At 51.2% G+C, this 70,210-nt stretch overlaps 1 protein-coding gene across 2 annotated transcripts; it reads left to right on the top strand.

Annotated features, from left to right (window-relative positions):
- Positions 1–14,838: 14,838 nt before the first annotated feature.
- Igfn1 (immunoglobulin like and fibronectin type III domain containing 1) lies at positions 14,839–50,169 on the top strand. Of its 2 annotated transcripts, XM_047521773.1 has the most exons (25): positions 14,839–14,911; positions 17,334–17,384; positions 17,855–17,977; positions 19,452–19,591; positions 20,894–20,993; positions 22,231–22,275; positions 22,468–22,513; positions 23,106–23,283; positions 24,835–24,948; positions 26,362–26,530; positions 27,692–27,964; positions 29,281–29,330; positions 34,800–34,917; positions 35,370–35,494; positions 36,532–36,673; positions 37,033–37,332; positions 37,952–38,251; positions 38,777–38,950; positions 39,970–40,098; positions 41,579–41,881; positions 42,812–42,900; positions 44,282–44,477; positions 45,193–45,492; positions 46,164–46,490; positions 47,289–50,169. In XM_047521773.1, exons 2-25 carry the CDS (start codon positions 17,378–17,380, stop codon positions 47,300–47,302), a joined length of 3,762 nt encoding a protein of 1,253 aa, XP_047377729.1. In that variant the 5' UTR covers positions 14,839–14,911; positions 17,334–17,377; the 3' UTR covers positions 47,303–50,169. The 2 variants fall into 2 exon arrangements, with proteins under 2 accessions (XP_047377729.1, XP_047377728.1); XM_047521772.1 differs by lacking the exons at positions 14,839–14,911; positions 17,334–17,384; positions 17,855–17,977; ... (7 more) ...; positions 27,692–27,964; positions 29,281–29,330 and having other exon boundaries at positions 33,013–34,917.
- Positions 50,170–70,210: the final 20,041 nt, after the last annotated feature.

Raw genomic sequence — 70,210 nt, 5'->3', positions numbered from 1 at the left:
GCCTCTGGGAAGCACTGGTTAAGGGTGAGGACTGCTGTTCTGGAACGAAGTTGTGGGGTGCTGTCTCAAGAGTGAGGAGCCCTCGGGTTTCCCAATGTTGCCTTCAGTCCTCCTGACTGCTAGACAGCTGCCTCGCTAGGGAGGGAGCCCCGCCCAAAGCTTATCATGGACAAACACCTTCTCTTTGGCTGTCTGGTACCTTTCCACTCTCTGTACCCTTCCTGGCAGAGGCAGGAAGGAACTCCAAAGCAAATTCCCACTAGACTGTGTATTGGCTGGATGCTTTCTTGGTCTGGTGCTGGTGCTCAACATCATCCAGGAAGTCCTAGCCCGGGAGAAGGGGGAACTTCCAGGAATCATCTTAGATATTACAGACTTACTTCATTTCATCTGGGACACCCCTCTCTCTTCTACCCCTAAACCTATGCTTATGCTGTTCTTTCTGCCTCTTCCTCCATCTTCTTCCCTTAGCTAAATTCTCCTCACCCTGCCAACTCCTCCAGATTGCTCCCCTTCCCATAGGCTTGGCTGATGTCACCATGTGCTTCTATTATGTCCTGATAGTCCTTGACTACCACCTTTGTTTTGCTTTGTTGTAATCACTTATTTGGACTGTGCCTCTGCAAATATGTGAGTTAGATTGAAAACTCTATGAGGACAAGGACCCCAGTAACTCGCACAAGATTTGTCACACAGAGGTTGCTCAATAAATGGTTATTAAATGAAGAGTGCATCCCATCAACGTCACCAGGAAGAACATTCCCTTAACTATTGCAGGAATGAATGTGCCCATCATGTTCCCTGTAAACTTCCTGAGACATCTGAGGAGCAAAAGCCCTTCCCTCTGGTTGTACATGAACTTTTCCTTTTTAGCTTTGGATTCTGTTCGTTGAAGTGCAAACATACGTGTATCACAGTCCCTAGAGGTATTTGAATGGAGGCTGGGGTCTTGTCTTAGTGGTCTTCATTTAGGGAAGAAAGTGGTAAAAGGAATATTTTCCTGGACTTCTTCTGTAAAGGACACTGTTCCCTCTCTGCTTGGGTACCATATTATTTCTCAGTGATTTGGTTTCCCCCTTTAAAAACAGGAAGGTGCAGTGTGTGTGGCATGTGTGGGGGTGTGAATGGGCCCTCAGTGGAGGGAACGTTTCCCTCTGGAGTTTGAGCAGGGTTCCTCTTGACTGGAGAGTTTTCTAGCTCTTTATGTTCTTTAGAAAAACTCCAATTGTAGTTGAGATTAGAATTTCACACACACCACAGCAACTTACCTGCAGGCCTGCCTGCCACCAGCTGGGGGAACATGGGTCAAGCTTGTGGCCTAGAGATTCTGATAACATCCCTCAGACTCAACAACTGTATCCCTGAGAGCAAGAAAAATCTTCCAGATATCTCACTGACCTTCCTAACTCCCCAGAAAGGAGGGGAGGAACAGAGATGGGCCCTGTAGAGCCAGGGACAGTGAGGCACAAGTGGAAGCTACACAGAGAATTTGAATTTGGACTGTAGTCACCTGTCCTGATCTCTTTACCCTTTTCTTTGGGGCCTGCTGTGAATGACCAGTTAGAACCTGTGGACAGTGCTGGGTCTGTTACTGGGGAGTTACTGCCTCTTGATTTCATGGTTTTGTGCCTTTGATGGGAAAACCTTTGAGGTATTCTTGGGGGGGGCAACTTGAATGAACCTGCCCGACAGCCCATGGGGGGCCTGGTTATAAGCAAAGCAGTTCCTAGTCACAGCAGAGCAGGTTTATGGGGTAGTAAAAACAGATTGCAAACAAATATATCATTGTCTTTCTATTCTTGGTTCTGCGCCTGTGATCTCTTGCCTCCTTGGGTGGCCCTTGGGACTGGGACTTGTTCACCCTCGTTCTCTGACTCCAGATCCACGCCCCGCCCACCAGGAGACCTGCCTGATAATTCTAGGTTCTTCTTCCTCCTCTCCTCACCAGAGAGTATCCCTGGTAGAAAAGCTGACAGAGCAACTAACAGACTGGGCAGCTCATTCATTGCTAGAGTAAGAGGTGCTAAATCTTCTCCGACCCGTCAAGGGCAAACGCCTGTAGGTCATTCAGTCAGGCAGGTCCGTCTCAAGTTCTGAGACTGGCCTTGCTGGGCGAGGAGCTTAACCCCAGCACCTGGAGTCCTGAGCTAGCCACTCTCTTACCCCACTGCCCACCCCCTCCAGTTCTTGCACAGCCATTTGATAATCATGTGATGTGCTTAATCTGTCCCTGTCTCTGCCCTTAAAGATCCCATCTCCTGGCAAAACACCCTGGGCTGAGTAATTCCTGGGCAGAACCCAGGCTGAGGTGCTGCAGGGATAGCAGAGGACGAAGGAGACACTGTCCTCTCCTTGGGGAGTTCATGAATACTGTGGGTGAATTGGGGGTAGGGGTGAGGCATCAGGTCCAATCCCTGGCCAGCTTCTGAGCATCTGTGTGATGCAGGAATGGCAACAGATGGAGGGGAAGAAGGGAAAGGATGGGTGGTGAACTGAGTCAAGAGAACTTAGCCAGGCAAGGTTTCTGGCAGAGACAGGCCTTCCATAAGCTTTCAAGAATGTTACTTGATAGGAAGAAAGAGATCCAGATTCAGAACAGAGTAAGTGACCTAAAAACAGGACTCAGAGGTAGTAAAGGAGGCATTCTGCAGAAGGACTAGAATAAAGTCCTTGTAGGCACACCAGGTTAGAATGCAAATCCAGCACCTCCTGATTTTTTTCTCTCCAGATCAGATATTGCAGGAGAATGATGAGATAAGAGAGGCTTCATGTTCCAGGGCAGGACTCACCATCTCAGACTAAAGCTTCCAACAGTCAAGGATGCCCAGATCTGGTACCCAGGTGTGTGTGCTGACACATCTATACATGCTAGATAATCAATATGGGGGTTCCTGTGAGTGAGCAGCTGGGCAAGCAAGGCATGTATGCACAGGGATGTACAAGAGCAAGATGAGCAGTGTGGGGTGAGGGTGAGCTGCACTACAGCTGTGGTAGCCCATGAGCACGTGAGAGCCCCTGCTGAGGACAGGGGTCAGGGGTCACCAGTGATGATCGGGGTTTGGTGTAAAAAGATCACTGGTTTATAAAAAGGGAAGTAAGGCATGTCTGTAGGAAGAGGGGCTGCCCTGTCCCTCTTCCCTGTGACCACCTCTCTTCTTATTTCTTTAACACAGCTGTGGTCCTCTCCCTGCTTCTCCCAATATCATATCTGCAGCCTGTGCGGCCCTCCCATGAATCCTCCTCCTCTACCTCTGCTGACTCCCACATAACCCTCTACCTGGACACCCCCACCCAACCACATTCACACCTACCCTGTCCCAGAACCTCCAAGCTACAAAAGGAATGGGAAGCCTGATGTAGACTTTTGACCATCAGTGCCCAGGGAAGAGCACAGACCCCCAGCTCCACAGCTTCCAGGATTTCTGATGTAAAGTCCATCCCCACCATGCCCGTGAAGAATGTCACTGGGTGCTCATCTCAGGGAAGCAGCTGGACCATTAGCCATGGTGCTACTCTGTGGAACAGCCCAGTCTCCATCTCCTCCACCTTCGGGCCCAGTCCCCATCTCCCTGTGACTTGTTCCCCATCATTCCTCCCTGTCTTTGACTCTGTGGTTCTTTCCCCGCTGCTTCCATCCCTACTTTCCCACGGCTCCTGGACCCCTCTCTGTCTGAGTATGCAGCTCTGTCCCAGCATCGGCTCCAGCTGGTCGGAACTTATTGTGGAGTCTGAGAGCTGCTGGGTACCAGGGAAAGTGTGGGCGAGAGATCTCAGGCTCAAGGATGGCAGACACAACACACCAAGAAGATGCTCAGGTTTCATTTCCTTCCTTCACTATGAATGTTGAACTGGGCTGAGTGCAGGAAATTCGTCAGTGAATAAGATAAACATCTATTCTGGCTCCATACAGCTCTCAGTCTAATGGGATAGATAATACTAAAAAAAAAATTTACACGCCCATGTTTATAGCAGCACAATTTTCAGCAGCTCAACTATGGAACCAGCCTAGGTGTTCGTTAATAGATGAATGGATAAAGAAAATGTGGCATATATACACAATGGAATTTTATCCAGTCATGAAGAATGAAATTATGTCATTTGCAGGAAGATGGATGAAACTGGAGACAAATTGTGTGAAGTGAAATTAACCAAACTCAGAAGTTCAAGTGTCATATGTTTTCTCTTGTATGTGGCAGCTAGAGAGTAAAAAAGGAAAAGAGAGGTGGGGGTGGATCTCATGAAAATCAAAGGGAGATCAGTAGAGGAAAGAGATCAAGTGGCAGGAGGTGGGGAGGGAGGGGGGAAGTGCTAGGGAGGAATATTGGCCAAATCATATTGTTGTATTGTGTGCATAAATGAATATGTAACAAGGAATCTCATCATTATGTACAACTGTAATGCACCAATAAAAATGTGGAAAGAGAAAAAAATAATTACCCAATTTTATAATGACAAACTGTGACATGCCCGCAAATCCTGCAAACTCCAACTGCACACGCATCTAGAATCCGATCTTCTCACTATCTCCACTGTGGTTCCAGGTGTTATCCTTTCTCACCTAGACTATTGTAGGGGCTCCATATGCGGTATCCTTCCTTCTACCCATCCTTCCCTTCAGCCCAGCAGCCCAAGTGGTCCTATAGCACCTGAGACAGGTCTTGCGATCCTTCTGCTCAAAACACTGCAATGATTTTCCATGTTGTTCAGAGAAAACGCCAAAGTCAATGCCATAGCCTATGACCCTATATGACGGGTCCCCTTATCTCTCCCTTAAAATATCCTTCTATTCCCCCTTTGCTCACAGCCTCACAACCTCCAGGTAGAAAATGTGGAATTGAAACCTGGTTTGGTCTAGTTCAAAGGTCCATGCCCCTTCCACTGATAATATTCTCATTCCTTTTCACATAGGTGGCAATAGATGTTCAACAAGTTTAAGTCACATGACCAGGAAATGCCACAGCTAAGATTTGAACATAGGTCTGCATAACTGTAAATCCTGAGGTAGACTCCTTACCACTTCTAGAGGGCCCTAAAAGTTCCTCTGGGGTAGGCCAAAGAATAATATTCTTAACAGTTCAAGGCACTTCCACTATACCAAGCCCTCTGCCATTTTCAATTTGACCTTGCTTGTAGTTTGGGTCCTTCTTAGCCCAAGGTTGGTTTCAAATAATCTCAGAAAGTAAACCAGGAAATGAAAATTTTTCTTCCTTTAAATTTTCATGCTACCCAGAATGTAAGGGCAGTTTTACATCCTCACATTTTTGTGAGGTGACATCCAGGAGGCCTGCTCCAGAATCCTGCAGAGAAGGTACCCAGGGCTAGGGAGAGGAGAAGCCAGTGAGAGCCTTCACCTTATCTCAGTGGAACCACCATGGGGCGGGGGGACAGAAGAAAGGCCATCAGACCAGATAATCCTGAGAGAGAACCACCATCTCAGAACCACCATGCCCCCCTCTTATGGATCAGATCACACCCATGCACTGAGAAGAAACCGGGAAGAGGGTCCCAGAGAACCTTCTCCAGCACGGAGATGAACAGCAGAGTTACTAACCCCAGGAGGGACACGAGGCTGGAACAAGAATGGACCTCAGGTCTTCAGGTTCTCAATGCCACACTGGTGCACTGTCAAGTGGTTCCTGATCAAGTTCCTCCAGGGGTCACAAATCAAGTCACCAGACAGCAAAGCCCTTTATCACCAAGGGCATTAATGAGATCCAGCAGGCTCCCGTCAATCTCTCAGGAGCAAGCATCTAATGACCTAGGCTGACAGGTGGCCCCCTGGGACCTGCTCTGAGTGAGCCCAGGGACTGCCTAGGGCACTTTCCAGAATTAACAGCAGGAAGGGTGGGGAGCATGGGAGTTTTAGGAAAAGGGAAACAGGGACCTAGAAAGAGAGGAAGGAGCACCCCATGGGTTCCTGAAATCAGCCTGGTGCAGGCTGGGCATTTGGACAAAATAGTGCCAAACAGTGTCACAGAGCTAAACAAACCAAAGGGTTTGTCACTTGTCCCTATGACTTCCACTAATAGTATTCTTCCAGTGGTGGAATTCTCAATCTTTTTGTTTCTTAGCTCTCTCACTTCTTCTTTTTTTGGTACTGGGGACTGAACCCAGGGGTACCCTACCACTGAGCTACATCCCCAGCCCTTTTTCATTTTTTATTTTGAGACAAGGTCTCCTTAAGTTGTCCAGGCTGATCACCAACTTGAGATCCTCCTGCCTCAGCCTCCAAAATCACTGAGTTTAGAGGTGTGCACCGTAGTACCTGGCTCTTTTCTTTTTCTTCAGTCTTTTCTGGTTCTGTAGGAGGAAGTTCTATAAGGGAGCTGAACCAGGTTGTGAGTGAGCTGGATTTCATTTGTTTTATAAATGGAGACAGGCTAGATTCTGAGAGAAGAGTGTCGTCTACCTGGCTCTGTTCTCAGCTCTGCTTCTGCATCAGTCAGGGCACAGTGTCGCCTAAATTCACCTCCCTCCTGTTGTCTTGGGTTCCCTATCTGCAGAAAGCAGATAAGAATCTCACTCCACAGGGTGATTGTCACACCTGTAAGAGACCAGGGAGGTGACTTCTCAGCCAGGACACTTAGTTAATGACCTGGCAAAAATCTTCAGGTCCCTCTGACCTTGCTGTCCTTCACCGGACTCTGATGGCGACACATACTTTCCAGAATGTTAAATTTAATTTTTGGAAAAGAAACTCAAAATTGATTTTGGGGTCATGTTTGAGAAATTAAATGATTGAAATTAAACAATCAATTATGGTAAAGACATTTGGGGAAGGAGGAGGTCAAAGAAAACCTGTGAACTTAAAACAATAAGATCTTACAGGGCCCCTTCTAACAATTTGGCTTCCAGGTTTTGTAATTCCCAGTAAGTACACCCCCAAATCCCCTTGGTCCCTTTGGTGGGGACCCCCTCCCTACCAAATATTACAGAACCATAATGGGCATCTTTTCCCCCATCTTCTGGACATTATGGTAACAGATGAGTGTCCAAATGTCTCCAACCATACAATCAACAGTGGTGGAGAGACTGTTTTTGCCCCTGCCCCAAATAGTCTGATAACCTGCATGCGAATTGTCTCAGGCCCTATTCATTCAGCAGATCAATGCCAAGTACTGTTCTCAACCAGTGAGCAGGATGGAATTCCTCTCTCATGAGCTTGCATTTTAAAGGGGAGAGAGAGCCAATCAACAGACACATGTCCTAAAGATGGATACGATCGTTTCAGTGACCTTAAGATAATTTCAATGACAAGAAGCACAGTTACTAGGTACTAGAGAGTCTAAGGTCACATGGAACCAACGCGAAAAGGGGTCATCCAGGCAGAGGCAACTGAAGCGCAGGCCTCCCTACAAACCATGTGGAAATGGTACAATTAAAGGGGATAATAATACCAGGTGCCTTGCACAGACACCACTGTCAGTTGTCAATACATGCTTGCTCCTATCTCCGTGTCCGAGAGTGGCTGTCGGAGCTAACCACAACAGTGATGGACACTGTTTACCGGAGACCTGAGAGTGGAGATTGTGTCTCCCCAGTTAGTCAGCAGCTCCCTGAGGGGGCTCTGCTTCTGCCGTCACACATGCAAGGCAGGGGCTATGACCCCCTTACAGGAGGAGCCTCCTGAGGCTAGGAATCATCTCCCCAGCCCTTAGAGGTCCTGGCCCTGGATTTTTAGGCAGAGGATTTTCCTCCTGGTGGTGAAGCTTCCCAAGGATGTAAGGGGTTCAGTAAGCCCCAACCAGCTGCCTGCCCAGCCCTCAGCCTGGCTTCTGTCTGTGGTGGCCTGCAGTGGCTGCGTGCTCTGGGGCCACACCACTGGTCAGGGATGGGGTTTCAGCCTGATCTTTACCACCAGCTGCATGTGGCTAGGCTGCTGGGAATTTGGAAAGTTGGTGCCAGAGGGAGGCTAGCTGATCCCAGGGAAGAAGCCTGCTGGAGGCAGGGGATTGTGTCACAGGGTCTCATTCCCAGGATCCTGATTTCAACTGGCCAGAGGAGAGAAAGTTTCAAGGGACAAGTCACGTCCTATTTAGACCTCAATTTCCACCTCAAGTGGATCTGTCCACAAGCATCGAGCTTTCCGGAGTTCACATCCAGGTGGACGTGCAGAGGTTGCTGGCACCTGCCCCTCCTTGAGGAGCCCCCAGTCTGGGATAGGTGGGAGACACAGTCCCTACTCTTGGGTGTGCCAGTCTAATGAAAGGAGACGGGCAGGCTCAGATTTTTTCTGCTCCAATTTAACCAATATACAATACCTTGGGGTTCTTTCTAAAATACATGTTATTTCTCTGCCCGAAAACCTCCCAGTTTCTCATTGACTCCAAAACAAATACCAAACTCTGCAGCAAGATACAAAAGACACTTTATAACCTTCCCCAGTGTGAGGCCCACAGGGTGGGTGGGCCCGTTGATGAAGAGCCATTTCCTGCCTTGTCAAGGAATTTGACCTCCTTGAGGCTCCTTAGCGAGTACCTATGCATTTGGCCAGGACTTGGGCTTAAGGGGAACTCCTCGCAGGGGAGGGGAGGGAAAGGGTAGGTATGGCTTCCGACCATCTCCTCAGCTGGGGAACTGTGGGCTCTGGAGAAGCTGCCCTAAGATGAAGGTGCTCTCTAGGTGGAGTACTGTCCCAGGGTGCCGGGAGCCAGGGAAAGGTGTAAGGGAAGGAGAGGCACATTCTGGCACTAGGACAATTCCCAGAATTCAGAAGAAGATGAAGCAGGCCTCTGGGACAGGTTGGAGACATGAACCTGAGGTGAACTAATGCAGTCAGATGAAATCGTCACTTAATCTGGGGACGATAGGAGAGCGAGGGAAGTTAGCATTCTAGACAAGAGAGAGAACAAAGTGGGGGTAGAGGCCAGCTTGCTAAGAGAACAAGGCAAGGGGTCAGCGGGAGGGTGCTAGTTGGTGGAAAGGTTTTTGGTGCACAAAGAGTTTAGATTTACTGTGACCAGACTCCTTGCATGGGACAGACAGTGGCCTCTTTTTTTAAAAATTTTTGTAGTTGTACAGAATGCCTTTATTTTATTTGCTTATTTTTATGTGGTGCTAAGGATTGAACCCAGCGCCTCACACATGCTAAACAAGTGCTCTGCCACTGAGCTCCAGTCCCAGCCCCAGACAGTGACCTCTTGACCCTGGAAGAAAAGATTCCACTCCAAACCAGCCAGATGGAGCCTGTTTCTAACATGAGTCTGAGTGAGGCTGGTGGTCTGCCGGGGCTTCCAGGGACCAGTTCCAGGACTCAGGGCTCTGGTTCTCTGCCCCAGTCTGCCTTGTGATGTCCTTTTTGTCCTCCCCGATCCTCTAAACTGCCTCGCTGCTACATACTTAGCATCCCTGGCTTCTTCTAGAGTTTCTCCATCTGAGAAAGCAGCTTTCATCCTCGGGTGCTTGAAGTCGCTCAGACCCGGACTCAGTTAAAGGCTGGTTCCAGAGGGCTGTCCAGATGGTTTCTCCCGCTCCCTCCCTAGCTCCTGCCAGAAGACACCTCTTACTGGGTGTTGGGGGAGAGATGGCAGCAGCAAGGTCATCAGGGCATGCTGCTTGGTGGCGTGAGGCCAGGTGGGACCCATGCCCAACCTCATCACAGTCCTCAGGAGAGATGGGCAGGAGGGCATCTTATCCCAGTTGGCTTGCTTCCTTCTTGTTCTGACCATAAGAGAGGAGGGACACCTCCTCAGGACTCCTGGAGACCTTCTGTCCTCCTGGCTTCTGTCTAAGGTGTAGACAACTCTGGGGGCCAGGAGGCTGTGCTCCTTGAAGGGCTCTGATATCATGTCCCAGTGAATTATCCACAGTATCGTTGAAAGCCCACTGAATGGAAGAAGAGGACACATGGCTCATGCATTTATGAGTAGTGTGATTCTCATGCCATGCCACTCGTAGGCACCAGGAATCTACCACCAAATAAATCCCGAAGCCATCTACAAATGCATGACTACTTGCAGGGCGTTTTGTCCCTATGAATCAAAGTGTTGAGTGGTTCAATGTAAATATTTAAAATAAACTCTCCAGTGATTCATCCTGCTTTATCATTTCTTAAAAAAAAAAAAAAAAAAAACAACCCACCAGAGTTCTTAAAATGACAAGTGGTCAGGTCCCTTTCAACATCCCATAGAGCCTAATACATCTTTTGAAGATAAGGTTTATGACCAAAATAATACACAAAAGTTGCAGAATGGTAGTTCATTTCTATTTTTGAAGATTCTGAATATCTGGGCCAGGAGACACAAGTAGAGTGGAATCTGCCTGCCTGCCACTTCCCACTCCATCAGTTATCCAGTGCATAACAGTAGGGATGGCCGCCTTCGCTCTTAGCCTCTGCTTCCTTCTCTGCAGAATAGAGACAACGTGTTTCCACTTTGCAGGGGTTATGTGGGCTGAATGAAGTGGCCCATACAATGAATATCACGCAGTAGCTGGTACTGAGTTAAGTGCTGCAATTTGCTAGGATTATGGTGAACAGGCAAGAGTGGGTAAAATGACCAACTACACAAAATATGACCTTAGCAATTAGGATAGGTTTGAACCTGGAGTAGCAGGAGTGGACTGGTCACCTCCTTACCCCGTCATAGAGTCCTCTAGAGAGCAGATATCTGGAATGACTGGGCCTTCCAGAATGACCTGGGGAGGTGAATCTGACTGCTTACCACAGGTAAGCAGGTCTCTGCTCCTTACCAGCCCCATGCCCATCTTGGAAAAGGAGGGAGTTACATTAGAACCAGGACATGGGATGGGGATATAGCTCAGCTGGTAGAGTGCTTGCCTTGCAAGCACAAGGCCCTGAGTTCGATCCCAGTACCGGAAAAAAAAAAAAAAAAACACCACAGGACACTAGTCATTAAGAGTGAAGACCTGGCATGGTACTGTTTTGTCTACATTCTTCCTTTGCCACACACTAGCTGTGTGACTTTGGGCAAGTTACAAAATTCTGTCTATGTCTCAGTTTCCTCTTTTGTAAAGTGTGGCTAGTAAGCAATTCTACCTTAAGGATTCACTGAAGGATTAAGTTACATATATATATATATATATATATATATATATATATACATATATATATATATATATATATATAGAGAGAGAGAGAGAGAGAGAGAGAGACTTTGGCATGGAACAAGAGTTCTATGAAGGTCAAGTGCTATTATTATAATATTTTACATTTTATTGTTGTTTGAGATGCCCTCCGAGGTCCTGCTCTGGTCCGATCATCTGTAAGGATCTACACTGCTTTAATAAATCATGCCTGTTATGGCCTCAACCCCAAATTACAATGGGGCCTCCTCCCCAGCCTCCCTTCCTTGGGGTCCAGAGGACCCCTTTTCTTAGTCTATGGCCAGCTGGCCTGCTGACCTAGGCCTCTTCACATTAGAGGATCGGCTCCTGACTCAGGTTTCTCTGTGGCTGAAAGCTGGCTTTGCAAGCTTGAAATTGCCCTTGGGGTCTCCAAGGTCTTCATTCCTGTGAGGCCACATGGGATTCATTACACTGCAGGTGGGGTGAGAAAGATGTGAGCTAATGCTGACTGTAGGCTGGACTGGAGACAGGAAGGCACACACGCCAAGCAGGCAGCTGGAGAGGCAGACTTGAGGGCAGCCCTGACAATGGCCCAGGAGAGGGTGTCGTCCCCCCAACTCCAGCCCTCACAGCTCCGTCTTCCTGGGTGAGGCTGCAGTTAGAATAGTCTCACGACCTAGCCCAGCTCTCCGAAGGCATTTCCATAGAGCAGCATGTGATTTTCTTCCTTTCAGGAGAGGCCCAGCTCCTTTGGTGGCAGGGCATTTGTATGTGTGTGTTTGCACATCTTTGGTTAGACCCACACTTTACCAACCCATTTCCCTGGCACAAGGAAATACCATCCCATGGAGAGCTGGAGCAGGACCATTTTCTCAAGGGCAAGAGTAGTCTGCAAATGAATTCAAACTCTCTCCTTAGTAACTCAACATTTCTTGCTTTTCAAGTTTGTGGGACCCACTCAGCAAGTCACAGGATTGTAGGGTGTTAATAATGACCAGGATCCCATCCACTCCATTCCATAGAGAGCAAGAAGGCCCCAAAGGAAGACTTCATGGGGCCTGAGCCTCTTGCTTCCTACCATATAATGTATTTCCTCTTGTGCGGAAGATAGAGGTTTAACAGATTGTCACCATCTTTCCCAAAGTCACTGAGTCCTTGCTGTCAGAATTCAAGGAAGAATGAATAACACAAATCTCCTGCCCTGGGCTCTGTCCATGTGGATAGTCCCCCAATTAATGAAGGCAAGAACTTGCCCAGACTTTTCCTCCCCAAGGGCAAGTCTAACAGATGTTATAAGACTATGCTCACCTGGAGAGGTGACAGAGAAATTTTACCACTGACTAAACTCTGGGCACCAGGAAAGATCACTGGGAAAGGGTCACAGTACCCCATCTGTTGGCTTGAGTGCTAGCCAGGAAATTCTCAGCAGGGGCTGGGCACCACCTTCCACCCCTTTCTCACTGCCAATCACAGTGAGTACCGCCAGTGGCTAGGACAGGACCTTCTGAACCACAGCTTCTCACCCTCACGTGGATGCTGGACATCCAGGCATAGCTAAATATTGTTGGGCATTGCATCTGCCAGAGGATAAGGGCGAGTGAAAAACTGCTTGCCCATCTCTGTTCCGTGGAGTCCTAAGATTTCTATTTTACTGCAGTGAGAGGGATCTATGTGTGATATGGTGCAGAGACAAGAGTCACTACAAACTTTGCTCCTCTTAAAACCTGGGAAATGGAGGCCCGGATATAGTGGATACCCTGGCTCTGGGTCTGTCGTTCATTCCCGTCAGCTCCCTGGGGGCCAGGATAGGGCCTGAGATGCTACAGGGCTCTGTATGTGGCCACACCTGCAACCTCCCCTTCCGCCATCCCTAGATGCTGCAGAACTGTGGTTTCCGAGGCTCCCTGGAGCACAGTGCCTGTGGACTGCCCTCCTGGGAGCCAGACTCCTGTCTCATGTTCATCTTTCTCCAGTCCCTTCTCCTGCAGCCAGTGAGAGCTTTTAAAAGTTGCAAATTGAATTCTGTCACCCTTCCAGCTTGCACAAACCTCAACAGCCCTTACCAGAGAGATCAAAATGCTTCAGTGACTTCCAAATCCTACCTGTCCAAACTCACTTGGTGCTGCTCTCTCGCTGGCTTTCCAAGCTTCCACTCCCTGACTCTCTTGGTCCTTCAGAGTCTGCAGCACAGCTTGTAACGGGGTACCTAGCATCTGTCTGCTCCACTGAAGGGTAAGCTTCGTGAAGGGAGGGCCTGGAGTTTGCTTCCCCTTGAGTCCCCAGGGCCAAACCAGTGCCTGAGTCAGATGAGGTAGGTGCTCAACACATACTTGTTGAATAAATGCAAGACCAGCCCCTGACATTCAGAAACACACAGGGGACACACAAATGCACATCACATAGAGGTTGACTTCCTCTCTCAGATCTCATGCAGAGAGAGCTCCGGTGGAATTAGCAAGGTGCTAATGAGTGTGTGGGAATATCCAGTGATGTTCCCCATTACTGCCATGGAAACATCAGCCCGTTCTCCTTCTACTTCACCCAAACCCCACCTTTTCTGCAGTGCTGGAGATGGAACCGGGGTCTCATGCATGCTCCCCAAATGCATTTCCACCTCCCCAGTCCTCCGATCCTATCTTTCACCCCCACCCCACCCCTTTTTTTGAGATGGTGTTATGTCTTGTGATGTTGCCCTGGCTAGAATTCCTGGACTCAAGTGTTCTCCCTGCCTAAGTTTCCCAAGTAGCTGAGATAGCAGGCACCGGCTGCACAGAGACAGCCCCCTGCTTCCCAACTGACTCCTTGACCAAGTTTTGCTTACAGGGGTCAACAAACCAGCTTTCTGTCCTTAAGGTGAGAGCAGGCGGCTCTTCTAAAGCAGACCTTATCTCCTCATCTCCTGGGCCTTGCCTACCCTCCTTGATGCTTGAGAACATCTATTTACAGTGATCCTGTTTCTAATTTTTAACCTTTCATCCATGCATCCTTAAAAACCCATCCATCTCACCCTAGCAGTGGCACCCCCAGTTACTCAGGCATCTGAGGTAGAAGAATCACAAGTTCAAGGGCAGCCTGGCAATTTAGCAAGACACTCTCAAATTAAAAAATAATAGTAAAAAGAATAGGGAATATAATTCAGTCATAAAGTGCTCCTGGGTTCAATACCAAAAACAAAATAAAATCCACACATTTGACCCTGCCGACTTCCACCCCTACCCAGCAGGGTAGGTCACCTCTCCAATCCCTTAAAAAGACCTTGAGCAAGCTCACCTTCTCTGGAAGACCTCCTGGCTTTGTGGTTCTCAGTTGTCCCCTTTCCCTGCTGCTCTCAGGTGGAGCCTTCGGGATCACAGCTTCTGCCTGCCTAGTGACTAGCTCTCAAAGTTTGTCAACTGTTGGTTCCACTTTAGGGTGTGATCCTCAACTTTACATATCCCTGTGACTATGGTGTCAAGGGTCCCAAGGGATGAACTTAGCTGAAAATTTAAGGCTGTGGACTGAACACACCCCTGCTAACAGGGATCGGATGAATGAGGAACCGTGGGGCAAACCAGCTGGGGCAATCTGGTTAAGGGCTTAAAGTGCTGCAGAACCAGGAGCTGGATGGGCAGATGTTACAGGACCCTTCCATCTCTGACCTCCTCCCCGGCTAGGGCGTTAGCCTGGGGGCAGGAGTGGGGGGGCCCTTTCCTGCCAAGCCTGGCCAGAGGAGGAGGGAGGCGGGGTGAGTGGGAGGGGCCAGGGAGCCCAGGCGCCTGCAGTGACCTACATCTGCTCCAGCACCGCCTGTCCAGCACCAGAAGGTTCAGAGTCTCTGGCGAGGAGCAGCAGCTGGAAACAGGGAGGAGGGAGTGGACAGGAGGAGCAAGGCCAGCGGTGCTCCCAGGTAGGTGGGCACTGCACATCTGGCTGTTCCCCCTGGCCAGGGAGGGCAGAGGGGCAGACAGTCAGTGGACTGTTCTCTAACTTTTCTACTTAGGAAGGGGCAGACAGTGGGCATGAGATCAGCCCCAGGAACATTCTCTGGCTTGTGGCTCACACACTGGGGTGCATACACATGGGCTTCAGTCAACCCCAAGATATCTGGAGGAGAGAATTTCAGTGAGTCCTGTCTGGGTGGTTCTGCCCTGGCTCTGAATTTCTGGGCACTGCTTGGTTTAGAGTATGAAATGACAACCAGATTAAAATCTCACTAGCAGTCCAAAAGAGGAAACTTGGGGCTGGGACTTGTTACATCTTGATTAGTAATATGGTCAAGAAGTTGAGAGAAACCTTGTTTGGCTCTTCCTACCAGTGGAGAAGTGGGGGGTGGCAGGAATCAGGATCTGCAGAACAGAACAGCAGCTAGGGCAGAGGGTGCAAGAGTGTGGGTCCCAGGGACAGACCAGGGAGACATAGCCCAGGGGAGCAGGCTGAGAGCCTTGTACTGAAGTGAGGGCACAAGTCTCTGCTTTTGCTGAGGAGAATTAAGGTTTTTCTCAAAAGTGGGATTGAATCGTGGAGGGAAGAATTTATTTCCTTCCCTGTCTCCTCCAACTGCGTCGACATTCCCCTAATCTCCAACCACACAGATGTCTTACCCGTGTGCCACTGACCTTGTACCTGATCTAGCTTATTCCTGAAGAGGACAGCGATCCAGCGGTGGGGACGTTCACCATTAGACTCCTAAGCTCCCCAGGGTCTTGCTTCTCTGATTCTCAACTGAACCTGTAGGCAGAAGGTTAAAGGGGGGGGGGGCGGGCTGCCACCTGCATGATAATTCATTCATGTGTGACAAATAGCCCAGCAATCAGCTGATAGCTGGTGATGAAGACGGTGGCTAACAGAGCTGGGTGGAACTCAGACTCCTCCAGTGTGGGGGTCATGGGCAGGTGCCAATGCACCCACCCCTACCAGAAAACCGTCCTGTGGGATGGATGGGGTGGAGGCCAAGGCACCCCACAGTGAGGCCTGGCCGACTGAGTCCTCCTCATTGGTGGCTTTCTCCCCACCCTCCCTCACGACTCCCTCCTGAGCCGCGGCTGTGACAGCCCTGTGGTGTCCATGACCGCATCAGAACGCGGTTGGCGCACCGGGGCATTCCAGCACACTGGGGGCAGCTGCCGGGCTGTGGAGGTGTTGAGCTGAGGCCAGAAGTGCCAGTGGGTGGGCATTTGTGAAATGGAAGTGTATCAGTCAGAGAGAGAAATTTGCTCTGTCATGGGCGATTCTAGATGGATGACTCTTTGGGTAGGAAATGGAATCTCCAAAGACGAACCGCTTGGCCTTTAGCCAACCTCACAGGGGGTGGGATTGCTGGAGAATTCTTTGAAGACTCCCCCAAGTCATTCATGGCTCCCATCCCATCCCAGAGCCAACTCACCCCTTCTGTGTGGAACACCCCATTGGCCCTAACAGATGGATGCGATGGAGAGGAAATCGGAGGAATTCTGGGGGTGGAGGTTGGGAGAGGCTGGGAAACACTCTTGATCACCTGACACTATAATTCACTAGCCTCGGAGGGGAGCTGATGGATTTATGGTGATCCTGCTGACTGGGCATAGAAGAAGCTGAAGACTCACCAAGTCAGGGACACTCCTCAGCAGACCCTGAGATCTGAAGGATTCCAGATTGGTTGAGGGTGGGAGGTAAAGGCTGCTGGACTCTGTTAGAAAATCTCAGACTTGGGGGAGGAGCCAGGAGGCAGGAGAATGTCCTGGAGAATTCACATTCCAAAGTCAAGGGAGCAAGGCCATCGGCCAGCTGGAAGAATCTCAGATGAGTTTGATTCCTCAGGTTTGGGAAAGTATGTCTCACCCTCTCAGTGGTCATGGGCCTAGGTCCCACCATGGTACGCTTGCTCAGTGCCGTGCTTTCCTTTACCTGGGAACAGATCTGATTGGGCAGCAATCTGTCCTCCCTGGTGTCTCAGAAGTTGGTTTGAGACAGAATTGCAGAAAACCAAAGCTCAGCTGGGCATGGTGGCACTCACCTGTGACTTGGGAGGCGGAGGCAGGAGGACCACACGTTCGAGGCCAGCCTCAGCAACTTAGTGAGGCCTAAGCAACTTAGAGAGATCCTGTCTCAAGACAAAAGATAAAAAGGGCTGGGAATGTGGCTCAATGGTAAAGTGCCCTGGGTTCAATCCCTAGTACCAAAAAAGAAAAGAATAAGACAACCAAATGGCATCTAGTTGGGGTTAGACTAACTCTTGGGGGCAGCGGCTTCTCCCGGCTTCCCCACTATATGGGCTGATACACTGATGGTGTGAGACCTGTGGGCTGAGACCAGCCTGGGCCTCTGATAAGCAATTCATCTTCCACCCTCAGATATCAATTTCCACCCTCAGAGGAGCCTGAGAGGAGCCAGCGCTATGGCAGGTGAGAGAACTTACCTCCCCTCCCAGCCCCAGCCCCTGGTTGGCACTGCTCACCAGGGTGGAGGTGGGAAGAAAGAGAGGCAGGAGTTTTGGGGGACATTGCTGTCTCTTTGCTCTTCTCAGTTCAGGCTTTGCTGTGCTTTCCTGAGTAAGGGTGCAGAGTCTCCCACAGAAGCCCTTGCATCCTGAGAAGAAGCCCTTTCCCACTCTCCATTCCTCAGCTTTCCTCTGGTGACATGCTTGGGGTCTTCCCAAGCTGCTCCCTGCCACATCCTAGGGGTTGGAGGGTCACCTCTAGAAAGTTAGAAAGCACTGTTCACAGGCAGGAGATGGGACACACCACCCTGCCCCAAAGTGGAAGCGAAAAGGGGTCTCATTCCTTGGCTGAGGGGGTGGACACTTCAGTCTGCTGAAGGACATCCAAGAGCGGGAAAGGGCAGGGCCCATCTCTCCCTCTCCTGCCTTCTCCAGGGATGCCCGTGAAGAAGTCCTCCATCCCCGGGGTGACCATCCGGCAGCTAGTGGAGGAGATCCCCCAAGGCTGCAGCACACCGGACTTCGAGCGGAAGCCCATTACCTTGGCTCTGCAGGAGGGTGAGACCCGAGGGCACTGCCCAGGGGAGGCATGACGCCTGCTCTCCCACCTCCCGGCATGTACAGGCAGAAGGCTTGGGCAACCCCTTCCTGGGCACCCAGTCCCTGCGTCCATCACCAAACCATGTCTCCCTCCTATATTTGAGGGACTTCTGCCTGCCTGGATTTCCTGGAAGGGACAAAGAGGCTGGGGAGAAGAATGGGTAAAGTGATGTCATGCTGTGCCCATGTCAGATGTATCAGAGGGACGTGGAAGAGGAAACACGGAACAGATGGGGAGCAGGAGAAGTTGCTGCGTCCCTATTTTCCTCTTCCCCTTCCTGCCTGCAAGTCACAGCTGCAGAGAGTCAGTCAAAATCCCTCCTCCCAACAATTGTTTCCAGAGAGCCACATGCCCACTGGCTCTCAGGGTAGACTCAGTAAAGACATTCTAGAAGGCCACAGGAGCAAAGTGCCCAGGGAGGTGGAGGGAAGGGGTGGGAATTGGCGCACTTTGCCCAACACAGTTCACTGCCATCAATTTTAGTTCCCAAGATGCTGGTCTGAGATTCTTCTGCTCACTTGCTTCCTTTTCCTCTCTTGGCCGCATTCTTTCTACTGTCCGAGGGATGTTTTGTTCAGGCCTGCATCAGGGATGACAGACAGGCAACATGACGGGCACATCCTGCCTCAGACAGGTTTTGTTTTGGTGTGCATGTTGCTTGACATTTTCAAAATTAATTGTCAGCTTGTAGTAATTGGAAGGTAGATGCTTGTTGAGAAAGCTGATCTAGTCTCTCAATTAGTTATGCTCATAATTGGTTTGCCAGAGCAAACTTACCAAGAGCAGCCCAAAGACTAATGGTACCATACTTTATTTTTCTAAATCCAAAACAAGGTTTCGAGGAACTGGGGAGGGCCCTGGGGCGTTCAGTCAAAATACTTTCCACTGAGATGTTCCTGGTGGGAGGCCAAGGGGATGGTTGAGGCTCTCTTGATTCCCAGCCTCTCTTGCCTGCCATGGAGATTGGGTCTTTTCTGAGGCTGGGGTCCTGAGTTTGAGGGCCAGTGTTTCATGCCCTAAGGCCTTTTGTTTCTACTTCTTTTCTATCCCTCTAGAGAGCAGAAATGAAACGCATGGGACTTCATCCCTCCCCAGACTTGTAGGGGTCCTTGCACATCAACTGTCAAAGAGGTGCCCTTTCCACCCCAGCCCTGCTTGCCTTCCCTTCTCACCACGGACAGTCCAGTCCGTTGGGGAGCACAGGCCTCTGCATTACAAAAGTCAGACCGGCACGGCACTGGGTGCTGGAAACTGCTGCTTTCCACCCGACAGCCTGGGTCCTGGTCAAGGAGACCCAGGCCTGCACCCTTCTTGCAACGGGCAGTTGAAATACCCAGAGCAGGGAGGGTGACGTAAATTAAAATCTCAATAAAGTATGCTGTCCCTCCACCCCAGATTCTCAGTCTCCCTACCTGCCTTTTCCTGCCACAGGGAAAAATGCCATCTTTCGGGCTGTGGTCTGCGGAGAGCCCAGACCTGAGGTGCGTTGGCAGAGCACCAAAGGAGACCTCAGCAACTCCAGCAAATATCAGATCTCCTCCTCCCCAGGCAGCAAAGAGCACGTGCTGCAGGTAAGCACCGTGGCTGTGGCTCTCCTCTGACCTCTGTCTACCCCCTCTTCCTGTCCCCTTGAAAGTACTGCCTGCAATTCCCAGATAGTAAAAGATAAATTACTAATTGAACTTGGGCCCATTCAACTCATTCTCATTCCATGGTTCAAGGTTGCCTGAGCCATAGACACCTCCAGCCTAGGCTGGAGCAGAAGACACAAGCCATGGAGTCAAACTGCCTGGGTTAAAATCCCAGGCCCACCACCTTGGCCTTGGGAAGTTACCTCTTTCCACCTCTGATTCCTCATCTGTGCAATGGGATAATCATAATACCTACTTGAGGGAGTTGGTATAAGGATGAAATTTTATGTAAAGGTCTAGCCAGAGTCTGTCCTGTAGTGAGTACACAATCATTGGCTTGTGATGATTCAACTTGTGATTTTATACTTTATTGTAAAGTGCAACAGTGCTTTAAATTTTGAAATTTGTCCTTTGCATTTTGATCTTTTCCTGGGCTAGCAATGTGCAGCCATATACTCTTGTCCCAGGCAGAGGCAGAGGACCACACCTCCCCAACAGCCATGTGATCACTATTGGGGGCGGACAAACAGCTCATAAAACAGAGTGTATTGCCGTCAACAAATTACATGTTATATCCAACACTGTGTTCTAAAATAGGCTTGTGTTAGTGATTTTACCTGACTGTGGGTTAATTTAAGTATTCTGAGCATATGAAGGTGATCTGGGCTAAGCTAGGATGCTCTGCAGATTAGGTGTATTGAATGCATTTTCAATTTGTGATATTTTCAATTTAGAGTGGGTTTATTGGATGGAACCCTATGGTAAGTCAAGGAACTTCTGTGCTCAATCAACCTTGGTTAATATTAGTAATATTATAGATACTAACCATGGCACATCTACTATGTGTCAGACCCTGGGCTATGTTGATATTGATTAGATGATTTAATCCTAAGCATTCACTACTTTTTGAGGTATTATTATCTCCATCTTACAAGTGAAAAACTAAAGTCAGAGAGGTTAGGTGGCTTGCTTAATGTTTCATAGCTAGTAATACAGGACAGAGATGGGTTTTAGCCCCAGATCCATCTGACCTGCAAAGTGAACTTTTTCTGCTATTTATTTCACGTTTTTTTTTTCAGATGGCAGAGATATCCATCCCCTGTACAGGTTTTTGTTTTGGTGTCTGTATTTTCTCATAAAGACTGTGTGCTATTCATCGTTGTACACCCAACATGCCGTCATGTCTAGGAAATGGAGGGAGGGAAGTGCTAGTCTTGTTCCCTTGCCCTTGGTTTTCTGCAGATCAACAAGCTGACAGGGGAGGACACGGACCAGTACCGCTGCATAGCAGTGAACATGTATGGAGAGGCCACATGCTCAGTGAGGCTCACTGTCATCGAAGGTTGGCTTGTCCCCTGAGACACTCACATACTAAATGTGCATACAAGTAAAATCTGTACTCCTGGCAGGCAGACCTCTTGCAGAGGTTGCTCAAAAGGATGCCTTTTGGATCCAGTGGAACCAGACCAGAACCTGGAGTTGGTTTCTAGTCCTGGATCTTCTGCTAACTCACTTCCTTTTCCACTCTGGGTCTCAGTTTCTCCATTGTACAAAGGATGCTTTGCTCAGGCCTACATCAGGGATGACAAACAGGCAACACAAAGGGTACATCCTATCTCAGACAGGTTTTGTTTGCTGTGCATGGTGCTTGAAATTTTTGAAATCAATTTTCGTTTGTAATAGTTGGAAGGTAATTGAGAAAGCTGATTTAGTCTCTTGATTAGTCACGTTTACCATTGGTTGACTTACAAGTATCAGAAATTCTTATTAAGAATAGCCCAAAATATAAAGGTAATTATGTCACATAGTTAGAAGTCCTGAGATGGAGATGGAGAGCTGGATTTCTCTGTCTCACCTCTCTACTTAGCTGGTTTGTTTGTCACTTTGTAGTCACAGATGGTTGTTTCAGATCCAAACTTAATCCACGTCCAAGGCAGGAAGAAGAGAGAAGAGGTGGCCTCAGGTACACCTGCCTCTCTTATCAAGGAAGCAAAAGCTTTCTCAGGAACTCCTGAGTCTTTTGCTTATATCTCACTGGCCAGAATCATGTCATGTCTTTTGCTTACATGTCAAATGGCCATACTGCTAGCTGCAAAGGAAACTGGGAAGGCAAATATTTAGCTTTTTCAGCCTATCCCGTGGAGGCAGGTAAAGAGGCTAATGAATGACCATGGAGCAGTGTCTGACATATTGGCTATTGGGCCCATACCCTGAAATGGCACCTCTCAGGCACAAACAACAGTGGTCCCTTTAGATACCCAGTTTACTGTGGTTGTCAGTGGTCACTTCACTCATTTATGCTACCTCCCTGACCCCTGTGGACATGTGAGTGGGCCTCCCCTTCACCAGGCAGTACTTGGGCAGGTTTCCCAGGATCAGGAAAAGGCTCTGGGGTGTCAAAGCTCATGTGAGATGGATCTCTACCTGCTTTGTGTTCTCGCTGGGATGTGGCTCTGCTTTAGCAGGTTGGTCAGGGCTCTGGGACTGAGCAATTTCTCAGGAGGACATAAACGTGTCTTTTTTCTCTCTCTCTCTGCCTGTCTACACCGACTGCCTCCCTACCTCCCTGGATGGTCCAGTTGGCTTTCGGAAGAACCGGAAAAGACAAAAGGAACCACAGGAGGGTAGGTGGATTTGGTAGAAATCTTCTTGGAGCCTTTGGGGGGCTGACGGCTCCTTGCCTAGTGTTCCTCATCTGCTCAAACCCCTCTGCACGCCTGTGGGTTATCACCAGTCCTTGGGAGAGTCACTTTCAAAAGCTCGGTAGTCCCTAGGCATCTCACCTGGGATGGGGTCTCATCCTTCTTCTTTTCCAGACCTCAGGAAGGAGCTGATGGACTTCAGGAGGTTGTTGAAAAAGAGGTAGGTCTGCGCCTGCCCATGGGGGACTTCAGACACTCCCACGGTGCCCACCCACTTCTCCCCTCTATAGCAAGCAGGGCTCAGCCCCTGCTTCCACCCTCCAACAGAGGCAGGCAGCTAGACTGCCACTACCAGATGAGAGGCTGGGAAGAGCTCAGAATTGGACGCTCTGGATCCAGCTTAACCCTTTTAAAGTTCTACATCCTTGATTAGTCATCGCTCCTCTCTGGGCCCTAGCCTCCTCACTTGCAAAATGGGGTGGTCTACTGAAACAATATATTTTTTTAAATGTTTAGAGCAAAAGAATGATTCTATCCCACCCCCACCCCACCCAAAGATGTCTTACTCAGAAATCAACAATACAAGGAAGTAGTTAGAAGCTGAGTTTCCCTGAAAGCTGGAGCTACAGAGTGAGGCTTAGCCCTCCCGGGTCCTGCTAGTCCAGACAGCCATCAGTCTCAGAGATGTTAGTCCCTTTGCTGTTTCCTCGAGTGCACATAAGGGAGCCTCCCTGGACCACTCCACGTGCCAGGACCAGGGGGTCAACACCTAGGACTCCTCCAACCTCTGACCTGCTGGCCCTGCTCCCCAGGGCCCCTCCTCCAGCTCCAGAAAAAAAGTTAGACATGGAGCAGGTGTGGCAGCTGCTGATGACAGCAGACCGGAAGGACTACGAGAGGATCTGCATGAAGTATGGCATCGTTGATTTCCGGGGCATGCTGCGCAAACTGCAGGAGATGAAGAAAGAGCGGGAGGACAAGATGGCGCAGGTACCCTCACCCTGCCCCCACTCTACATAGCTAGAGCACAGGGCCTGGAGGGGGCCTCACGCCTGCAATTGGGCTTGGAGCTGGGCATTGGGAAATCTAGTATTATCGAGGACCTGCCTCCATCAAGTTCACAATAAGGTTTCCTGCTAAGGACCCACGCTTCCAAGTTGGCACCCAGGCTGTAAAATCTGGTTCTGATGCTGGCTAAACTCTGGGGTTTGGGAAAAGCTAGGCCCTCTGAATCTTGATTTCCTCATGGGAATGGTAGTTATAACTACAGTCAGGGTCACAGCTCATTCTGCTAGGACAGTGGCATAAGTTGCTGGGAGACCAAAGAAAATACCCAGAGACAGCAAAGGGAGCATAAGGCTTCATTGAGAAATGCTTATGGGGGAAGGTCCAGTGGGGATAGGCTGACCAGTCAATTCCTCCATCCCTCGCAGTTCTTCTCCAAGCAGTGTCTCCTCTCCCTTGTGAGGTTTTGTCCAGTGGCAGCCTGCCGGACAAGTTCCACAATGTCCTCAGTTCTGCACAGTCACCACTGAGGGGTGGGCGGTTCACACATTAGGCTGCAGAAAATGTGACATCATCGGCACAGACTTACTTCCTTTGCTTGTACGACCAGCATCACAAGGAGCACCTGTCCTGGCGCACGTGCAAGTCGCTTCCTACAGATGACACACACTTTCCCTAACTCCCAGCACACATGGGAGCAAGTCGGGGTCCTAGGCTACCTAGCGTGCCTGGCCCAGGCCTGCTCTCTTTCTTCCCTTGACTAGACCAGGTTCCTGGGAACTCAAGGGGCATTTCAGGGACATGGTGCCTTACTGTCTTCCTTTTCTTTAAGGATGATACACCTACCTCATAGAGTTGTTGAAAGAATGAATAAGAGAACGTATTTAAAGCAATTAATCTAGTGCCTGGCACGGAGTAAAGTCCAGTGTCAGCTGTCATCACCATCACCAGACATGGGGTGCTGCCTTTTTCTAAAGATTTCCAGGGAAGGGAATGTCACAGCTGCCATTAGCACTCTGATCCCAGCATCTTATTAACTGCATAGAAAGTTTTTTCCTGCATCTAACTTAACTAGAGTATATGTTTAATTTTTCTTTTGGAAGTGGAAAACAAGTACTTTGCATTATCATGAAAATAGTATTTTGTCACTTGGAAAATCAGATTTTATCACTCAAACCTCCCACCTGGGGCTTCAGCTTTCTCCCCTCCCAGCTTTCCCACCTGCTTTAACACAGGACTCAGCACAGAGATTTGCATATAGTAGATGCTCAACTAATTTTGATTAGCTGGAAGAACAGATAAATGGAAAAGCCCTAGAATGTTCTTGGCGTGCCTGAGCACCTAGTTTCCTTTCGTGATTGTCTTTCTGACCTGATTTCTCAGATTTTCCATCCATGAGGGGCTTAAGTCTCCCCACTTGTAAAAGCAGTAAATGCTTGCGCAGCTGGAACACTGCAGGCCAGGGGTGAGACCAGGGTTATAAGGGTTTGGAGAGGAATCTGAGAGATTGTCCTGACTGATGTGTCTCCCCTTTAGTATGTCAATGCCATCTCCAACTTGAGACACATCAGAGTCTCCAAGGATGGGGTCGCCTCATTTGCCCTGGAGTTGGATCTCAAGGACTTTGAGAGCAAGATTTACTTGTACAAGGTGAGATTGGAGGGCCCATGGCAGGGCGATCTGGTAGGCATGTCACGGGTCCTTGAAAGGGAAACAATTGATCTCATGGGTTCTCCTGTGGGCACAACCAGAGCACACAGGTGGTAAAACCCTCATCCCATGGAGTTCCTGGTTGGGGTTAGGTCAAACCCTGGTGTAGATAGATGTCCACAGCTCTTCCGCTGGGCCTGACACTCTAGCTGTGTCTAATTCCACAGCCGGGAGTGAACAGAGAGATCTGAGAGAGTGCGCTCTTCTCCGTCTGAGTGAGCCCCTGCTCCCAGGGACTCAACACATCCCTACATGGACTTCAGAAGAAATTACCTGTCAATCTTGGAGGGGCTAGGGCAGAAGTGTGTGGTTTGGGGGGCACCCTGACATTCATTCTGTAACCAAAGTCATCCCAGCTCCATCACGTCACTGTGTGATCTCAGACAGGATACTCTTTTCCCTCACCTCAGTTTCCTAGTTGGAGAAATGGGGGTAATACAGCCGCTGTCTTGTGCACACTGGAACGTGTGCCGGATGACACCAGGCGTGATTTGCTCCTCCCCATCTCTTCCCTCACTGCTGCTTGGCTCCCGCCTGCTGCTCTGCTCCTGCTACCTGGCCTTGTCCGTCCCTTTGCTCCAGCTTCTCCCTGTGCCTGACCCGCTTTCCCCAGCATCTATAGGCTGATTCCCTCACCTGCAGCAACACTGCTCTTGACCTTAACCACCTCATGTAACATGGCTGTGTCCCTCCAGTTCTACCCTCACCTTTTCTCCCCTCTGTTTTTCCTAGTTCTGTTTTTTTCCTAACATAAATAACTCACTCATTTATGATGTTTGTTATTCGTCTATTTCCCCCCAGGATTTTAGCATCCTGAGGACAGAAATCTTTTTTTCTTGGTGTGTCCCAAACACCACTCAGGCACACAGTGGGCCTCGGTTGAGTATTAGCTCATAGCAAATCTATAAGGGGCTTAGTAAAAGCAGGCATATATATGTATATAAATTACTGGGTTTTGGAGCCTTAAAGATGTCCTTGATAAATGGAGGAGTTCCTGGCCCTGAGGCTCCCCCACTGCCTCTACTGCTAACCCAGTGGGACTGCTTTGGGTGGTAACTCCTCCCAGCCTGAGCTGAATCAGCAGTCTTGTGCCTCCGCATACCCTTGTCGGCTTCCCTTCCATGGTAAGAAGCACGGCATTCCTACAGCATGTATTTCCACACACCCGTTTAAGGCCCGCCAGGCCCTGCTCTCTGCCCTGCCCCTCCATGCCCTTTATAGTCCAGGACCACATTTTCTGTGACCTGGGCCAGAGGGAGAAAACTGCTGGTCGTAGCCAGAGTGGGGCTGGGGCAGGAGGTGCTGGGGACCCACTGAGTCCCTGAACCACCCCTCTTCCTTCTCCGGTGGCAGGATGGTGAGATGATCCCCTATGGCTTTGACAACCAGACCAAGCACTGTCTGCGGCGGCTGGGGAAACGCTACCAATTCCAGATCCTGGACCTGCGGCCTGAGGATGCTGGTCTTTACCAGGTCAAGGTGGAGGATACCGTGGTCTTCTCCACAGAACTGGAGGCCAGTGGTGAGTGGTCTACAATGCGTAAATTTGAATGGGGGAGATCTTTTAGGAATGGGGTTGATTTCAGTGGCACGTGAGGGGATAGATGTGACACGTCCCCATTGCGAAGACAATTGGGGAAAGGGATGCACACCCAGGTATTTAAATGATGAGGCTCGGCCTTAGTCTATGCTGTCTTCTGTTCGTGCTGAGCTGGCTCCACTGACTTACAGTCATGGACACACAACATGCATGTCATGCCCCTGTCTACACACCTTCTCCAAGAGCTGGTTATTTTCTGATCACCCAAACTGATTTCATAGCCTCTTGTCATAACTTTACTCCTTCGGGTCGCATGTCTTCAGCTCCCACAACTCCCTAGTGAGCCTGGGGTAGGTGCCCTTGTACCCTGTATAGGTCTCTTCCTTTCTGCTGCTCCCCACACCCCACAACCTGGGGGTGTTGCTCATCCTTCCTCATCAAACCTTGTTCCATACCCTCGAGGACCCGTGTCCACATCACCACACAGCACCTGACAGCGGAAGGGGCTCTTGGAAGGACAAGGAGAGGCCTGGGGGAGGGAGCTTTGGGTGCATAGACCATAAAGAACATGGCTGAACAACTGAGGAAAGAGAAGGAAGTGAGGCATCCAGCAGTCTTGAGGGGCCCGGGTGGCTTTCAAAAGCCTAGGAAAGACATAGTGACACAGGTCTGGGCTTCGAAGTCACCAGATCTACATGTGAATCCTAGCAGGTCACCTCTTGTCTGTGAAGACTGTGGCAAGTCATTTGATTTTTTAAGCCTCCATTTCTTCACTTGCAAAAAGGAATGAATAATACCTACCTCAGAAATGGTCATAAGGATTAGCAGGTGACCTCCAGAAAGCACTGGGTCTCCGTGTCCTGGTTTCCTTCATGGGTCCATCTCGCTCCAGATAGAACCTCTGGGTTTAGATTTACAGAATTCCAGAGCTGAACAAGGCCTCAGAGGATCACACCCTAACTATACCCCTTATTTTATATGTGGAGGACTGATACCCTGGGTAAGGAGGTGACGAATCCCAGGTGACACAGGGAGTTTGTGGCTAAGCTGGTCTGAACCTGGGTTCCTGAATCCAAGCCTCTGCATTGGGTCACACTACGTCTTGCTGCCAAGCTGACATTCCCACTCCTGTTTGCCCCGCAGCCATCCCCCCCAGAGTGGTGGTCCCGCTGGCTGAGGCCCACTGTGAAGAGCACGGAGACGCAGTCTTTGAATGTACCCTCTCCAACCCCTGTCCCAGTGCTGCCTGGCATTTCCAGCACCGGCCGCTCCGGCTCAGTGACAAATATGAAGTATCTGTGTCACCTGATGGTCTGACCCACCGGCTGGTGGTGAGGGGGGCCCAGTTCTCAGACATGGGCCTCTATTCACTGGGTACCGGGCTGCACGCTTCTAGCGCCTGGCTGGTGGTTGGAGGTGAGTGGTCATACCTCTGTCTTTCCCCGCCTCCACCAAGGCAAGGCCTCGTGGTCAAGGTCAGGGCAGTGGGGTTTCCTCTGGTCAGTCATTTGCTTTTGGCTCATTCCCCCACTCAGAATAAGGAAGGGTCCTTAGAGCTATCCTTTTTAAAAATTGTTTTCCTTTTCCTAACAGACACCTTTTTGGCTCCACCCCCACCCCTGCATCTACTAATGCCAGATGTAATATATCCTGTGTGTGTGTGTGTGTGTGTGTGCATGCACACGCGTGTGTGCACATCTTTCCATACTGGGGATCAAACCCAGGCACATTTACCACTGAGCTACATACGTCCCCAGTTCTTTTTATTTTTTATTTTGGGACATGGTCTTGCTGTTTGCTTGGAGCCTTAACAAATTTGCTGAGGCCGTCCTCAAATGTACAATCCTTCTGCCTCAGCCTCCTGAGTTGCTGGGATTACAGGCGTGTGCCACCATGCCTGGGGATACAATCTGCTTCTTTATTCTTTCTTTCACTTCTTCTTCCTCCCCTTCTTTTCTTCTTCTTTTTTTTTTTTCTCTTCCCCCTTCCTCCTCCCCATCCCCCTCCTCCTACACCTCCTCGTCCTCCTTATTCACCTTCTTTTTTGTGGTGCTGGGGATGAAATCCATGGCCTCCTACATGCTCAGCGAGCACTCTGCCACTGAGCCACCCCCTCAGCCCTCCTTCGATCCATTCTTACTTCTGCAATGCAGTCTTCTCATGGCCAGAACAATTCTCCTCCCTGCCTCTGTTCTCCTGGATCTCTTGAAACTACTCTGGGAACACAGACCCAAGATGGCCCTAGGGCTCTGCGCAGGGCTTGAAACATTGGTCTAGGTTCAGTGTGGATGAGGAGAGTCTGGGCCAGAATACATCTCCCTTGGAACTGGAATCTGGAAAACTATAAATTGTATAGATATGAGGCAGGGGACAGGGCAAGAGGATCTTTTAAATACCATGCAACTTCTTGTGGCAGTTTGATAAGCAAATGACTTTTGGCTTATGTACTTATGTGTCATGTTATGTCATGAAGCATGTGGGGTGGAATGTGGGTACAGGATCAGAGAGACGGAGATGGGATTTATCCAACAATCTCTGGAACATCTTGGCTTCCTTCTCAGATGGTCAGCTTGTTTTCTACTGGGGAAACTGAGGGTCAGGCAAAGGAGTCAGGTCAGGCAAAAGAGTCAGGTCAGACAGGTGCTTTAGTCTGATTTAACAGGAGTTTTGGTCTTTTCTCTTGTCTCTCTATGGGGCCATTGACCTCCCACGTACATGATATGTCACGGAAGCTGGGAAGGATAAAGACTTGCAGACCAAAAATGCTGACCACCAACTGCAGACACCAGGAACTCAAGCCTCAGATGCAGAAGACTCGAGAGGCATCAGTGGCCAGGGAGGGAAGCCCAGGAGACAGGGCACCATGGGTGATTTTCTAGAAGGGACAGGGCCTGCTTCTGGTCTCCAGCTCACAGAAGGCTCAGACAGGGGTGGCCTTGGTAGACATGGCTACTCCTCGATGGGGGATGAAGGGACAGATGACTCAGCCTGGGGCCCTGGACAGGGCAGAAAGGGCTTTTTAGAAACAGAGGAAGGTAGAGTCACTCTTCTTAGGGACAATCAGCCCCATCTAGAGGGAGACTGGGGTGGAAGCCTTCCAGAGAGGTCTCATCTACAGGGAGAAGGTCCAGAATCAGGGTTGGGGTTCATGGAACGACAACTTGAAGGTCATGGCAGAGATGGTGAAGGAGGAAGAAGCTGGGGAACAGCAGGGGGCTGGGAGGCTGGGTCCAGTCACTCTCAGGCTGGAGGACTAGGGAGCAGCAGGGAAGGAAAGCAGCCCAGAGAGGTCAATGGCAGTCAGCTGGACATACATGGCCAAGAACAGCTCTGGGACACTCATTTGGGACCCGGAACAGGAAAGAAAGTCCTGCAGGGACCCCAATCTGATCCTGAGAGGTCTTGGCCAAAAGGGGTGGGAAGGGAGAAAATTTTGGCTGGAGATCACCTGGATAAGATGGAGGGAGGAGATGGTCTGAGTAGGGAAAGGGGGAGAGGAGCAGCAAGGTCAGTTTGGGCTAGCAAAACTGGCCTGCGGGAAGCTGGAGACAATGGGACAGAAGGCCCTGGGGCCCTGGAGTTTCCCGGAGGAAGAAGTTTTGGCTCCAGGGCTGGAATGGGCCCTGAATCTCGGGGTTCCCAGGGAAGTGGAGATGCTGACCATTGGGAAGCTGGGGGCAACTGGGAGTCAGGGGAGTATCCAGGAAAGACATCTGGAGGCAAGTATCCTCAAGAACCATCACTATCTGGAGACAGGAAATTTCTTCTTGGAGGCAGGAGTCCTGAGGTCGAAGCTGAGGGTTCACAACAGGAGGCAGATGATCAAAGGCCAGGGAAGACTGTAGATGTGGGAAGGAGCTACCAAACTGGCTCTGGAGGCCCAGGAGATCTTGAAGACTGGGAAGGTGGCCAACATGAACTCCAGGGAAGGGGTGGCCAGTTCACAGCTGGGGCCTTGGGCAGGACAGTGGATGGCTCCAGAAGCCTCCAGTCTCCCCATAGCTGGACAGAAGGGCAGAAGGAAGCAGGGGACCCCAGCAGAACACAGTCTAGGGGCACAGGTCTCTGGGACGACACAGGGTCCAGTCTCAGAAAGACTGGGACCCACCTTGGACCTGGAGTGGTGGGGTCCAGTAGAGGAGAAGAGGGTATAATTGGTGCCCAGGCAGCTGGGCCAATGGAGTCTGGTCAGGGGATAGATGACAGAAGTCACAGGTTACTTAGGTCTCCAGGCCTGGGTGTTCCAAAGTCTGGGGGGACCCAAGGAGATGCAGAAAGATTAAGAGATCCCAGAGCAATAGGGTCTGAATCAGAATCCTGGAATGGGTCAGGCAGCTCCAGAGAAAAAGGACCCAGAGGTGAGATGGGCTGTGAGTATGGCCCAGGAGGTAGGGGGAGAGAGGAATCTAGGAATGTCGATGGCTCCGGGTATTTTAAGGGAATAGGTCCTGGAAATAGATCTTATAGAGATAGCTCAGAAGTGCCAGGGGAAATGGGGACTGGTCATGGTACTGGTTTTAGAGTCACCTCTGGAGTACCTGTGAGAACAGAGTCTGAGGAAGGGGCTACTTATACGCATGCCCTAGGGGAATCTGGAGGAATGTGGACTGGAAATAAAGATCATCATGGTCCTGTAGGCTATGGGTCTAGGAATAGTGCTGGTCTTAGGAATGGCTCAGGAGGACCTGATGGAATACCCATGGATGAAGCCCAGAAGTGGGGTGCACCCAGGGGCCAGGGACAAATAGACTTTGTGGGAGGGTACTGTTCTGATGGTGGGTTAGGGGGTCCTGGGACAGTGGGGTCTATGGGTAGAGGTGGTCTCAAGGCCTCTGGAACGGTGGAGACTATTGGGGAGGGACATGTGGAAGCAGAACCAGGGGGGTCTAGAACAACAAGGCCTTGGGGTCAGACTAGAGATTATGGGGGCTTCAGAGCCTCAGGGGCCCTGGGGACCTTTGGAGAAGGGAGTTATGAAGATGGAATGGGTCCAGGAGCCATGGAGCCAGGGTCTTTGAGGGTAGGGGGAAAAGAGGGTGATGGAGATAGGACCAGGTACCTTGGCACCAGGGCCTCTGGAACTGGAACAGGGACTTGGGACAATACCAGGCATCCTGAGACATTAGTTCCTCATGCTGGGGCTGCTTCTGAGAGCCGGTGGGCACATGGGCCTGGTGATATGCTGGGTTATGGGGATGGGCCTGAAATTCCCAAGCCTCAGGGGACTGGGAGCAGAACAGCTTATGGAGTAGGGTCAAAGGATCTTGGGTCTGGAAGAACAGGGCCAGGGGAGGAGGCAGGCTTTAGAGATGGCTTAGGAGGCCTCACAGGAATGGCACCAGCAGATAAGGCAGGTTATAGGGGTAGTATTGGAGGTTCTGGGGATGTGGGATCAGGGGGTGAGGAAGGTGGGGCTGGAGGTCATGGGGACTTAGGGTCAGGGGGAAAAGGAGGTTATAGGGGTGGTATTGTAGGTCCTGGGGACATGGGGTCAGGGGGAAAGGCAGGTTATAGGGGTGTTGGAGGTCCTGGGGACATGGGGTCAGCGAGTGAGGCAGGTTATAGGGGTGTTGGAGGTCCTGGGGACATGGGGTCAGGGGGAAAGTCAGGTTACCGGGGTGTTGGAGGTCCTGGGGACATGGAGTCAGGGGGAAAGGCAGGTTATAGGGGTGTTGGAGGTCCTGGGGACATGGGGTCAGTGGGTGAGGCAGGTTATAGGGGTGGGGTTGGAGGTCCTGGGGACATGGGGTCAGTGGGTGAGGCAGGTTATAGGGGTGTTGGAGGTCCTGGGGATATGGGGTCAGGGGGAAAGGCAGGTTATAGGGGTGGGGTTGGAGGTCCTGGGGATATGGGGTCATGGGGTGAGGCAGGTTATAGGGGTGTTGGAGGTCCTGGGGACATGGGGTCAGTGGGTGAGGCAGATTATAGGGGTGTTGGAGGTCCTGGGGACATGGGGTCAGTGGGTGAGGCAGGTTATAGGGGTGGTATTGGAGGTCCTGGGGACATGGGGTCAGGGGGTGAGGCAGGTTATAGGGGTGGGGTTGGAGGTCCTGGGTATATGGGGTCAGGGGGAAAGGCAGGTTATAGGGATGGGGTTGGAGGTCCTGGGGACATGGGGTCAGGGGGAAAGGCAGGTTATAGGGGTGGGGTTGGAGGTCCTGGGGACATGGGGTCAGTGGGTGAGGCAGGTTATAGGGGTGGGGCTGGAGGTCCTGGGGACATGGGGTCAGTGGGTGAGGCAGGTTATAGGGGTGGGGCTGGAGGTCCTGGGGACATGGGGTCAGTGGGAAAGGCAGGTTACCGGGGTGTTGGAGGTCCTGGGGACATGGGGTCAGGGGGAAAGGCAGGTTATAGGGGTGGGGCTGGAGGTCCTAGGGACATGGGGTCAGGGGGAAAGGCAGGTTATAGGGGTGTTGGAGGTCCTGGGGACATGGGGTCAGCGAGTGAGGCAGGTTATAGGGGTGTTGGAGGTCCTGGGGACATGGGGTCAGCAGGTGAGGCAGGTTATAGGGGTGGGGCTGGAGGACCTGGGGACTTGGGGTCAGCGGGTGAGGCCAGTTATAGGGGTGATTTGGAGCATTCTGGGGATGCTTTGTCATGGAGTGAGGCAGGTTTTCGGGATGGTGTAAGGGGAGCTGGAAGAATGGGGTCAGGGGATGAGGGCAGTTATCGGGGAGGCTCGGGAGGATCTGCAGAGGTGGGGCCTGAGGGCGAGATGCAGTATGGAGATGGTTCCGGGAAGTCTGGAGCACCGGGCTCACTGACTGGAAGGAGACACGAGGCAGGACCCAGAGACCACAAAGCCCTGGGGGAGGGGGCAGGGTGTTGGGCAGCATCAGAGAGTGGCACAAGCTCCAATGATGGTCCAGAAAAGGGCAGGGGAAGGGGGCTTGCACATGGGGCAGGCCCTGGGGTAGGCTCAGGGGTGCCCGGATTGCCGGGTACTGTAGATGGTGCAGCACACAAGGACAGCCCCTCCAGCTTAGGGATGCTGGGGCCACAGGGAAGGCCACAGACTCTTTCAGATGGAAGGGGCTCCAAGAACAGTCTCGGGGGCTATGGAACCTCAGGGATTCCTGAAGCCTCCGGGGCTGTTTTTTCCAAAGGAACATCAAGTGTTGGAGAGTGGCAAGATGGTTCTGGGATCCCAGGGTCTCTTGGGCACAGAGGAGCTCCTAGAGGGGAGGGTGACTCTACAGGCCAAGCAGGGGATTTGGGGACTTTTCGGTTCCTTGATGGTAGAAAGTCAGTGGAGGGTGAGACCTGGGCAGGGACAGCTTCTCTGGAGTCTGGACATGAACAGGACTTCAGGAAAGCAGGGTCAGGGACCATGGACAAGGGTGGGGTGGCTGGCCCATGGGGAGAAGCACCCCAAGGAGGTAGGGACTCACTACCAGGAGGCAGAAGGATGGGAGCAGGTTCTGGTAGCTCACTGGGGGCAGGGCAGATGGACAGCAGCTCTACACTTGGGGGAAGAGGCAAGTCAACATCAGGGCCTGCTGATGGGCCAGGAGTGAGCCGAGCTTGGGCCCCAGGCCGGGAAGATCAGGAGTTTGGCCAAAGCAGCACACGTTCTGGGAACCAACTCCCAGGCTCCATGGCCCGCGGTTCTTGGCAGAAGAAAGATTCCCTTTTCCAGGGATCCCATGAGGGGCTAGAGGACTCTAGAGACAGGGAACATGCACCAGGCCATGAGGCTGCTGTTGGACGTCAAGGCTCATGGTCTCTGGAGAGCAAAGGTTCAAGTTCTAGAAGGGGCGGGTCTGGTGGTGCAGAGGACTCAGGTGGCCTAGGCAAGGGGAATGCCACAGGGTGGGGGGATGGTCTTGCCCCCAAACCTGGGGAGTCCAGACTTCAGGGATCCAGAAATGGCTTAGATGATTCCTTTGGCAGAAAAGATTCTGGAGGTAGATCAGGAAGGATCCAGGACTCAGGCTCTCAGTTAGGCCAAGGACAGCGAGGAGGAAGGGGGTCTCTTGAGGAGCAGGCGTTTTGGGGGGCTGAGAATGACAAAGGCCAAGGTCCCAGAGCCCTAAAGGAGTATGAAGGATGGGAGGCAGAAGAGTCTGGAAGGTCAGGCAGGAGACCAGGTCCCCATGGGAGCAGGTATCAGGCCGAGTCTGGGGTTGAGGCAGCCAAGAGGTGGGGCACAGAGGAGGCCAGAGGCAGGAGGCAGCCACCTGGAAGTGACAAGGGAGAGCACCTGGGGGTGAAGAGTGAAGATGAGAGCCAGGGCACCAGACATCTCGGCAGCAGGAAAAGTGCCCAAGACAGCAGGTCGGACATCCTCGGCGAGGGGCGGAGTGCCACGCAGAGTTCCAGATCCAGATACCAGCCCGACGCTGGCAGTTTCTCCCCAAAGGCCCGAGGTAGGTATCCCATGGGATAGAGCCAAGGAGAAGCTTCCTGGACTCTGGGATGCCTGGACCAGTCCCAATTCTGCCCCCAGCCCCAGGAATTCAGAGCTGCCAGCACCCCTGTTTTCAGGAACCTCTTGCAAATTCAGTAAACGTCGACTTCCTCTTTGTATAAACTGACTCCGGGCTACGTGAGGCTCAGAGGCCTCTGGGGTACCTGCTCTTAAAACGCTATGACTGAAATACCAGAGTTATTGGCTTAATTTTCTGTGGGTGACCAGGACTTCCCATCTGTGTGACTCAGGGTCCCCTGCAGCAGCCTAGGTCCTGCTGAGGAAAGAGGGGGCTTGGCTGTGTTGACACTAGTGGAGCCCAGTGGGCAGGACCATGGTGGCCCCCCAGGGTGCAGTGAAGGCCATGGCCAGGGAGGCTGGGCCTTGAGGACTCCACATGTGTCTCTCCAGGCCCCAAGGGCTACTTCTCTCAGGGCTTGGCCGACACAGAGGTGCAGCTGGGGGAGGCCGCCACACTCTCCTGTACCCTCACCAGTGACCTGGGACCTGGTGCCTGGTTTAAGGATGGAGTCAAGGTATTGTCCCCTCACACCTTCTCTTTACCAACCAGTGTGGGTGCCTGTGGGTAGGTGGGGGGACAGGGACAAAGCAGAGAGATAGAGGCTAGAAAATTGTTCACTCTTAATTTTACTATGTACCCAACTTGAGAGAAGCTTAAATAGCCAGCAACTTGGTGTGTTTAAAATTAAATAATCGGGGGCTGGGGAGATAACTCAGTCGGTAGAGTGCTTGCCTTGCAAGCACAAGGCCCTGGGTTCGATCCCCAGCACCAAAAAAATAAAATAAAATAAATAAATAAAATTAAACAATCGTAAATGAAGGCGGGGCCAGCCACTCCCCCGGCATAGCCCTGGTTCTTCCACCACCCAAAATGTCTCCCCTACACCTGCGCCTACCGAGTTCCATCCATCCTTCAAGACTTCATACGAGTGCACCTTCCCATCCCAACCAGGGGGCTCTTCCGTCAGTCTTGCAGTCCCTCTGTGTTCTGTCATAGCTGTCATGTCAGGAGGAGACAGCACAGTGGTTCAGAGCACATGGCAAGGTTGCATAACTGGATATCAGTGAGACCTGACTCCAGATACCCAGTTATGTGACTTCAGACAAGTTCCTCACCTATAAAATGGAACTAATAATACTACCTTTTTTGTGGGGGTGGTGCTGGAGATTTAACACAGAGGGGCTTTTACCACTGAGTCACATCCCCAGCTCTCTTTATTTTTTATTTTGAGACAGGGTCTCAATAAGTTGCTTAGGGCCTTGCTAACTTACTGTGGCTGGATTCAAACTTGCGATCCTCCTGCCTCAGCCTCCCAAGTCCCTGGGATTACTGGTGTGCACCACTGTGCCTGGCTAATACTACCTAGCTGATAAGGTCGTTGTGACAGTTAAATGAGGTACCAAGCACTTGCCTGTGCTAGCGCACTATTCAGATCCTATAGGGGTCAATGGGCTTCCAGCAACTGCACCAGCAGAGGGCGCTGGTGAGCCAGCCTGGAGGAACCAAGTGGGGGTGGGAGTGACTGTCTCCTGCTGTGGCTCTTGTCTCCAGCTCACCGCCCAGGATGGGGTCATCTTTGAACAAGATGGGCTGGTGCACAGACTCCTCATTGACCGCGTGCAGGGCACCCAGGCCGGGAGGTACACCTTTGTAGCTGGCAACCAGCAGAGCGAGGCCACCCTGACGGTCCAGGGTAAGGCCCACCCCTGTCCTTACCTGTCCTGCAGTCTCTGAAAAAGCAGATGTGCTTTACTTTGAAATCCCTGAAATGTTTGTAACCAGTCTTCAGCCTTTTCAGCCTAAGAAGATGATTTATAAAACCAACCCAAGCTCTCCCCCTTCCAGCATCTTATCTCCTTCCTTGCTAGGAAGTCCTTTGTGAGATCTCACCCAGGTCCTTCCTGCTTCAAAGGCCATTTCCCTTGTTTGCCCTCATGAGAAGGGATATGGGGTTCCCTACTCGTAGCCCAACCTCCCTTCTGGGCTCTTTTCAGTTCCCCCGGGACCCGGTATCTGGTCTTCTTTGACTCCCTTGCCCTGTTTTTCCTCTAGATCCTCCCATTATTGCTCCAGATGTGACAGAGAAACTGAGAGAGCCGCTGGTGGTCAAAGCTGGGAAGCCAGTGACAATGAAGATCCCCTTCCAGAGCCACCTCCCTGTTCAGGCCACCTGGAGGAAGGACGGGGCCGAGGTGGTGGGCAGCAGCCGCAGGGGGGCCCAGGTGGCCCTCGGGGATGGCTACACGCGGCTGTGCCTTCCCAGCGCGGGCAGGAAGGACGGTGGCCAGTACAGCGTGATGCTAAGGAGCGAGGGAGGCTCCGTGCAGGCTGAGCTCACCCTGCAAGTCCTAGGTGCCAACCCCCACCTTCACCCCATCCGAGGCCCGAGAGTCCCGGAGATCCAGGTCCTCCCTCCCAGCCAGGGCAGGTCTGGGGTGTGGTCTCTGCTGGCTCTGATCCTCTTTTGCATGCTGTTTTGCATCCAAAGCCACCCCTACCTGTCCTCTCTCCGATCCCCATACTGGGTAGGAAGATGCGGTTTGGGTGAACAGGGACTGGGCTCCTGCTGGGGGAGGACCTGGTTATTCTTCTGTGAACCCCAACACATTGGGTGCTAGGGAGGTTGCTGGAGTGAGACTGTGGCCCCCAGCTTGAGTGGTGCCATCAACAAAGGACTGCTGTGTCCAGGGGGCTGAGCCACCCAATGGGGCTGGCACAGGCTAAAGCATTCCATGGTACATCCATGTGTGCGTGTGTGTGTGTGTGTGTGTGTGTGTGTGTGTGTGTTGGGGAGGTGGAGACCAGGGACATCTGCCTGTCTCAGGAAATCTGTGAACTCTGGGTAGTGCCCAAGGCTCTCTGGGCAGTCCATCCCCCTGCAGGCCCGCCCACTGTTGAGGGGGAAGACCAACACAGCCTCCTTCCGACTTCTCTGACCCCCTTCTCCTCCTGCCTCTCCGTGGGTCCCCAGACAAGCCTCAGCCCCCACAGGGCCCCTTGGAGGTGCAGGATGGCCACAGGGCTGGTGTCCACCTCCGTTGGCGGCCCCCAAAGGACGATGGGGGCCGGGCTGTGGAGCACTACGTGGTGGAGAGGCGACAGGCTGGCAGGAGCACATGGCTGAAGGTGGGCGAACCCCCCGCTGATAGCACTACCTTCACCGACGCCGGCGTGGAGCAGGGCAGGAAGTACACCTTCCGTGTGCGAGCCGTGACCTCGGAGGGGGCTGGGGAGGCCCTGGAGTCTGCCGAGGTGCTGGTGGCTCCTGAGGGTGAGAGAATGGGCCGGGGCTGGTGGTGGGGAGCACTCTTAGATCCCCATTGGGCCAGAGGGCAAGCAGTTCTGCCCCTGTGGCTAAAGGACACTGGCTTGTGCCTTGAGGCCCTTTTAAAGCCCAGTGGTGACTCCTCCCCTCAGCTTGATTTGGGATCTGGCAGCCAGGTCAGGAAATAAGATTGATGGGGTCTATGGGAGTGAGGGACAGACACACAGCCTGCTCTCTCAGGGCCTGAGTAGGGGCTAGCCTCCTTCTCCATCATACAACCCTAGTCTGGAATATCCTAACAGGGAACTTGAGGCTGAGGGACCTTGAGCCTGGTTCTAGACTCTGAGACCTATCATTCCTGCCCCAGAGCAGCCAGAACAGTGTCCCAGAGAAAACTAGTGCAGTCCCTACAGTCCCAGGAAAGAATAGGGTGTGGCCCTACTCCCAGATGTCCTGTCCTTCTACCCCACAACCTCCACGATGTGGCACCTTGCCTCAACCTCTGCTTGACCTTCACCTTCTCTCCCCCAGCAACCCCCGGGCCCCCTTCTACCCCGGCCATTCTGTCAGCCTCGAGCCAGGGCATCACTCTCACATGGACAGCACCTCGGGGCCCTGGCAGTGCCCACATCCTGGGCTACCTGGTTGAGAAGCGCAAGAAGGGGAGCAACACCTGGACAGCAGTCAACGACCAGCCCATGTCTGGTGAGCCAGCCTGAGGGATGCTCCTCACTGCCCTGGCTCCAAGTCACCTTAGACCCCCATTGGCATAGGAGCCTGGCATTGCCTGTCCAAATAGGATAAATAGAGTAGGTCTCATCGGGGGTGGTTTTGTTTCCTGAGGGGACATTTGGCCATATCTGGAGCCATTTTCGATTGTCACAGCTGAGTGGGGAGTAGATGATGCTGGGATCTAATGTGAAGAGGCCAGGGATCTGCTAACTGTCCTACAATAGCAAGAGCTCCCCTGCTCCCCACGGAACCAGAGACCCACCTGGCAAGAAACACCACTAGTGCTGAGGTTGAGGAACCCTGTTTTGCAGAAGTCCTGGGCTGGAGCCAGAAATGAAGGTGTTAGTCCTGGCCCCTCTACTTTTGGCCTTGGTCTTGGGCAGTCCTCTTCTCTAGCTCTCAGTTTCCACAAGTAGAGAGAAGGGTCCTCTGCCCCATTCAGTAGATTCCTAAGAACCAACTGCTTTCTGAGATCAGAAAAACTTGGAAAAGCCACAGGGTTAGGCAGATGCTAAGGAATCCTGTGACCCTTTGCATTTCTGCATTCTGCATGCTGTGGAAGCCAAGTTTGTGGAGGGAAGAAGGGGCTCAGAGAGGGAGTCAGGAGATTGGCTTCTGGTTGCGGCTGAACTACTTAGGAGCAGAACCCTCTCAGGGCTTTATATCCCCATCTCCGGAGAGAGGGAACTAAAGGAAGGTCACCCTCCCAGTCTTACTACTGATTTGACCTCATTTAAATAAAACAGCTCTCTAAGGAAGCAGCATCTGGAGAGATTAAGGGACTTCAGCAAATTAGTGGCAGAACCAGATAGGAATTTGGGACTCCAACATCTTTTCACCTTGGAGAGAACTGAGCCACATCTGGCTGGTCAGTTGAGGAGGGATGTATTAGGGCCCCAGACTTGGCCTTCTTTTGAACTTGGAAGCACTGAGCTGCGTGTGAATCTCCTAGTCCCCCCAGGGTGGGACTAACATTGGGTGTCTCTTCACAGAGAGGAAGTGCACTGTGGAGGATGTGCGGCAGGGCTGTCAGTACGAGTTCCGGGTCACAGCAGTGGCCCCCTCGGGCCTTGGAGAGCCTGGCCCCCCATCTGATGCTGTCTTTGCCAGAGACCCCATGAGTGAGTAGGACACCAACCCAAGGGTGGTGGTGGGGTGGGTAGTGAGCTTGAGATGGCTCTGAAACCTGGTCGGACAGGACAGGACAGGAGGTCACAGGTAGGAGAAAATGGCCAGGAGGGCTGGAAGGTAAGGGTTAAAAGGCCACTGGGGGCATATCTTAGGGGCCCTAAATTGAAATCAATCAGACCCAGAAGTCAGACAGCGAGAACTAGAATATTCCTTCCCAAGACTATGTCACTTGCTCTCTGGCCTCTGGGCAGGTCAGTCCCCAAGTTGGCTAGGTGGCAGTCTATTTGAATGAGTCCATTAGGAAGAGAACATTTTATAAACTTAATTGTTGAATGCATCTACATTTCAGTCCTAGGAAGGGCAGAGTGTGGAATGGAGGGATGGGGGAGGAGAACTGACTTGTGCATCTTTTCCTGGCAAATAGTCAAAATCTACCCTATTGACTACTCTATTATCAGCGATGGAAATGGAGACAGCAGATGGGACAGGCGTGTGTCAGGGTAGCATCCACAAGGGTCACTACATTTCCTAGATTTGGGGGGGAGCAGTGCTGGGGATTGTACCCAGGGCCTCACACGTGCTGGACCAGTGCTCTACCCCTGGGCTACATTTCTTAGATTCTTGCTACTGAGCAAAGTCCGGGCAGCATCACCAGGGAACTTACTAGAAATGCAGAATCTTAGACTTCACCTCTGACCTACTGAATCAGATTTGTGTCTTTAACAACATTCCCAGGTGATTTGTATACAAATTCAAGGTTGAGAAGCACTGCCCTAGACAAATTTTTTCCAAACTTCACTAGGAATTTATTTAGAAACACTTGGGAACTCTTCCTGTCCTGTTGCCCAGGCTGCATGCAAATCACAGTCTCTGGGGCTGCAGGTATTTTTAAGATCCCTGAGTGAGTCCTACATGCAGCCAGGCTTGAGAGCCAGAGCCCGAGACGGCTGTGCAATTTCCAGAGCCCTTCTACACACACCATACCTTTCGTGTGCCCCAAACACCACCCTCCCGTGGGCAGGTAGGGCTGTGTTGTTCCTGTTTAACAGATGAAGATCAAGTCTGCACTGCGTGCCCAGAGGCAGTTTCGACTCAGCACTTACAGTTCAGGAAAAAAGACACAGGATTCTAGTCTTCAGGGATAAAGGATCCTAAGAGGTCACCAACTAAAGTCCCCGTTTTCAAGAATTAGAGAGGGTGGCTAGGGGAAGTTGGTACGTTGGTGAACAAGGGGGATGAATTGGGGTGGGCTTTCAGGAGGAGGAGGCCTGGGATCTTTTGCACAGCCGAGGTACAGCGCAAGATAGGGGCAGAGTTTGGTTTTAGGCAGGTGCTTCAGGGGCCACAGAGTGAAAGGATCCTCAAGACAAAGAAACTATTTCCCATGGGAAGGCTAATAAATGTCCACCTGAGTGGCCGCCATCAGGAGAGGCTGATGCCAGTTCTGATGTTCCCATGGTGCTTATCCAGGACCCCCTGGGCATGTGCGGGATCTTCAAGTCACAGACACATCGCACACCAGCATCACCCTGAGCTGGGCGGGGCCAGATACCCAGGATGGGGACGAAGCCCAGGGATATGTGGTAGAGCTGTGTGCCTCCGACAGTCTCCAATGGAGCCCATGCCACGTGGGCACTGTGCCAGGCACCACCTTCACCATCAAGGGGCTTCGGCCCCGAGAGGGCTACTTTGTGCGGGTGACAGCAGTTAACGACGGGGGTCACGGCCAGCCCACTACCCTGGACACAGTAGTGCATGCCATGCCTGTTACTGGTGAGTGCCACCTCTTTCCCCCACCAAGCCCTGCAGGCGCTTCCTGAGAGGGGCTGCTGAGCAGCCACCATGCATTGCTGAGCCAGGATCCCCTTCCCCAGCTTAACAAAGTCACATGTATTGACACTCCCCATGTGCAAGGCTTTGGGCAAGGCAGGCCTACTTAGAAATGATTTCTCATTACAACTCACAACAAGGTTAATATTTTTTTTATCCCCAACTTACAGAGAAGGAAATTGAGATCCCAGGTCATTTTCCCAATGTCTCGCCATTGGTGTGAGGCAGAGTCAGGGTTTGAAACAGGTGACTCCAAGGTACAAGTGCTGCTCAACCCAGGCAGGTCCTGGTCAGGGTGGAGCATGCCCCAGCTCCCGTTATCAAAGGTGAACTGCCTTTCCTTTTGGGCCTTAGTCACTAGAAGCAGCTGACCTGTCTCTGACCCAAGTTGACACTGGGTGAGCCCAACTGACCCAGCCCAACTGACCCTAGTCATCACGTGACAATATGGAGTCAAGCACAGTGAAAAGCATACAGAACCTGGAGTCCAGAATCTCAGAATCTTGTCCTGGCTCTGTTCCTAACTCGGTGTGACTCCAGGAAAGTCACCTTCTGTCTCAGATTGGTGGTTATGTCACCCACGGAACAAAAGAGCTGGATTGTTTGTCACTTTCTTCTTCAAGGCTAACCCTAACCCTCTGGGCTTCCCTACCTCAGCTCCTGTCCCACTCCTGCCAGCATGTCCCCACCAGCTCCTGGGGCTCCCCCTCCCCACTTTCCTCTGCCCAGCACCTCTCCTTTGGAGCCCTCCAGCCTGATGGGATCTCAGCAGCAATTAGACTGGCCCAGCCTCCCTTCTGCTCTGCCGCGTTGGTGACCTGGGGCTGGGGCCCAGCTGTGCAGGGAGGTGACTAGTCATCTTATGTGTTCCAGTCTGCCCCAAGTTCCTCATGGACTCCAGCACAAAGGACTCACTGATGGTCAGAGCTGGGGATACCATTCGTGTGCCTGTCTCCTTTGAAGTGAGTGGATCTGGAAGGTGTGGGGGAGGGAACCCAGAGTGGCTGAGACAGCCACATGGCTCTGTGGTTCTTTCCTTTGTTGTTCTTTTTTGGGTTGTAGTCAAAGCAGGCCACAGGTGAGGAAGGAAGGAGGAGGGTCCTCCTTAGAAGCACAGCACATCCCTGGTGGCCGGGTGGCCATTCTGCAGTATACACACCCCTCTCATGGTACCTTCTGGTACTGCACCTCCAAATTAGGGCTCTCACTTTTTCTCACCACTTGAGTCTGAATCTCAGGTCTGAAGTGTGGCTAATCCTCACTTTCTGTGCAAGTTCATGACCCGTATTTGACTCAGGATCATCTTTCACCAATGCTGACAACTCCTGACTACACTACAGCACAGCAGTAGTGATTTAAAGCACAGATTGCCTGAGTTCAAATTCCAAGGTTGTCACTGACTTTGGACAAATACCTTAACCTCTCTGTGTTTCACCTTCCTCCTCTTTCAAATGGAGGTAAGGGTTGTTTCGGGGAGTCAAGGAATCAATCCACTGAAAGCATATGAACAGCCTGACATATGGCGAGCACCCAACATATGTTACTTTTATTATGATCATGATTATTGTTATTGAAATCAGCATCACCTGTGTGGGAGGCTCAGCAATGGCAGAGCCATATTCAAATGCAGCTCTGCCTTACTCTAAATTACATGTTCTTAGCTATTAGGCACCGGAGGACAATGGCAATGATGACATTGTAAACCTCACGGGGTGTTTACTGTGTCCTAATCCCTGCTCTCTGTGCTTTCCAAGTATTGGTGACTCCTTAAGCCCTTGGAATACTCCCGGAGACTAACAATAAGTTACTGTTAGCCTCCCCTGTGTGCCCAGCACCGAGGGTCCCACGGGCAGTGGGCAGTATGGTCATTAAGCAGCTGGACTGTCTCCCCAGTCAGTTGGGGTCACCACAGTTCTAGACCAGACCGCCATCATCGCCCTCCTGCATTCTCTCCCTATTGCAGGGATTCCCAAGTCACCCCCTACCTGGTCCTTCTCACTCCCGTCCAGCACTAGGGGACTCCAGATTTAGCGAAGTTTTCCTGTTCAACATCTTAGGGCCGCAGCTCAGTGCTTAGAGAATAAGACCCAGATGTCTGCGTGGGGGGGGGGTGCTGGGGTTTTGCCTCGCCTGCCTGTCCAGCGTCCTTTCCTACCCGGCCACCCCCACCTGCCCACCACACACTCCATCACTTGTGCCCACCTCGACATTTCCCCTCCCAGAATGCTCTTCTCACCACTTCGGCCTTAGGCCCAGCTGGAATGTCTTCACTTCCACACCTCCAACAAAGCTTCCACTTCTCAACCCTTCCTTCCTCTCTCCTCCCCCCACCCGCCCCCTCAGGCTGGCCCCATGCCTGAGGTGACCTGGCTGAAGGATGGCTTGACCTTGCCCAAGAGAAGTGTGACCATCACCAAGGATGACCTCACCCAGCTTCTGATTCCTGCAGCTGGCCTCTCGGACAGTGGTCGCTACACCGTGGTGCTGAGGAACCTCCAGGGGAAGGAGGCTTCCCACGACTTCTTCATCAGGGTGGCAGGTGAGGCAGGCATGGCTCTGGGCTCCGAGTCCCGGCTGGGCCACTCACCGAGGCACAGAGGTTTCACTGCCTGGGTGAAGGTCTCCACCATTCTGCTGGGCCTGCGCATGCAAGGTGGCACGCCGTCTACCTCTCCTCTGTGCTTGAAGACAGGGAGAAGGGCAGGGGGAGGGTCCCTGAAGGGCTTTAATTGTTCTTCTGACTCAGGACCTTAGGGACAATTCAGCCACATCCCCTCCCCAGACCTCAGTTAGTCTTTGTTTGGAGTCGATGAGCAAAGGTGGTCACCACCATTACAGCACTGGAAAGACCCCATGGAAAGAATTGTCTGGGTCCCTTGTACGGGATAAAGACTGCCCTCCCCTGAAGTAACTCTCAGGCAGTCCCTGTCCTGGAGGAGTCCCTGGATATCCGGAAATGATGAAACAGATGAATGGAGGGAGCCTGTAACTTGATTTTGTGAAAGCCCTGCTCATGTCCTATGTCATTTTACCTAAAAACTCATGTGAATTAAAACTTATTCTTTTGGAGAAGGTTTTCCACGCTTTACAGATAACTATCCACCCCTGACCAAGCGCCCTCTGGTTCCAGTTACCTGCCTGGCAAGATTACAACCCCAGGACCTCCAGAAGACTTGGGGGCTCTGTGGGGGATGAGACCAGAGGCCCTGCTGGGTCCCCTGCAGTGCATGCTCCCTCTGCCCTGTCTCCTGTAGCACGCCCACAGGCACCCGGGCCCATCCACCTGCAGGAGAATGTGCCTGGGACGGTGACGGTCCAGTGGGAGCCCTCTCCAGACGAGGCCCAGGGTCCTCCCCTGCACTACACAGTGCTGATGCGCTCCTCATCACAAGGCGCCTGGCGCCAGGTGGCTGACCACATCCACACCAACCACTTCACCCTCCTGGGCGTCCTTCCTGGTCATGAGTACCACTTCCGAGTAGTGGCCAAGAATGAGCTGGGAGCCAGCAGACCCTCAGACACCAGCGAGCCATGGTGCCTCCCCAGGCAGCGAGGTGAGGATCCCCTAGAGAAGAAGAATTTAGCTAGCGAGGCTCTGTGCTTAGGCCACCAACTCTAGGGTGGTGGAGTGGCATCCATGGCAGAGATGGCTGAGCACCTGTCCAAATGAGCTGGACCCTGGGGTCAACCAGAGCCAAAGTCGTGGCTTGGTACTCCCAGATCCTGCCTGATGCCACCTCTACTGGTTTTCCTTGTGTCCTGACTGGGGGAGGCTTCTACATCTGTGGGGAGAACAAGTTGGCTTGTGAGTGTTTGTTTGGGCGTCTAGGGTGCCTTTGGGTGGATTCTCAAAGCCAAGTCCAGCCATAAGTTTAGAAGTTAACATGTAACTGAAAGCAAAGTGTATTTTACAATCAAATAGATGTGAACCTTAAAAGAGGTCACTAGAAAAAGATTATAAAATCAGATGGATGATTTAATTTCTATAAAATACAAAAAGATCTAGGAGTTTCTTCACCAAAATATATTAGCTGGAGTCACAGATAAGTAGAGAGATTATGGTTGGTTCTTACTCCTTTGGATTCTCTGGGTTCTGATCTGTGCACAGAGAATGTGTTCTGGCTCAGGCAATGCGGATCAGCACCATGAACCTTCTAAAGACTCAGCCCAGACAGGCCTTCCTCACTTTCTGATCCTCATCCCCGTCGCCCCGGTTTCCATGCAGGCAAATTCACCGTGAAGGCTCGCAGCTACCGGGAACCAGATCTGAGCCAGAAGCCCCGGTTTCTGGTGGGCCTGCGGACCCACCTGCTGCCTCCAGGCTGCGAGTGTTGCATGACCTGCGCGGTGCAGGGCTCTCCCCGACCCCACGTCACCTGGTTCAAGAATGGTCAGAGCCTGGAAGGACACCCCACAGCGTACAGCACCGACATGCTGGGCGTGTGCTCCCTGGTCATCCCCAGCGTCTCCCCTAAGGACAGTGGCATGTACAAGGCTGTGGCTGAGAACCCGCTGGGCCAGGCTGTCAGCACTGCCACCCTCATTGTCACAGGTAAGGGTGGCTGCTCTGGCAGTGGGCCATGCTGGCAGGGAGCAGGAAGGGAGGCCTGCCTGCAGGGAGCCCTCCAGGACTGTCCCCTCTAGAGTGTCTTGGCTGGGGTCAGGAGACAGGCTTCTCTCCCTAACTCTGTGTGAACTGCTGTGTAAGTTGCCAGACGGGCCCTCCGAGGTCTGGACTTGCCCATTTGGATGAGATGAGCATTTCTTGACTTTAGTGGCTACATGCTACCGCCCTGGGCATCCTGGGTAGCCTTCCACATGCTTCTGGATGACAGATGAGAGGCTTCATCTCTGTGACCATTCATAAATACGTCCAGATCAGGACATTTAGTGCCCACAGGGCCATACTGTAGTCTCCAGTAGAGCAAATAGTATTTATTAAAAGAAAACATTTTTCCCCAATGGTACACATCTTATATTTTGAATAGAAAAAAATAATAGGTCCTGAACATTTTCAGTTATTCAGAATTGACCTTTGTGCAAAAATGACCCTTCAGCACTGGAACGAGCATCTCTCCATGGCATCTGTGCAGAGCCACTTAGGAAGCCACTCTCCAATGCCCCAGCTTGTGGATACACGTGGTTCCAGAAAGAAGCGGGCATTTGGGGGTGGTTAGAGTTGCCCAGAGGGCTGGCTCAGACAGCATGTGGTGGTTGTGGACTTGAACCTGTGCCCACTGCGGCCGAACCCTCAGAGCTAAGCCCCATGCTGTACTGCCTTCACCACTGGACAGGGGTGGGAGGGGCAGCTTCCCCTTCTCAACCAGCTGGAATATCCTGTGTCTTGCAGAATCCAGCTCCTAGCCTCGTCTTACCCTGGGATGGCCCTGCCCGGCCCCACAGCCTCGGGATGGATGGATAACAGATCTCTGAAGCTTCACCTCTGACACCCACACTGGCCTGGGGGCCAGTCCTGAAGGATGGAGTCCATGTCCTGAGACTCAGGAAGACAGGAGTGAGGGCCTTCTGGGGAGGCTTGGCCAGCAGGACATGGAGTCCCTGGGGAAGAAAAAGAAGGGTACAGGAGGTGGACCCCAAATAGTCACTGAAAAGGATGAGCAAATCTCCCAGACCCTGCCCATGCAGATTTCTTTCTTCTCCACTTCTGGAGGGCTGGAGAGAACCCACCTGCCGGATGCTCCTCGTTTGCTAGGCTGGGCCCCTTGGAGGGGTGGCAGGAACAGCTGAGCCTCTGTGACAACAAGGGAGGAAAGGGTAAGAGAAGTCAGTGCCCTGGGTGAGGCTAAGGGCATCAAGGGCATGTTGGGGTGTGGGGGGCACCTTCTGTACCTTCCTTCATTAAAAAAATCAAAGAAATTTTTTTCTTTTTTTCCCCCAGTGCTGGGGATTGAACCCAGGGCCTTGTGCTTGCGAGGCAAGCACTCTACCAACTGAGCTATCTCCCCAGCCCCCAAATATCTAAGAAATTTTTGCAAATTAACTTGGATTTTGTGTGTTGTAGGAATGATTCCAAAGCAAAGGTTTTATGTATACCAGGCTTCTACTGGGAGACTGGGTGAGCTTTGGTTCAAGGGAAGAATGAGGTCAGAGCTGGGGTTTCCTGCAGCACAGGCCTGTACAGTTAATAGCAAGGGTAGAAACGCCGAGAAAGGTTAGAGGCTCTGTGTGGCGGAGGCCTCCCTTCTCCTGGCCCGTGCCTCCCGCATGCTTCCATCCTGCAAACGTCCTGGGAGCAGCAGGACTGGAGCCCTCCCTGGGCACAGAACTCAAATGCCTGTCCCCCCAGTCACAGCAACAGTCTGGGCTGGGGAGACTCTTAGCCCAGGATCTGCAATGTGGGCCCCTGACAGAGGGAATGAGTCCATTAGGTGCATGAAGATGTGACTGTCACTCAAGGCCCTGTGAGGCTTCCCCACCTTCTCTGTAGCCCCACTGCTCTGTGTCACAGTGGTTCAGGGACCACCTCTTCCTGGAAGCGTGTCTGTGACACCCTCACTTCCAGAACACTCACCTGCTGTCATTCTCAGGGCACAGCTCCTGCACCCCTGGGGCTCCCAGGGAACATTCTGGACTTCACAGGGGCCAGAGGAAGGAAGAAACATAGGGAAGGCCAAGCCCTACCCTCACCCTCTCAGTTCCTGGGTCCAGCGGGCCACCTGGAGAGCAGGAACCCAATCTGCTCTTCACTCTCTCTGCTTGGACCCTGCCGCTGCCTTCCACAGCCCCCGCCACCCCTTCACTGTTGCATGGCAGATCCAGAGGAAGGAGCAGAAGCCACAGAGAGGGCTTGGGGAGGGATGTCGAAAACACTTCCTGACGAGTAGGAATAGTGTTGGGGGAGCTTTCTGAACTGGAGAGATAACTGTCCACCCAAAATAGACCAAGAGTGTCCCCAGAGACAGGGGGTGGACCTCTGCCTGTGCAGGCTGTGGTTCATTCCTGCGCTCGTGAGGAAGCTGCAGGAGCCATCTCCTTCTCCCCCCACCTCCACCTTGCTCCCACAGCAGCCCACAGCTGGGGCCACAGGAAAAGAAGGAAGTTCTTAGAAGTGAGAGGAAGAGGCTGGATAACTCGGCCTAAGTGGAGCACTTCCAAAAGTGCCTCCAGGCTGCTGGATTCTGGAGTAGGCAGAGGTCAAGGACATAGGCCTGTGATCTGTGGTTTCAGAAGTAGGAGGAGAGGAGTTTGTACAGAGGGAATGGCCAGTGCCCATGGCCTGCCTGGCACTGAACAGAGGCACATGTAGCAAGTATGAGAGGTGACAGTTTCCTGCACAGCTAGAGGGAGGGGCCTGGCCATCTGAGGAGACACAAGGATAAAAGACTAAACCACGATGACTTCCCCGGACCTGTTCATTCACTCGACGAGCCCTGAACAGGCACGTGGAGGGAGACACAAAACTGAGTGACATGGGTCAAGAGACTCGTGGCAGGGAGGAAAGCCTTGTATACCAGGATAGCAGATACACGCACTCCCACACAGCTGCCAAGGAAGCCCTGAGTTGTCAGAGGATAGAGGTTGTGGGCCTCCAGACTCAAGAAGGCTCCCTACAGCAGTCATATCCTCAAAGGGTCGGTAGGAACTGCCCACACAGAAATGGGCAAGTGGGGATACGTGGCCGAGGTGGGTTGGAGGCAGGAAAGCACAGACGGGGCTCCCTGGCTGGCAAGCGGGTAAGTTGAGACGGCTCAGGGTGCCCACATGGTAGAGGCCAAAGGAAATATTTCAGGGCCAAATTTGCAGGTGTGTTGTGCTGGGGACACCAAATGTTGTGTACTCAGACTTCCTGCCCTCGGAGCTGGGACGTGGTGGTCAGTCTGTGAGTGGACAGCAGAGGGCTCATCTGGAGCAAGCAAGGTTATGTGTTTCCGGGGGGGGGGGAATAGGAGAGGGGAAGGAGCTGTCGCCTACATGAAGCCCTGCCAGTCAAAATATATGGAATTGAGTATGCATCTAAGGGTTTGAAGACTAGTTCTGCTACTGACTAGTTGTGTGATATACGGCAAGATCTTTTGCCTATCTATACCTTGTTCTTCAATTATAAATTAAGAGTTGCCAGGCCCAAGGTCACAATGATTTTCTTTTCGAACTTCCATGATTTTAATTCTTACGTTTCAGTGTATCCATTACGAGTTGATTTTTGTATGTGGTGTGAGGTAACAGTTGAGAGATTTATTTTTCTCTTGATTATCCGATTGTTGTCCACCAGACTTTCCTTTTCTCTTTTGAAAACCTTGGAACGTTTGTTGAAAATGCATTGACTATGTATGTATTTGTGGGTCTATTTTTGAACATTTTATTCCTTATTCCTCTTCAATTATCTAGAAAGGTTTCTGTATAATTTTGGGAGGGGGGATTGAACTCAGGAGCACTTTACCATTGAGCCACATCCTCAGTCCTATTTTGTATTTTATTTAGAGACAGGGTCTCGCTAAGTTGCTTTGTACCTCACCATTGCTGAGGCTAACTTTGAACTCGCAATCCTCCTGTCTCAGCCTCCCGAGCCACTGCGATCACAGGCGTGTGCCACCACACCCAGCTGCTTCTATACAATTGATGTTCCATCTTCCTTAAATGTTTAGTAGACTTTACCAAATAAAGCCACTGAACTTGGAGTTTTCTTTGTGGGAGGAATTTGGTCACCAATTCAGTTTTTTCCACAGCTATATAAGGTTATCCAAGCTATCGACATCTTTTTGAATGAGCTTTGATAATCCATGACTTTCAAAGAATTTGTCCATTTCACCTAAGCTGTTGAATGTATTGACATAAAATTGTTCGTAACATTCCCTTATAATCCATTTACTGTCTACAGGCTCTCCAGAGACATTATCTCAGAGTAGTAACTTGTGTCATCTCTCTTTTATGTTCAATCAGTGTGACTCTGAATTTACAATTTTATCAGTCTTTTACAGGGACCATCTTTTGGTTTTATTGATTTTCTCTATTGCTTTGCTGCTTTCAATTTCATGGGTTTCTACCCTGGGTTTTACTATTTTCTTCCTTCTGCTTACTTTGGGGCCTAATTTGCTCTTTCCCCTTCCTAGTTTGTTAAGGTCAAATCTTAGAACATTGATTACAGATTTTTATTCCCTTCCAATCCAAGCATTTTCTTTAAACATTATTTTTGCTTCATCCCTCATATTTTTAAATGTTATGCTTTGATTTTCATTCAGTGCAAGATATTTCCAATTTATCTTATGATTTCTTCTTTTACTCATAAATTATTTAGGGGCATGTTGCTAAATTTCAAAGTGGGTGGGATTTCCCAGATATTCCTTATTGATTTCTGACTTAATTCTATTGTAGTTAGAGAAAATACCTTTATGAATTCGATCCTTTAAAAGAGGAAACATATTTCATGGCCCCAAACATTATTCCGTATTCTCTGTGCACTTGAAAATAATGTGTATGCTACTGTTGGGGGAGTTTTCCTTATTGCCTCAAGTTGGTTAATAATATTATTCAGTTTCCTGGGTCCTTACTGATTTTCTTTCTAAATGTCTTTTAAAGTGTCCTTTACTAAAATTTGCATTTTCTCCCATAATGGTGGTATGCCATTCTTTGTTAGAGTAATAAGAAATAGTTAAGGAATAATTTCAATATATCCAGAAAGGGCAAGAAGGAAAGGAAGGAGAAGGACGAGGAGGAGGAGGAGGAGGACGAGGAGGAGGACGAGGACAAGGACAAGGACGAGGACGAGGAGGAGGAATAGAACACCAGAACAAGTACAAATAAATAGAAATACTTCAGTAATCACAATGAGTATAAGTCAAATTCTCAGTTAAAATAAAATATAAGCCGGGTGTGGTGGTATATATCTATAATCCCAGTGGCTCAGGAGGCTGAGACAGAGGATCACCAAGTTCAAAGCCAGCCTCAGCAACAGTGAGGTACTAAGCAACTTAATGAGACCCTGTCTCTAAATAAAATACAAAATAGGGCTGGGGATGTGGCTCAGTGGTTGAGTGCCCCTGAGTTAAATCCCTGGTACCAATAAAATAAAACAAAACAAAATACAAAATAAACTCTATGGTATACCATTCTCTTCTCAGTAATTAATTTATCAAGTAGGCAAAAAAAGTATTAAGGGTATAAGAAGTTGTGAACTGCAAAATTAATGAACTAGAGCTAATGGATACACAAAGACCACAGTGCCAATAATTGGAGGCTTTTGAAGCACATATGAAATATTTATGAAAATTGCCAGGTACTAGGTCATAAAGGTAGCCTGGAATTTTTCAGATGATTAGTGTCTGGTCACAATACAACTGGATTGGGAATCAATAATGAAAGCCACATAGGAAAAAGTACATATATCTGGAAATGTTGAAACACAGCTTTAAGCAATTAGTAAAAGAAAAGAAGAAAATATTTAGAACCTAATGATAATTTTTTTAAAAACTATGAATCAAAAATTTGGAATCCCGCAAAACTTTAATGTAGATTTATAGTTTATATGCTTACTCTGAAAAAGAAGAGAAAAAACTCAGTATTAATGAGCTAAGGTCTGTGTTGGAGACACTTTTCCCGTCTTCCATACTCGGTATGATCACGTGACTCCATTTTGGCCAAAGGACCGACTTCTAGGTCTGACCCTAAAACTTCCTGTCCAAACATCCACCATCTCTCTCTCTCTCTTCTCCTTCATCTACCACCTACAAAGAATCCTTTGTAATCCAGAGTATGGTGGAACTAAATTCAAAAAGAAACTTTCAAGGTCCCCTGTGACAACCTACTTTGAACTGTGATATGAGAAATAAATCTTAATTGTATTACCCTTCTATGATTTGGAGGCCGTTAAGCTTTTCTAATAGAGCAAATAATTTTTTAAAACTGAAAAACAAGAGCCAGCTACTGGTCTTGGCTCCCTTTGCCCAGTCACACTGGTCTCCTTGTTGTCCCCTACCAGTAGCAGTCTTTCTCTGGACACCTGCATGCTCACTTCCACACCTCCTTAGATCAGAGTTCAAACAGCACCTCCTCCATCAGGCCTTTTCTGGCCACCTGATCTAAAAGGGCAGCTCCCTCCTTGCCGGCAATCTGCCCGTTTTCTTTGGCTTATCTTTCTCCAAAGCGTCTATCACTAGCTGACACACTTATTTTGCAGCTTCACCCGTATTTGTTTTATCCAATAGAAATCCAAGTTCCGTGAGGATGTATTTTTCTTTGTCTATTTTGTTGAGTGTTCTATTCCCAGGCCAAAAGTAGGATGAAAAAGTAAAATGAAATACATCGATGCTTTGAAAAAGAACACACAACGGATTCTCAAAAGCTCAAGAATTTAATAAGTAATGAATGGAGTAGTAATTAAACTACAGGCTTTAGAATCAGAGTGACGTCTCAATAAATCCAGTAACTGTGTGATGTTAAGCAAGGCACTTAACCTTCTGAGACCTGACTTCCTTTCAGTAAAATTGGCACAAAACAGTATTCTATTCAGATTTGGGAGAATTAAAAGTGCATACGATGCCTCCCTAGGTTCTGGCAGGAGAATGTTATGTGTGGGTTTTAACCATAAATGATTAGGAAGGCAGCGATGACACAGGACATTTCTTAAAGAGAAAAGTGACCCCCTGCTTTGTCAGCTTCAGAGCCATGGCTGGGAGGTCCTGGAGCAGGAGTTGGCTGGACTTCCGATGATGCAGGCCTAGGTGGGGCCCAGGGGTCTGGCCAAGCAGGTGCTGATCGAAGCTGCCTGGGAGAGGCTGACCCAGGCGCTCTGGGCCAGGATGGAGCTGCAGGGCCAACTGGCCATGCTGCAAGAGAGCCTCGCCTGTCTGGAGCAGGGGACCCTGAGGCTGGCCACCCGCCTCCAGGAGACCCAGGGATGCTCCATCCCTGGACAGAGGAGTATGTGAGGCCAGAAGACTGCCTGGAGCAGAGGCTGGCGGTTGCCATTCAGTGTATGGAGGGCAGAGAGGACACAGGCTGGCCAGGCAGGCAGGTCTCAGGCTCCACAGTGACTGCTGGACAGGAACCAGTGGGAGCTGGGAAGGTGGACAATTCAGCAGAGCTGATGAGAGGTGGCCCTAGGGTGCAGTCACTGGGGAACATCTGGTGAGAGCGGGGGCGGGTCAAACAGACTGCATCAAGGTCAGAGGTGACCAGTGCCCCGCTGGGGCATCTTGGCACCTCACTTAACCACACTTGGTCTTAGACCTTGCTTAAGCCGGGTGAGATTCCTGTCCTGCCTGCTTCACCGGGTAACGCGGATGAACACAGAGCAATAGTGAGGCCTGGTAATATCCCAACCCCCTCCCCGCTGGGCCTCCTGCCTCGTCCTGCTGATGCCTGCCCATGGCAGTGGCCCTGGGAGGAGCGGGAGATGGAGACATCATGGTCTGGCTTGCTTCTATCCTTGTGGGTGTCTTCCCAGCATCAGAGCCTCAGGGTTCCCTAGTGCTGTCCTCATTAATCTATCAGTTCCCTCACCTGTAGTTATGGAGCGCTTACTATGTGCCAGACACCATCTGGGTGCCAAGAACACAGTGTGATCCGTGCCCTAAGGGCTCCGGCCACGGCCAGGCAGGCCCCTTACAGCAGGATCCATGCTGGCTGAGATGAGCACAAGGAGACAGGGGAAAGCATCAGTGGGGCTTCTAACTCAGCTTAGGGGGATCAAGGAAGGCTTCCTGAGGAGGTGGCATCTGAGTAGAGCCTTAGAGGACAAATTAGAGTTGAGGCAGAAGATCCAGATAGAGGTGAGAGTGAGAACTGGTATTTTGGGAGGGGAGGAGGTGAAACAGATGAATTTTACGACTGGATGCCAGCTGAAAGGGGCAGTAAGGTCCTCCCCTCTAGGAGATGGAGATGAGGCCATTTTAGACACAATCTGTTGAACTCTGGAACATCTCAGTGGCAAGCCTTGGGTGTAAGGATGGGATTGGAGATGCACACTGGGATGTATCCGTGTCCCTTCTGCTAGGAGAATGGGGAGGTGTTGAGATCATCCTGGAGTAGCAGGTAGACGAGAAGAGGGTGGGCTGAGAGTGGACCCCGAGGTAGAGAGTGAACAGAAGCAGCCAGAGTGGTGGGGGAGACCAGTATCAAGTGCAGGAGGGAGGGTCTGTGGAACAGAGCAAGCTGTTTATGGGAAGAAAGAAGAGCTGAAGCCGGAGACGGGAGGCGCCACACAGCACCTGGGGCTCTGGGGGCAAGGCCAGGGTAGCTGCAGGGTAGGGTTCACAGGGACAGTGGGGAGGGGGATCCTTGAGTGCATCTGAAGGAGGGGACAGTGTCCTCCGGTCAGTGGGCAATCTTCTTCAGATCTAGACCAGGAAGTGACAGGGTTCTTGTTCCAATTTGACTACTCATGTAGCTCTGGGCAAGTTACCCCAATTCTCCAAATCTGTGTCCAAATGACCTGTGCAGTTGCCCCTCCTGCTGGACCCTTGGGAAGACCGAGGAGCTGATGTAAGTGGAAGGACGAGAGCCTTGGGCCCTGTTCGCAGTGACCATGGGAGAATGCACCCGTAGAGGGTAGTCTCCCCGTCCCCCTCCTCCCCACCTTAAGGGGGACCTCAGTCTCCTTTAAGAGATGTTTCTGGAAAGCAGAGAGAAGCCTTTTCTGGGCTCCCTCAGTTTCCACCAGATAGACCACACATCCACATGGGACACCCCAGTGGGAAGGGTTTGGTGTCCTTTAGGGGTGAATGTGGCAGTCACGGGCAAACCGGGAGAGAGAGAGACAAGCAGTTCCAGAAAAGGCACAGTGGGGTCCGGACTCCCAACCAGGGCCCCCACTCTCCAGACTGACATCCCACCTAAAATGGATGAGGAAGGGGCAGCTGCAGGGCCCAGTTGCAGAGCCCCGTGCTGACGCCCCTCTGGCCCCAGGCTTCTGCTGTGGCAGCCGCAGGCCTAGGAGGAGCTGGCCAAGGAGCAGCAGGCTCAGCACACCCTGCAGGGACCCCTGGATCAGAGCGCAGTCACCACCTGGAGGTCCCTTCCAGCAGCCTCTGAGGCCTCTGACTCAGATAGGAGAGGGGCCTGGGAGGGTGTAGAAACCAGGCAGGGAGAGGGTTTGGGGGGTTAGTCTGTGTTTTAGGATTGTTGGGGTTACATGAGCAAATGCATCTATTGCTGTTGGAATTCTGTAGACTATTAGTGTCAGACTATTCCCGACAGTAGTAACAAAGTCTTCACCACCAAATCCCCCAGGGAGCAGGGGTTGGCCTGGGAGGATGAAATCCAAAGGGGAAAAGAATTTCCATCCTCCCAATTTGCCATTGTGTCCCACCCCCAGCCAGCAACCTGGAATCGTAGCGAACTCAACCGTGCCAGGAGGTAGATCACTCACTCGTTTCTGTGGAGACCCCTCCTGCGCCAGAACTGTGGACAACACAAAAGCCCCAGACCAGGCTCTGCCTCCTGACCTCAGCTCTGGAGACTTTGGCAACATCAGGACCTCTGTTTACTCCCCTGTGCATGAGTGCGCAGGACCAACCCAGCCCCAGGTTCCTTGCTTTGAGCTTCCGGTCCTCTATGGTTGCCCTGGGATTGGGCCTCCTCTCTCCAACATTTTACATGAGTCTGCTTCCCTAGCTGGGCCCCTCCTGCCCTGGGGAGGAGCGTACAGCGTGGCCTGGGTGCTGCCTGGTGCCCATGGAATTCTGGCAGCCACCAGGGCAGGCCAGAGTCAGGTTTGAGGGCCCACCTGGAGCAGCCTTCCTACCACTTTATGTGAGGTGAGGAGGCACAACTCCTTCTGTAGGTGACAGGAGGGAGGTACAGGGAGCAGGAGAATGGGTGAAAGCAAGTATATGGCCAAGTGCCTCAACAGGCAGGAAACAGGAGTAGGTGGTGACTATCACATCGGGACGTGTGCAGAAGATCGTAAGCATTTCGAGAGTCTGCTGTGTGTCCTGGGCAGCACCCAACACCAGGGGTGCAGTTATACAGCAGCTCTCCACCTAGCGAGGCTGCTTCATGGGACAGATGACTCCAGGCTCCACCTGAGCTACTGGGTGCTGGGTGCTGCGTGACCTAGGAGCCCAGCAGTCTGCACCAAGGCCCGGAAGGCAGTCTCGAGGCAGAGAGGCCAGGGAGAATGATGTAGGGCAGAAGAGTCCATGCAGACTCCAAGGACAGGAGGGGCCTTCTGATCATCAGAAAGAAGCTTTGAAGGCAGCCATGAATGCACAGGGCTATCCAGGTGCTGTCACTGGTTGGAGAGCCTTGGGCAAGTCAGGAATATCCCTGAGTCAAATACCTTATCTGTAAAATGGAGATAATAATAATGGGCATCCCAGGGCCCTGCCACTGCCTTTTCACTCTGAAGCCCCCAGAGCGTCGTGAGAATTCAGTGTTGCTCCATATCATGACACTGCTGTTATTTCTAAATTTCCCCAAGTGGAGGCCAGTGTGGCTGGGGTCTCCAATGTTACTGAGGAGCAGCGGGTGGAAGGTGGCCAGAGCATGGAACTGGCCGAGGTCCAGGAGTCCTAGCAGAGGAGGTGGGCAGAGCTGGAACCTGCAGGAGGGGTCTGGGCCCCTTCCTCTAAGTCCCTGGTGTCTACCGCCCTGCAATGCAATATACACCACCAGGTGGCGCCATAGGCTTTGTAGCAGGGCTGGAGAAGCCCCTGATGCCCAAGGGAGTAGATGGGAAAGGAGAAAGGGCCCTTTAAATGTGGGGACAGTCTGGGAGCAAGCAAGCAGGTAAAGGGGCTGGCTGAAGCTGCAGCCAGCTTCCTCTCTCTCTGCAGGTCTCGAGAGAACTGCATGCTGGCCCCAGGAACACTGCTTCTGGCCCTGAGTGAGGGATGTCTCCTTCCACAGCCTCTGCCCTTGCAGCCTACCAGAGTCCTCTAGAAGCCTCTCAGCCTGGGGTCTTCTGGAGGTTGGGGTTCAGGCTCTGGGTGTTACAGAGCAGGACTTTTAGAGTGGAGGGCAGCAGTTTGGTCCCTAGATGATCCGGGTGTCCTGAATGGCATGTGCATGAGCAAGGAGCTCAGGGCCCTGAGTGGGATCCGGCCTGGAGCCATCGTCCTGTCCCTGCTGCCCTGGGCCTGTCTGGCCCTCTTGCCTCTCTTCGGCAGCACTGCTGGCGTCCTTCCTTCCCTCCCAGATCTCTGGTAGGATTCCAGACTTCCTCCTCTAGCCCTGCTGGATACTGAGGAGAAAGGTAGAGTTCCCTCAGGTCCTTGGCTCAGATGGCCAGGAAGGACTTTGGAGTGTCCCATCAAGGGACAGGGTGGCTGTGGACAAAGCTAGAGACAGGGAACTGAGGTCAGGCCTAACCAGGGGTTGGCATTGAACTTCCTGGCAGACATCCTCCTTGGAGATGGAGCCAGGACCTTTCCCTCCTTGCCCATTTCAGGCCATCTGGGGTGCTGGCCAGGAGAGGTGCAGCCATGGCTGCTGACAGCTCTGGCACACTGCTAGGACATGGTGTCCCAGGTGAAGTATCTGAGATGTGGGGCACAGGCTGGGCACATGCTTGGCAAGGGTGGGGTCCCCAAGGGAGGAGGCACAAGCTTCTCCTAGCAGTTGGTGGAGTCATGCCACAGAACAGCTGGACTGGAAGCTGGCAGCACCGAGCTGTTGCAAGGACTGCCTCCGGCTCAGGGCAGTCTCCCCTGTCCCCTGGACTGCTGCTGACCATCTCCACCCTCCCCTTTCCCTGCCCAGTGATGTCCCGGATCCCTCCAGACAAGGCTGAGCAGTCTCTGTGGCTCTCTCCTCCCTGCATGGATCCCTCTCATCCAGGAAAATCAGCTCTCTCCCTCTGCCCCTCACCACCTCTGTCCAGCTCTGGGACAGGACAGTCCCATACCCAGGGGCCAGTTCTCCAGTCCCCCACAGTTTATGCTGGGCTAAGGAGACAAAGCCAAGGCAGGGGCTCATCCCACCTTAGGCCGTGGCCATGCCCAGGGGGCCAACATTGGTCCTTGCTAAGGAATAGTCCCCCATCAATAGGACAATGACCTTCAGGACTGCTGTGACTGGCACTGAGTGTCCTGTCCACGTCTGGTGTCAACCTTGGCCAGTCCAGCCCACTCACAGTCTCAAAGCTGTAATAATGGGTATATTGACCTGGGAGCCGTGGGCATGCGTAAGAAGCGGGGACAGAGCTGGACAGAGGCAGAGCTGCCATGGGGGGGGGGGGGGTTGGCTGGACACTGCACGCACTGAGATGGCCCCTGGAGGACCAGTTGAGTCCCTCCCCTTATTTATTTACTTATTTATTTATTTATTTATTTATTTATTTATTTATTTATTTTGCCTTGCTGCTTCTTGAGGCTGCAGGGAGGACAGGCCTCTAGTTTTGGTGAGCTGACCATTTTCAGATTCCTTCCTGAAAGTTGTGTGTTTGGTTTTCTTAGTGATCAGCTTGCTGATCCGTATTGCTCATCCTGCGGCATCACAAGCCAAGCTCCCTGAGCACTCTGGGGACCCCACCCCTTGGTCCATTCCATTCCTTTCCTGGTGGGTTTCACTGTGGAAGTCGTCAGTGCTGGCCTCCCTTCCAGAGTTGCCAGGGCAGCTCCACAGGGGGCAGCTGGCAGGGGCCAGTCGTGCTACATCACAGCAGTTAGGAGAGGTTAGGGAGGGCAGAGGAAGGGTTTGGCTCAGGGAGGACAGGGTGGGGGAGATCTCACCTGTTCCAGGTAAGACAGGTGTGGCTTGGCTGTCTCCCGGGGGCTTCGGCTAGTGAACCCACCCCTTCCCCAGGCCTGGCCTCGCCCAGGGAGGTGTCACCCTGGAACCTTCTACTCCAGAGCCAGGAAGGGCTGCCCCTTCCCCAGCAGGGAGTCGGCCCAGGGTCCACCAGGACCTGGACCCCCAGGAGAAGTGCACTGGGTACATGGGACGCACACTGCAGGACTTCCCCCTCCCCTGGCCTGGGGAGGCTCTCCCGGGTGAGTCTGCAGTTCTCCTGGCAGCAGCACCTGCCCACCCCATTGGCCTGCGTCAGGGGAGCTGTCCGCGCTTGCACCCGGCTTCCCAAGCGATGAGACACGGCTCCCAGCCTGCCTCCCCAAGCCGCTGGCGGCTCACACCCTGTCATGTGGGGCTGCCGCAGCTCCTGGAACACTCCCCAGAGCCCCTCTCTGTGACTGGCCCATGACTGCCCCCAACTTTCCTAGCACAGAGTGGCCATGGGCCCTGTCCCCGTCTAGGAGGGAGTCAGCCTGCGGACCACCGGGCCAGCCAGCAAAGCTGCAATCAGACAGATCCTCCCCTTGCAGCTCCGGGAATTCTCCTAGCCTCCCTGAGGGTGGGGCAGAGGATGGGAAGGGACAACGGTGAGCTAGTCTGCCAAGCTGGGGTGCAGGTCTTGGTGTGGCCTCCCGACTGGAGGAGGCCTGTGCAGAGCACAGATTCTGGTAAAACGCGCACACGCAGATGGGTGTGCCCGCCTTGGTTTCTGGACAGAAAACCCATCTCATCACTCCCAGGGCTCCCAGCTGGGTCAGGGAGCCACACCCACCTCTCGATGCCATCCTCTCTCCTCGGGCCTTGGTAAAGAAGGCACGTACCTGTCTGGTGGCCCCAATTCACTCCTTCTGAGTCTGTCTCCTTCAGATGACTTTTTCTACATTCACTGAGCTAGTCCTACATACAATAAAACGCCCAGACCTTCAGTGTACATGTTGATGGGTTCTGATAAAAGTATAAGAAGATATAGCACATTCCCTTCACATCTCTCTCTGGGAACCGTAGCCTTGGGGCCGGGCCCGTTTCGTGACCACCTAATACCAGGTAGTAATTTGTACTCGGAGAAGCTTTCCTTGACTGACCTGTCTTCCCCACACGCAGGTCCCTCCTGCACTCTCTCCCCATCAGAGGGACTCTTGGGGCGCCCAGGCTCAGGGCCGCCCCACTGAGCTCATCAAGTGCAACTGGGTCCACTCCCCACGTCTCCGTGCTCCTGGCTCTGAGCCCCATTATGTGCATGCTTCTCCACAGGCCTGGCTGCGATGCTTCACAGGTTGCAGAATCGGGAAGCAGGGGACCAGGAGCCGAATGCCCTGGCTGTACCATGGTGTGACGGTTTAGGCTTGAGTCTGAGGGCTGCCTGGGGAAGCTAGGGGCAGCCCCCCACCCAACTCCTGGACAGCCGTTAGTCCACGCTGGCTGCATTGATATGAGACATACCTCATTCTCTCCACGATCCATTTCTCTAATCATAAAATGAGAAGGTTAGGAAGCAGTAACTCCAGATTTTCAGGGCACAAACATTTTCTTTTCAAAATGATATTTGGAACCATAATACATAGAGCAGAGAAGATGGAGCCACTCGGGTAAAATTGGGCATGCGTAGCCCAACACCCAGGAATGCCCTTCTCCCTCTGATCCCAGTAGTTTTAGTTGGTCCCAGTGAGATCCTTGGATTCCATGACACACACTTTGGAAAACATCCGTACTGCAAGCGGGGAGGTGATAGCTGGTGGGCACTCCTTTGCAGAAGGATCTAGCAATAAGTTGGGAAGAGAAAGACAAATAATTGAGCATTACTATGTGCTTTTTTTTTTTTTTTGTATCAGAGATTGAACCCAGAAATACTCAACCACTGAGCCACATCTCCAGCAGCACCTCCTCCCCCTTTAATTGTTTATTTAGAGACAGGGTCTCACTAAGTGGCTTCGGGCCTTACAAAGTTGCTGAGGCTGGCTTTGAACTTGCAATCCTCCTGCCTCAGTCTCCCGAGTCGTTAGAATCACAGTTGTGCACCACCTTGCACAGCACTGTGTGCCCTTTTTTATACCCATAATCTTGTTTAATTCTCATAACCGCCTACAAAACAGGTGCTACCACCCCATTTCACAGGTGAGGAAGTCTGCTCAGACAGTAGAGAGGAATCTGTCCAGGATTACACAATTATTAGTGGCAGAAACCCCACTCCCTGGGGATGTCAGGTCATGGTGAGGAGTCCAGCAAGGTGGGAGAATCCTGATCCAGATGGGCGTCCCTATCGCGTTGGGGGATTTACATCATCCAACAGTCATTCAACAAGCATGCAAGGTATGGAGTGGGGAGTCTGGGTCATGGCAGGAAGCAGGTAGTCTGTGCTCATTGACTGCGCTCACCAGGAGCTCCACTGTTGTGCTTCTCCATCCTCAGGACAGCTGGACTGGCAACTTCCCTTGCTTCAGGGAGTCTGTAGCCAGGGAGATCAGTATCCCCACTTGAGTCTGTGGCCAGGGAGATCAGTATCCCAACTTGAGTCTGTGGCCAGGGAGATCAGTATCTCCACTTCCTCAGGAAGCGGGGAGGGGCTCTAGTGACAGGCTGCTGTCACCATGAGTAGCAAGTGGGACTGAGTTCCTGAGTGGAACTCAAGGATCTCAGTGGGGCACCCAGAGCTATGGGGGGCGGGGGGAGAAGGGCGCTCCTGGTGGGTGGGTTCTGGGCCCTTCAGGCCCAATTCTACCTGAGGGGCTCGACTTCTCTCTGCTCCATGTTTTAGGGTTCCCAGGCAAGGAAAAGCCAGGAGGTGAGGAGCTTCTTGGGCTCTCTGAGGGTCTCCAGGTCTCAGGAAGCCTTGTGAGCACAGCAGAAGTCTGCTCCCTCTGAAACTCAAGAGGGCAGGCTTTGTCCTGCCCAGTGCCTGTCACAGGGCTGCCATCACACATATGCTTTGAATGACGTTGTGGGGAGGGTATTGGGCTAAATCCTGTGTCCTCAAACTGTCCTGAGAAGAGACCCAGAGAGGGCTTGTCTCTAGCCCACTTCTTCCCTTCTCTCCTCGGGGTAGGGACTTGCTGAGAGCAGAGCTGGCAGGAAGGGGACTGATCGGGCTTCCTGCCTCACGGTTTAGCCTCAAGCTGCCCTGGATGTGGGTCAAGCAGAGCCAGAGGAGCTGGAGGTGTGGAGGAGGCAGAGGAAATGGCTGACAACTGGGGGTGAGGGAGTTGGCGGGAGGCCTGGGGAGTCACCTTGGTCCACACCAGTCTCCTCAGCATGACACTCTTGGTTCCTCAAGTTTGAAAATCTGTGCTGTCCAGTACCACACTTGCTTGTAGAGCATGGCTAACACTTCATAGAAGAAAAAGAATGCAAACTATTACCATAATTTTTACCTGGATCACATGTTGAAATGATAACTAAATATCATTTAGGTATATTGACTTAAATTAAACATATTATTAAAATTAAGTTCACCTTTTCTTTTGTTTTCTTTTTTCTTTTTTTGGGCACAGGGGATTTAATCCAGGGGCACTTAACCACTGAGCCACATCCCCAGCCCTTTTTTATATTTTATTTTGAGACAGAGTCTTGCTAAGTTACTTAGGGTCTTGAACTTGTGATCCTCTTGCCTCAATCTCCTGAGATTATAGGCATGACCAACCCACCTGCTTCTTTAACATTTTTTTGAATGTGGTTGCTAGAAAACTTAAAATTACATATATGGTTGATATTGTATTTCTTTTCAACAGCAATGATCTATCTGTGTCTCTGGTCAGCTCTTCTCCCACCCTGGACTCCTGGGGCTGTCCAGTGTCCAGCCATATCCACATTACTGGTAGAAATATGTGGTCTGAAGTCACAGGCCTGAAAGGGGAGTCAGGTGGTCTGAGGCCTGGAAGTCATACTGAACTCGCGTGCAGTCTATCAGACCTGGTGAAGAACTGTGCCCAGAGTGATACCCTCGTTGCCCAAGGCCACCAGCAGCCTCCCATCTGAACAGGGTCAGGAGTGCGGAGGAAACACCAACCATGACAGTAAGGAAAGGAGCAGCAGAAAGGGCATCGGAGATCTTATCTGGGCCATGGTATTTAAACCACGTGACAGGCCTGTGGGGTAGACGATCTTACCCCATTTATGGTTGAGGAAACTGAGGCTCAAAGAGGTTGACCAGCTCACCTGGGTCACATGGCTAGTGATTCAAATCAAGTTTATAAGGCTTCGAGGCCCAGATTCTTCACCTCTAACTTATCCCAGGAGGTGGTTTCAGGGTTTAGGAGGTGGGAGTGGGATTGGGGAATTCTGTCTGCAGAAAGGGAAGGAATGAGCTTCCTGGGTCACAGTGATGGTGGCAGGGCTACGTTCTCTGAAGACATTCGGGGTCTCTGCATGTCTGGGCCTAGAGTCATCCCCTGCCGTGTATGGTGGGAAGGACCGAATGGCTTTACTAAGGTTACTCAGTGGGTAGGCAGTCGGGTTGGACTCTGAGGCCAGGACAGTTCTGCTATCCAGGAGGTGACCAGTTTCAACTGTGATGTCGAAGCCCAAATATGGCAAGGCAGCTGGCTCAAAGCAGAACCCTTGGGTTGCGGGTCCCAAAGCCCTGGGTTCTGGGGAAGATGAGAAAGACTGAGACCATTTTATTGCCACTTGCTATGTAATTAATGACTTAATGACCTTTGTGAGACAAAAGGAGCAGGAGAGCCATTTATGATCTCTGAGAGCATGACCCCAATTGAAAGCTGAGTCTCTGTGCCCTGCAGGTGGGGGTGGGTGTAGTCACCACTGTGACCTTTGCCTGTGGCTTCAGTCTTCCTAGGCTCCCTCTCTCAGGTATGGGGATCTCCAAGGAGGACCCAAACCAGGCTCTGCTCACTGCTGCTGGGAGCTAGTCCCCAGTGCTCCCACTTGTACATTGTGCTGTGACATGATAGGCACCTTGTCTGGTGGTTGGCACCAATCATTGCTCCCTCTCTGACTGCTCTCATTGCTATTATGGGTTAGCTCTTTCTGAAGGCACTCCCCGTTGCTCTTTCTCATACACCCGCCAGTTACAAGGTCCTGCCTCTGAGATATTGCTGGGGACCTTGCTCACTCCAGCTGGGATGTGCCCACCTCAGAGTTCTGCTCAACTCTGCCCCCAGTGGCCAGATCTGTACACTACCAGTAGGCTTCCCTGCTGCCCTCAAGTCCCCAATCTACTCAGAAGGGCCTAGGGTTTGTGCTTCTGTCCAGCTTCCCTTCTCCAGCCTTAGTTTCCTCATCCATAAAATGGAGTCCAGATTGCCTACTCTGTAGATCTAGGAAGGTCAATGGAGATAACCCAAGAGATGCCTGGCAAAGGAGGTGCCCTCCAAAGCCCCTGCCCATCCTCCAAGTCCCCATTCAAACCCCATGTCCTCCAAGAAGCTTTCCTGGATCCTCACATCCCTGTCATCAGAGAATCAACCCGACTGCAGAAGGAGGACAGAGCGCTCATCTCCCCAGAGCTGTCGTGCCCGCCCCTCTGCTGTAGGACTGATATTTGGCCACATTCACTTTAGTCTTTCTTTCGTCTTTCTAAGTGATGGTTTTGACAATTTACATCAGAGTGGTACATGCTTATTCACACAAAATCAAGCAACCTAGGAATCTGCAGAAAAGAAAGTTCTAAATCACCCCAAATTCCACCACCCCAAGAAAACAATCTATTTGTTGAAGATCAGTCCTGGCAATCTCCAAATATAAATACAGATAGTGTAGTCAGTAGAAGAGAGACAAGTCATCTTGTAATTACGGGATCTATTACATACTTTTAAAAGATGAAAATATTTTCATTTGTAATTACATTCAATAGGAAAAAGGAAAAATAAAGAATTATTTAATCTTTGATAGATGTTCCTTCACCACAAGAGAAATTTGTACCTCTATGGTTTATGAATAAGAAAATACTTTTTTAAAAATTATTTTAAGAGGATATAGTCATTGATTTTTTTTAATTTTGCTTTTATTTTAGATTATCTGGCTGACTACCTGCTGCAAGAGAAGAAAAGATTAGTCCCTTACATGTCATCCCATCTGCCCCTTATCCACCTCCTGATTTTTGTCACCTGAGTGATTTTCATGGTGTTGGGATTTTTACGTGTTTATCATCGTCTCTGTGCCTTGATGGACACGGCATTCACCTCCACCCTTTCTTCCCAGGCTTCTGCTCCCAGATCTTCAGCTCAAATCATTTAGGGTTTGCAGCTTTCACCATCAGATTGTGCTTTATTTTTTATTCATTTTTTATTAGAGGATTATAGTTCCACATAGTGGGGTTTGTGGCTACATATTCGTAGAGCTCTGTACTTTTCTTTTTTAAAAATTTTTAGCATTTTTGTTTTTCCGTTGTTGAAGGGCCTTTATTTTATTCATTTATTTGTATGTGGTGCTGAGACTCAAACCCTGTGCCTCATGCACATGGGGCAAGTGCTGTACCACTGGGCCACAACCTCAGCCCCAAGCGCTATACTTTTCAAGATGCGTTTCAAGAGTGTTTCAAGTCCATCTAAGGACTTTCCAAGACCTGGCTGGGTTCAACATCCTTTCCATCTGGTTTTCAGGGACATTGCTTTCTTGTCTTCTGGCACTCAGTGTGGAGAAGTCTGGGGTGAGTCTGTTTTCCCTCTTGTAACAACTTGTTTTTTTCTGCCTGGACACCTGAAAAGTTCTTTATGTATTGAAGTTCAAGAACTTAGGCTATGCCTCATTCTTGATCTATCTCTCTCTCTCTCTCTCTCTCTCTCTCTCTCTCTCTCTCTCTTTTCTGGTATGTCATGTGCCCTTCCTATCTGCAAATTCAGCCCTCCATTTAAGGGGAAGTTTTTCTGTATTATAGCCCTGAATATCTTTTCTGTTTCATTTGTACAGTTCTCTCCTTTAAGGATATTAGTTTTTCTTCTATGAGCTGATCTTTATTTTTTGTCTCCCAAACCTAGTTGCTTTAATCTCTGTCCATTTTTCTGTGCATCAAACATGATGGCTCCGAGCCCCCCATGGTGCCATCCTATTTTGGCCTTGTATGTTGTTTCTGAATCACGTGTTAGGTATGTAATTGCATTTAGTTCTCAAATTGTTTTCCTAAGCCTGTAAACTCTTTCATCTCATTGGGTTTTGTATTTATCTGCTCTTTGAGTCCGTATCATATTAACATACTTTAAAGCATGAAACACTAGTGAGGAATTTGTTTCTGTCTTTAGCTTACGTTTTCTTCCAGACTGGAATCTTCGCCTGTCTTTTTCACACTGTCCTGCTCCCTTCCTTCCTGTTCCCTTCCCCCATCAAGTATTTTCATAGCTGCTGTGCTATTTCTTTTCATATTGCTTATGCTAACATGAGCAGCTCTGTCCACACCCTCTATTTGCTTTGATATAAAGCAGATGAATCACATCTGTCTTGTATTGTTCCCCGGATTGCCTCATGCTCATAAATCTTGTCCTCATGCCTGCGGCCTCCTCAGAAACAAGGGCTGTGCTTCATTCTTCTCTGACCGTGGTGATTTTCCCTGGTGCATGGCTGGGCATAGGCACATGGGATCGGATGTCTAAGTTTTGACTGTAGTCTTGGAGGTTGGGTTATATTAATTTCTCAAGTGCCTGAGACTTTTTAAAAAATATAATTACAGAGGACTGTCTGCACTTCTGGGAGCTTTTTGAGGACAACACAAGATGAAATGTGTTTAAATTACAGCAAGAGAAACTGAAATCACTCAGAAAACATAGATTGCTGTCTAGTGGGAAGAGACATGCAGAGTAGGTCTTTCATAAATGGTAGCTGGGATTATTCCAGGTTTTTTTTCTGATGGGAGAGAGTGAGGTATAGAACTTTGCAAAACCCTCCCCTCACTGAGAAAGCGCCAAGGCTTTTGCTACTGTAAAATTAGTATAAGTTAATAGCAGGCAAGCTCTTGGAATGGAGCACATTTGAGGACTTGGAAGTTAGAAATCAAGAAGGCATTGTGGTTAATGCTGGTAAGAGAATGGAATGGTAGTTAGAAGTGAGCAAAGAGTCTGGGTACACGCCCAAAAGAATCGAAAGCAGGGACTTGAAGAGTTATTTGCACACCCGTGTCCACAGCAGCATTATTCATAATAACCAAAGGGTGGAAACAACCCAAGACTGACAAATAAACAAAATGTGGTATGCATAGCCAATGGAATATTACTTAGTCTTAAAAAGGAAGGAAATCGATACATGGGAAAACGAGGATGAAATTTGATGACACTTTATGCTTCGTGAAATAAACCAAACACAAAGACAAATACTGTGCGTCCACTCATAAGAGGTTCCAAGAGTTGTCAATTTCCTACCCACAGAAAGCAGAATGTGGATGTAGGGCCTGGAAGGGAAACGGGAACTCTGGTGCGGGAGGACGGAGCCGTTCTTCAGATGGATGCAGGGTGAGCCTAACCACGTGAGCGCGCTTACTGCACCGTGATCCGATTGAAGTGGCGAATTTGTGATGTGCATATTTTACCACAATAAACAATGTACCAAAAAATTAAATGGAAGTACTCCTTAAAAAATTCGCATTCCTGAGCCTCAGCCTAGACCTTGGTGGGCTCCTAAAATTGTCTTTTCTTTCCTTCCTTTTTTCCTCCCTCCCTCTCTCCCTCCCTCCTTCCTTCCTTCTTTTCTTTCCTTCCTTCCCTCCTTCCTTCCCTTCCTTCCCTCCTTCCTTCCTTCCTTCCTTCCTTCCTTCCTTCCTTCCTTCCTTCCTTCCTTCCTTCCCTCCCTCCCTCCCTCCCTCCCTCCCTCCCTCCTTCCTTCCTCTCTCTCTCTCTCTCTCTCTCTCTCTCTCTCTCTCTCTCTCTCTCTATCTTTCTTTCTGCTGGGGATTGAGCCCAGGGCTGTATGTGTGTTAGACAAGTGCTCTACCACTAAGTGGTTCCTGGACCCTCTGGGAACCTGAGAGGACTACCCAGCGGTAGTGGCTCCAGGGAGGTGGGTGAAGAGCTGACGCCCTCTTCTCCAGCTGCCACCCTGCAGAGCTCTTCTAGAGTGAGAGGATCTTAAGATGGGAAGGGCCTTCAGGCCATCTGGTTTTTTCTTCCATCGCTGTTAGATCCCTTGTACCACGGCCTTCCGGTGTCTGGGTCCTAGCTTGACTCATCCACAGGGAGAGCCCACAGGAGGCGTCCGGGAGAGGGTGGACACTGACTGGTGGCTGGAAGGGTCATGCACCATGATGAGAGTCAAGTGTGCGGAGTCACCTGGTGAATGGGGATGTTGTCATCCTTGTTTTTATTCCCCACAGATCAGGTCCTTCTCCTGCTCAAAGTAACCCACTGTTGTTATCATGGATCCCAAACTCAAGGATGCTGCAGGGCTACCTTAGAGGCCATTCCAGAACAGGGTCAGGAGTCTATGGAGACTCCAGCTTAATTTCTTCTCTGTGGCTCTGCTTTATATTCTCTCTGTCTCTCTGCAGTGGGATTCTCTGTGTGCCAGTCAACATGGTGGACCATAGGAGCCCACGACCCACAGAGGGTCCCTCCCACCCTCTCACACAGTCCTGATTCTGCAGTCAGCCATTGCAGTAAGGCTGAACCTGTCGCTCATGTCCTGGGAGCCTGCTGCTGCTGCTCTGTATGGATTGGAGAAGGGACTCTTTCTCAAAAAAGAGCTGAGTGGGCTTTCCTGGCTCTCAGGTTCCTTTGCATGGTATGTGAGAGCTTTCCAAACTCTGTCCTGAATCACCCCAAACCGTCCCCACATCCTGGCCTTTGCACATACTCTTTCTTTCTCAAAAAGGCAGAGCTAGGAAAGAGCTGTGTTGGGACAGTCCTCTGGTTCCAAGTCCCACCTTGTTCCTTTGCCCCAGAGTTGCCTTGAATCTTGTGTGTAACTCAGTTGATGATTTTCAAATCTTTCCTGATGTAACCCTGACTTTTACCTTTCTTTTCTGCAATTCTGTGATTAGGCTGAGCTGGGAGGTTTATTGCCCAGGGAAAGATCTAGAGGAAGACACGATGTAGAGAAGCTTCCACTAAGCAGGAGGAGGAAAGAGAAGTCTTCTGCAGCCAGGAGGAGGGCACAGGAAAGGCTGGGATAAAGGGGTCAGACACAAGTAGCCTGCCTTCCCCCATCTTCGGGTTTGAGACCAGAGAAGGAAGTGTCGTTTTGGGTGAGAACACCTAGAGAGGTTTGTCAGGAGCCCCCTGAGCCTTGCTTCTTGTACCTCAGGAGAGACCTAGAGATGAGCAAGCCTCTCAGAAGGGGCCACATCCTAAAAGGGACATGGGGGCAGATGCTGAGCTCTTGCCCCCTGGCTCCTTATACTTTTATAAGGCATGCAGGGCATCTAGAAGTTTCTGCATGCCCCTGAGGAAGCCGCAAAAGAGGCTGAGAGTGCTGACTGGCAGATTTGCCAAGGAGTCACTGTTGGAGCCAGCAAAGCAGCCAGAAGACCTCAGGGTGTCACACCCAGGCTGGAATGGAGTTCTTGTCACAAGCACTGAGATGGGGGGGGATCTGACCAGCAGGGGAGATGCCACACTCCAAGAGAGTGCCTCACTTCAGACATGGCAGAAGACTCTAGAAACAAGGTAGAGGGAAGACCCCCATTCTCCCATGAGCTCCTTTGGAGCTGGA

The sequence above is a fragment of the Sciurus carolinensis genome, chromosome 12, assembly GCF_902686445.1.
Source record: "Sciurus carolinensis chromosome 12, mSciCar1.2, whole genome shotgun sequence".
Taxonomy (NCBI): Eukaryota; Metazoa; Chordata; class Mammalia; order Rodentia; family Sciuridae; genus Sciurus; species Sciurus carolinensis.
Note: the sequence above shows the minus strand (reverse complement) of the source record. Positions and strands in the feature narration are given on the sequence as shown.

Excerpts from the sequence above, each read along its gene's own strand:
- Igfn1 (XM_047521772.1), top strand. The coding sequence starts at position 33,030 with ATGGGGTCAGCAGGTGAGGCAGGTTATAGGGGTGGGGCTGGAGGACCT. Across the intron at positions 37,333-37,951 it reads GCTCACCCTGCAAGTCCTAG|ACAAGCCTCAGCCCCCACAG; the intron begins GTGCCAACCCCC and ends GTGGGTCCCCAG. Across the intron at positions 38,951-39,969 it reads CAACGACCAGCCCATGTCTG|AGAGGAAGTGCACTGTGGAG; the intron begins GTGAGCCAGCCT and ends GTCTCTTCACAG.